The sequence below is a fragment of the Lygodium microphyllum genome, chromosome 13 (genome assembly GCF_053477565.2).
Source record: "Lygodium microphyllum isolate KBCC chromosome 13, Lygodium_microphyllum_v1.1.10, whole genome shotgun sequence".
NCBI lineage: Eukaryota > Viridiplantae > Streptophyta > Polypodiopsida > Schizaeales > Lygodiaceae > Lygodium > Lygodium microphyllum.
In genome coordinates, this window is record NC_141147.1 from 127,116,641 (window position 1) to 127,188,729 (window position 72,089).

At 42.8% G+C, this 72,089-nt stretch overlaps 2 protein-coding genes and 1 pseudogene across 4 annotated transcripts; all 3 read right to left on the reverse strand.

Moving 5' to 3' along the window:
* Window positions 1-489: 489 nt before the first annotated feature.
* Window positions 490-40,344, reverse strand: LOC148027189 (uncharacterized). Of its 3 annotated transcripts, none has more exons than XM_087691731.1 (6): window positions 39,927-40,344; window positions 5,294-5,377; window positions 4,275-4,693; window positions 1,402-1,547; window positions 1,187-1,305; window positions 490-1,055 (listed from the first exon to the last, which is right to left on the reverse strand). In XM_087691731.1, the coding sequence occupies exons 3-6, from the start codon at window positions 4,508-4,510 to the stop codon at window positions 954-956; spliced, it is 603 nt and encodes a 200-aa protein (XP_087547857.1). In that variant the 5' UTR covers window positions 4,511-4,693; window positions 5,294-5,377; window positions 39,927-40,344; the 3' UTR covers window positions 490-953. The 3 variants fall into 3 exon arrangements, with proteins under 3 accessions (XP_087547857.1, XP_087547858.1, XP_087547855.1); XM_087691732.1 differs by having other exon boundaries at window positions 5,294-5,408; XM_087691729.1 differs by lacking the exon at window positions 5,294-5,377.
* LOC148027190 (uncharacterized) lies at window positions 21,835-23,397 on the reverse strand (annotated as a pseudogene).
* Window positions 35,635-38,254, reverse strand: LOC148027191 (uncharacterized). The gene is made up of 2 exons (XM_087690403.1): window positions 37,992-38,254; window positions 35,635-37,881 (listed from the first exon to the last, which is right to left on the reverse strand). The coding sequence occupies exons 1-2, from the start codon at window positions 38,166-38,168 to the stop codon at window positions 35,938-35,940; spliced, it is 2,121 nt and encodes a 706-aa protein (XP_087546529.1). The 5' UTR covers window positions 38,169-38,254; the 3' UTR covers window positions 35,635-35,937.
* Window positions 40,345-72,089: the final 31,745 nt, after the last annotated feature.

A 72,089-nucleotide genomic window follows, 5' to 3' on the forward strand; every position in this document is an offset into this window, starting at 1 on the left:
AGAGAGAGCAGGTGTAGCTCAATTGGTTAAGTTGAATGTACGGTGACCAGATGGACTTGAGTTCAATTCTTACATCCACACGAACTTGAGTTCAATTCTTACATCCACACGGTCATTTAGTATAGGAATAAAAAAGGGAGATCTGAACCCAGGTCAGCAGGTTGATAAAAAGTGGCTTACCAGCACCACTCCATTACTATGGTTTTTTTTGGGGGAGGGTTTAACGTCTTCTAAGGCCAAAATCGGCCTATGAGACAAAATCAAGTACAATGCTGATTGTCACTTGACATCCAAGTGTGACGCTAAAAGATGATCTTGATTGACATCTTGCAATAATAACCAATATATATATTGGTGGATCAATTGAAATCACAAATTATGGTCAAAACAAATTTTATGAATACGATCCAGCTTGAAATTTGCATAAACTTTAAATCTGAGTCCCAATTTAGATAGCATAAAACTATACACAATGAGAAAAGACCACTGTCAATGGAAGAGCCACACATGATTAGTCATAACAAAGCAATCTCCATCATTGTTCAAGGCTCTACAAGCATTTGTTACCAATATGGGTTTGCCTTTACACATGGTGCATATAAAAGATGGCATCAACTCCCTTTACACAAATTGAGTGCCACTTCAAAAAGCGCTTCCATCAATTCCATGTGATAGCGTATAGAGAGAGAAAGTGTGCAAGCACAGTGGAGCAATTTCACTGCCTTCAATCAAGAACGCACTCCACATTTGCAAGCAGTATTGGCTTAAACAACCTTCTAGTGTTTGGTTGCACAAGTTAATAGTAGAGCAATTTCAATTACTAGTTTTCATCTGATTTGTGTGTTTCCCCTTTAGAGAAGCCCATTTCTTTCTGCACAAAATTTTTCTTGCAGAAAACTTGCCATCAACTTTCAATGATATGATACAACCTAATTCAAAGTACAATACTCCAATCAGTAAAAACAAATTGTATAAATAAGTTTTCTTTTGTTTTCCTTTTCAAATCTCTGTATGATGCTCTCAATCTCATCCTCCCATGACTCCGACATTTCAAGCTGCATGAAATAAACAGCAAAAAGAATTAAAGGCAGATGTAAGTAGGCTCTTAGATCAACGGCAGACTTGACTAGGCCCTCAACCAGATTTTGCATTTGGATAGGGATATAGTTACTATTCTGCAACTCACCATTTGGCATAGCTTGAGGGCCAGTTTGGCTCCTATTGCAGCTCCATCATGATTATCCTTCACATCAAGATTGACCACCAAAGCACTCTTCATCAAGCTTTGCTCCCGATTCTGGAGGTCTACAAGACAATCCCACCAGTCTCTTGAACATTCTGTACTGGCTTGGGAGAGCTATTTTCAAGAAGATTTCACTAAAGACTTACAGGTTTTCTTACCTTCAATCACTGAATCAAACACCCTCTCTTCAAATGTGAACACCACATCAAAAGCACCATCAGCAGCATTATCTTGCCACCGTTGTGGAGCTTCTTTAACACTGAGGTTCCGCTTGAGCATTTGCAGCAGCCCATTCTTTTTGTATCTAAATTAGTAGTCAAGGCTAAAATCTTGTCTAAACCACTTAAATAAATTATAGACTTATTTGATAGCTTCTTGTTGTGTCAATCCTTTACTGTCACATGCAATTAAATTGCAAACTAGAACACAGAACTTGCAGCAGGCACGCACACAACACATTTGCATCCACTTAAGCCCATCCCGTGCCCATCATAGTTTGGAGAACGGAAGTCGTATGTTGCAAAAAACATGCATTTAACCATGATATATGAGGTGTCCCGTCTAATAACAACAACAAAACAAATTGGCCCCACAGAATTAAGTCTCTTCACAAACTGAACAGGACTCTTAGATTGCACCCAGAGTGACATCCAGTCTGAACTCGTACACATAATGCGCCGGCATTGACGATATCGCTATTGAAATAGATAGACGAGGGGATCAGCACAAACGATGCTCTGCTGCTAATGCTAAAGGATTAACTGTACTTCTACATAGGCCAAAATACTTGAGACAGCGCACTTTTCTGAGGCAAGAAATTGAAGGATAAAGTAGAAACTGAAGAACTGCATACAACATCCATTTGTATAATTTAGAAGGCTTGATTGGTCACAAGGTTAAACATAGATGATGGCTAGGTTCCTGCATTAGTGGATAGGTGGCACAGAAAATGGTGCTTCAGCAGGATACTGCCCATCCCTGGCAGTGTTTGGGCTGCAAGAAATGGGCAGTATACAGACAAGCAATTCGTAAGTAATAGAGGCGCCTTTCCTCCTGCTCTAAACAAAAGGGGTCTCCCTCTCTAACCAAGGCCAGGAGGCTTTGAAACATCTTAAAACCAGACTCCATACAGGATGTCCCTTGCTGACACTGGTTATAGATGAGAGCAGGCGCAGCCAACAGGCTATTGATACTTTTCAGCAGTCCTGCAAGGTCAGGCAGCACATTACATGTGGATCAGACAGCACACAACTTCCAATCCAGCAATCACAGACATTTGTTTCTTTGCTCCATCTAGCTCTAGTCTCTAGATGCACAGGTCACAGACCTTAAGTAACTTTATGCAGAAAAATCTATCCCTCTACACAAAGATTTAGAGTTGTCTAGCTTGGGTAAGATCAGCAGGCAAACCCCTGGAACTGTTGGACAGAGAGGACATGGCACGTTTCCAGGAGAGGTCACTCTCAGGCCATTGCATCATCAAGCCATGTATCATAGAAACAAGTAGTACATACAGCATGTCCATTTCACCACAAACTGAATGCTCTCAAATCAATCAAAATCATTGCTTTTATCAAATATGAAAAAATTCCCTCATCACAGTATGAGAAAGAGTGATAAAAAAGGAAAAACCAGAATGTCCCCCCTGCAAATACATGCTCTTTTCATAAGTGGAAAACCATCAAAAATAACCAACCAGATACTATTAACTCACATACGTTTTCGATAAGTCTGGCCATGTGGTTGCATTTACAACTTGCGTCAAAATGTGTTTGACATGCCATTTCAGAACGACACATGTTTCTGTTCCCTTAGATAACATGAGATAGCAATAGAATTTCATGCCACTTAAAACTCATAGGATGTTGATTACTAGATCCAGAGATCTTTCATATGGCACCAAAGTATGCACCCATGTGTCACACATCTACAAAGTGCTAGACCCCCATTTTCAGAGATATGGAAATGCCTCAAATTGTACCATTTCCCCTTATGCATACCACCCATAGTTGAGTCAGTTTGTCTACCACCCATACTCAGGTTCAGAAAGTGCAACCTGCATGACATCAACCCACATCAGTGCCTCCCCACCCTCAATAGTCCAACTCATCAGAAATATACTCATAGCCACCTCATCCTCTTTCCCTTGTCATACATCCTCTTTCCCCTAACATCAAAGATCCAATACCACACACACTTCCAACAAGTTACCTGGATACAGATGATCATGCACATGCTTTTCTAGGTGAGAATCATGAAAATCAGGATGCCCAAAGCACAGCAGTTACCAAGGGCTTATCCATGCATGTGCCGAGGACTTCAAGCTCGGCAGCCCTTGTACCAGACAGAGCCAAGTACTTCACTCATGGCTACAGCATGTACAAGACAAAACCAGAGCACATGGCACATCGACAATACATTGCTACCCTGTATCACTCCAACCAAAAGACACAGTGCATCTATACTTCAACCGTTCCTTTATTTTCCAGAATTGAGTGCTACAATTTTTGCTGCGGCATAAGGTAGCATACTATTTCTAAAGTGGTCTCCCTCAAAGTTTGTCTTCAAGAGGGACACAGTCGCTTAAAGCTTTACTATATCATGCAACACAAGGGTGTCCATACTTCATCTATCCATTCTGAGTGAAAAATACAATCCACTTTTATAGGAGTTTATCCTTGCCTAGCTCAATAAACCATACTGTTTAGAGACCCACCATACACATTTCACTTGGACCACCAGTTAAAAATGTAAACTTCATCAAAAGAGATCAAACAGCACTCAAGAATAATCAACACAAATGGCACACAATGAGTGGAATACAGTATTACCACCACAAAATGTACAAACTACGTACAACATGCTGTACAGGCTGAAATATGCCAATAAGGAAGTGACAAAGTCCATTGTGTAGAAGCTTGGACAGAGGATGCTGTCAGGAAACATACAACCTTAATTCTTCTGCTCTATAGTGACATAGAAGTTCTTTGCCTGAAACCTAACTTAATGGGACTACTGTTTTGTAGGATACAAATAAGGATCTTTGCGCTTAAGATCCTCAAACATGACTCGATATGGTGTACCAAACTCGTATATATTTGGTTCTCTGATAGATGGTCCAGGTAGCTTAACGCGTGCACCAGTTCCATATGAGCTAACATCCAAGCCTTGCCTCAATAGCTGAAGATGTGCTTCCATGCTTCGGTTCTGATTGGAAGCGCAAACCATTGCAAAGCGAAGCTTCATATCTGTATGGTAAACTTGCATGAAGATCTGACACACTTTGCTGCTAAATCTGATTAACAGTACAACCCCATGTCTGTGACTCCAGACTGTGGATCTATAGCTTTAGTATCATGATGAGAGCGTTGTCTGCACAACTGCCCTATATGGCAATTCATCAGTCCCACACTCCACCTTGTCTCTTGACACTTGAAGTAATTAGGGTGTCTGCAGATTCCAAAACAATGATAAACATGTTTACAAATATGCCAAGAGAGAACAGAAAACGTTGCAAATTTGATAAGCAACCTTAAAAGTAAGTCAATTGCAAGCATTAGCACAATAGGACATACTGTTATCCTTCACACTAAAACACAATGATCTTGACAGCAAAAATGTTGCAAAATTGAGCAACCTTACAAGTAAGTCAATTGCAAGCATTAGCACAATAGGACATACTATTATCCTTCACACTAAAACACAATGATCTTGGCAGCAAAAAAGTTGCATTAAATCAATGATACAACCAAATTCATTTACGATACAGGAGGAAACAGAGAGAATATTTTCATATTTGATCTACTAGAACTCTACTTATGATCCTTGTAAAAATATATATTGCAGCTTTTGCCAAGCATCCTTTTGTCAAAAGTGGATGGAGGAATGGAAGCATGAAAGAATGCTGAAATAGACTGCTGTACACAAGACAAAAGAGAGAGAGGAGAAAACACAAGAATGTTGCAAAGGAGAACTCAGAGATGAGCTCGGGAGTTGGAATCCATATACCAAACACAAGACAATTGCATACAACAATGAGTAACTGGTTACCTGGGCACTCGCACCGGCACCCTCTCTCCACAGAGCATTCATTGGATCTACAAGTGATGAATAACTGAATGTGGAGGAAGGAGCCTGAATATATAGGCAAAGAATAATGCAATAACTGCATCAGGTCAGCCAGCAGTAAATGCATAAATCACCATCAAAATGACCAAACAAAAAATACCCAAACTAAATACCCCATGCCCAGCTCACTCTACAATGCATAGACACACACACATGAGCTAACAATACTACTAACACCCTGTCACCAAGTGATGATACTTTTTACAGTTGCTTTTCTAATTTACTTAAATAAATATTTTATTTTTCTTTTCTTTTGTTGCTGTTGCTTCTTACCCCCAGAGTTCTCTTGGAATAAGCCGAGATCTTTGCATGGCCAAAAGAGGCAACCATTGGGACAAATTAGACTAATGGTTTGTCAGAGCCTTAGGACTAGTTCCATATTGAATGGGCACTGAAGAATAGAATGCCAATGGTTTGGGACTGTGTGCCTAGCCACTAGAGATGGTGCAGGACAATGAGCCTGGCCAAGACAAAAGATGCACATGTGAGAATGCTCACGGAATAAAAGTCACCGTAACTAGGCCATATTACACTTTTTGATGTGGTCACAATGATAAAAGTTGCTCAGAACAACTTGAGAAATGCAAGGGTCACCATCCCTAAAATTTAGAGAGTTACTATTTTTGGACCCCAGAATCTGTTCGCTTCATTATCTTCGTTTTTGCACGAGGATTAATTCTCTGGTCTGTGCCAAGGTAAAATTTTGCACCAATCATGGAGAATTCTAAACCGAAAGGTTTAAACGGGAAAATTGTTACATGTATGCCATGTGGCACAAATTCCCAAAAGAGAGAGAGAGAGAGAGAGCATTAAAAAAAACGTAATACACATAAGAGGCAAATGGAAGAATGAAGTTTTGAGGAGCTGAGAGCAAATTGCTACAAGAAAATTAGCCATGGAGAGTACTTCTACATCTCTGACTCAAGTACGGAGGTAGAGCTTACTCCCTTTAATCAACTTTCTTGCTATTCTCAGAGAAAATGCTTCGCATGATGGGTTGATTCCATTGAAGGTACAATTCTATGTTTTCTCTGAAATTCTGCACATGAATCATTGAGTATTGGTCATAGAAAATACAAGACATGCTAGACAGTAAGAACAATGAATTCAGAGATCTGCAGACTGTAATTCTGCACACGAATCATTGAATTTTGGTCACATGTTGAACAGTACAAACAATGAATTCTGCACATGTTGGACAGTAAGAACAGTGTGCTGGACAGTAAGAACAGTGAACTCAGGACATGCTGGACAATAAGAACAATGAATTCAGAGATCTGCAAACTACAATTCAGCACAGAAATCATTGAGTTTTGGTCATAGAAAATGCTTTCCTAAAAGGGATGTTGATCTGGGCAAGCTGTATTGTTCCTATACAACTGGGATTTACTCAAAAGAGATGAAAACCAACTGTTCACAGGTTATGTATTTTGAAACATTATCATTTTTTGTAATTTTCCATCTTTTAATTATGGAGAGGGGCGCCGGTCTTCAGGGTCAATCTGGTGTTAAGTGAGGGAGTCAGATCTTTGCTTATGTGTGTGTGTGTGTGTGTGTGTGTGTGTGTGTGTGTGTGTGTGAAGACCAGGTGTTAATTGAAGGAACTACTGCTTTATGTGAGTCATAGACCGGTTTCATGGTTCCATCCCCGGGATTTGAATTCTTTTCTGTAAGAATTTAAGCTCGGACAGTTTTGGGTGAAAAGGCCATACACACAGGTTTTACAGTGATTACAAGACTAGGGAGATGGCAAACATGGATAAAGGCAAAGGAAAACTCCCTCATGAAGAAGAGAGTTCTTCTGCTCGTAGACACCGAAGAGAGAGTATTGGTGCACAGGTGTCAACACCTTCTAGAACCGACATTGAACCACAGGATGCAGAGCAAGAACACAAGGACTTGTTTATGACACAACTCCTCACTATGGTTGGCTCTTTTGAACAACTTGTAAAGAATCCTCGGATGCAAAAAATTTTGAAGCCACATAATGAGGATTCTCAGGTTGAGTCATCACATCATACCATGGAGCGCTCAAAAATGCAAACTTCTAATGTACGTGAACATGTGGAAAAGACACCAAACATGAAGACAAGTCCAGTGCAATAAGAAGCACAAGCACAGGACCAAGGAGTGAATGGTCAAGGCAGTAATGCACAAGTGGCACAGCAAACTATTCCTCCTCAGTTTGCTACTTATCCTGGTTACTTTGGTGGTGCGTCAGTTTTTCAAGCAATGGTTGGATTACCCACGGGTTATCAGGGATACTTGCCTAGAGGGCCACCAAGAATGATGCCTATTGAGGCAATGAGCCCACTTTATGCTAATAGTGGTCTACAGCCCGGTTATCAAACTCTGCAGAGTCCTTATTTGATGCCTAGAGTACAAAATGCAGCCGCTGGTTTTTTTCAGCCTAGTGGACATATGGCAGCTAAGACATGTGAAATAAATGCTGATAATGCGCATAAGGGACTCCCCATTTTACATCCACCTGTCTATGACAACCTGACACCAAAAAGTGCAAAGTCTAAAGACTATAAAGAGGGTAGTCAGGTAATAAAGTTTGAAACCTTCAATGGTATGCAAGATAAGCTGAAAGCTTTGACATTCATACAACAGTTTGATGCAACTTACACACGAGGGAATTTTACTGAGACTTCTAAAGTGCGGAAGGCTGCAACTTTTTTGAAAGGTAATGCTTTGCAGTGGTGGAACATATTGTTGATGCAAGGATATGCACCTGCCACTTGGGTCAATTTTAAACAGTTGTTTGCAGCCTCATGGTTAATTAACACGTTTGAAGCAGATGTCATGACTGCATGGCATAAATTGGACGCGGCAAATTGTACGGATTTGGAAGAGTATAATAAAAATTTTTGGGAAGCACTTTTGCTAGTGGTTCTTACAGGACAGTGCCCCTGTCAGAACAAATTGAAAAGTACTGTTGCGACTTTGCCCGAAGCCATCAAGTATTATTGTACCAAGACTAAGGTTACAAATATGGTACAGTTAATTGAAAACGTTGGTGTGGCAAATGCATTGTTGAAAGGAAAAGCTGACAACTTTAAAGGCATTGAAAAGAAGGATTCTCAATCTAAGCAGGATCCTGGCAAGAAGAAGAAGCAATTTCCAAAAAAGGCCAGCTTTACAAAGAAGTTTTTTTTGGAAGAAAAGATTTCCGCAGCAACCTCAGACTTCTTTTAAACAAGGTAAAGGATAGAAGAGGCTACTTTTTGGCAAATCATTTGAAGAAAGAAAGGCTTTAATGATGGCTGGTAAATGCTTTATATGTAAATAGAAAGGCCATATTGCTTCTACGTGCACACAGCAATCTTCTAAAGATGCGGAGGATAAAGATGCGCCAAGTAAAAAGAAGCCCAGCATTGGCTTAGTGACTGATATGGTGGGAGATCAATCAGATCAATCAACTGATGATGCTACAAAATTGTGCAGAGCTTGGGGAAAAGATCAGAGATTCCACAGTGCTTATTTTCTTTGATCCTGGAGCTCGTGCAAACTTTATCTCACCGGCATTGGCAGCTAAGATGGGTATACGTCCCGAGGAAATGAGACCAGTTGGACAGGCTGATTTAGCATGCCTAGGACATACTGAACCTGTCACCCCCATTCTTGACAAACTTCGTATGCATATTCAGAGCTATGTGGAAACAGAGGAGTTCCATATTATGCCTTTAGAGGGTTGTGATGTTCTATTGGGTATCCCATGGTGCCACAAGAACCACGCTATCTTGGATACTTACAATAGAACAATTACTCTTGTACATAGGGGCAAGACTCATGTGTTAGATGTGAAGCTTAAAGGAGAGTCTATCCCAATTGTTTCTGCTTCTACAAATACTTCTGTAATGAAAAATCATATTTCTGCATACTTGGTTTTTGCAAAGCAAGTTAATGGAGTTGACAGTAATGTGTCTGTACTAGATGAAAGTAGAAGGGCTTTCTTGGATAAATTCAGTGACTGTTTCTCAGATTCGTTACCAGGAGAGTTACCCCTTAAGAGGCCTAAAGATTATACCATAGATCTTATTCGAGGGACTAGTCCGCCCAATACGCCACTGTACAGGGTCAATGTGGTGCAGCAAAAAGAGATTATGACACAGGTTAATGAGCTTTTAGAGAAGGGACTAATCCAGCCCAATAGTTCTCCGTTTTGTTCACTTGTGTTGTTAGTTCAAAAAAAGAACGACTCTTGGCGAATGTGTATTGACTACAGAGCCTTGAATAAGAACACGATCAATAATAGGTTTCCGATTCCGAGGATAGATGACATTTTTGATCAATTACAAGGAGCAGGAATGTTTAGCAAGATAGATTTGAAAAGTGGGTACCATCAAATCAAAATCAAGCTAGAGGATATCCATAAGATTGCTTTTAGAACAACATTTGGTCTCTATGAATTTTTAGTCATGCCGTTTGGATTGACCAATGCTCTTGCTAAGTTTAACAGGATGATGGATAGAATTTTCCACCCTTATCGAAGTTTTGTTGGCACATTCTTAGATGATATGATTATCTTTTCAAAGAATAAAGAGGAGCATAGAAAACACCTAGTTGCAATATTTAATGAGCTCAAGCGTAACAGATTGCTCATTAATGGTAAGAAGAGTGAATTCTTTTTGGAAGAGATTCACTTCCTTGGGCACGTAGTTTCTAAAGATGGTGTGAAGATGGATCCTGCAAAGATAGAAGCAATTGTCTCTTGGCCACACTTGAAAACCGTTCATAATGTCCGCAATTTTCTTGGCCTATGCTCTTACTATAGAAGATTTGTAAGACACTTTGCAAAGATTGCTTCTCCTTTACATGCGCTTGAAAACAAGGATATCAAATGGCAATGGACTGACAAAGAGAAATCGGCATTTAAATGTTTGAAGGGAAAAATGACTACAGATCCAATATTTATTTTGCCAGATCTATCTAAGCCATTCGTAGTGCAATGTGATGCATGTGAAAACAGCATTGGTGTTGTATTAATGCAGAATGGCCCAGTTGTGGCATACGAGAGTAGAGTACTTTCTGTCATTGAAAGAACTTACCAAATTTATGAGAAAGAATTATTGGCTGTGATCCATGCACTCTCTAGTTGGAAGCCCTATTTGCTTGGTGCTGATATTGTGGTGCAAACGGATCATCTAACACTTAGATACTTTCTCACACATGCTAAATTGTCAAAGAAACACATGCGTTGGGAAAATTTCCTATCTATGTTTCATTTTCATATAGTGCATGTGGAAGGAAAGAAAAATATAGTTACAGATGCTTTATCTCGCAAACCACAAGTGTCACCTATTTCAATTCCTTATCACCATGAATTGAATAATATGAAAGAGCAGTATGCTGATGACAAAGATTTCTTTGAAATCTATGAACAATTGATCAATGGCCAACATCATGATCATTATGTATTCAAAGAAGGCTTTATCATGATGCATGGAAGACTATGTGCTACAAAACAGTTAAGGACAAAAGTTTTATTGGAAAGTCATGCTCCACCGTATGCAAGACATCGTGGTATTGATGCTACAATCAAAGCAATAGAGACTTTCTTCTATTGGCTAGCCTTGAGATCTAATGTTGATGCATATGTCAGATCTTGCCTTGTATGCCAAAAGGTCAAATTTGATAGACAGAAGGCACCAGGGTTATTGCAACCACATGGATTTCATTTTTTATCTTCCAAGAACTTCAGGGAATGACGGAATCTGAACTATCATTTGCAGATTCAGCAAACAGACACATTTCGTTCCTATAAGGAAAAAGATTAAGTCAAAATACATGGAAAAGATATTTATGCAAAATATCTTCAAGTACCATGGAATGCCACAGTCAATTGTGAGTGATAGAGACCCAAGAATGACTAGCTTGTTTTGGAAAGCATTGTTTGAAAACATGGACACCACACTGAAATTTTCATCTTCTCTCCATCCACAAACTGATGGACAGTCTGAAGAAGCAAATTCAATTGTTTTAGATCCACTGAAGTGTTATGTTTCAAATCATAAGACTTCTTGGGAACACTACTTGCCATTGGTTGAGTATGCATACAATAATACTGTGCACTCATCTACTGGCAAAGCACCTTTTGAGATTGTGGAAGATGGAAAGACATTGCCTTCCATTTTGCAAGCAAAAGATAACATGTTTGAAGCAGATCGTTATGTAAAAGATTGGGAAGAAGCATATAAAAAGGTCAAGTATGCCCTAGAAAAGTCACAAGCTAAACAGAGAAGAGTTGCTGATAGTCATCATTGGGATCTTTTGTTCAAAAAGGATGATTGGATCTTATTGTGTTTTCAAAAGGCACGTTTGAGAAAACAGCAGGGCAAGGAACGTTTGTTTCCAAAGCTAAGTATACATTACTATGGTCCTTTTCAAGTCTCAGAGAAAATCAATGACGTAGCATATTGGTTGAAATTGCCAGAGAATTGGAAAATTCATAATGCATTCCATGTGAGCCTATTGGGGCCTTTTATTGGTGAAGTGCCAAAAGATATGATTCAAGAGGAACAGCCTAAAGTAGAGGAATTAGATGAGATTCTAGTTCCTAAGCATATCCTTGCACATAAGGATAGGAAAGTGAAAGGTAGAGTTATAAGAAGATTTTTGGTGAAGTTCAAGAACTATAACACCAATGGATGCCAAATGAATGAAAAAGGCTAAATTGGCAGATTCCCCTCAGTTATTGCAACTTTACCGAGAAGCTTTCTTACTGGAATCTACAGTGACTTAGAATGCTTTTTGAAGCAATGTACATTCTCTATTGTACAATTGAATATTGCATCTCATTGAATAATGCACAATGTATGGTTTACATTTAGCATTAACATGTGTATCATTGAATGAAAGCTCAGTGCTTTGAAGTTGTATTTCTTACACTTCAGTTGAATGATATGCATGTTGTGACACTAATAGTTCGCGCATACGTGCTATTGCCCTGTGTTGCATCCGGAAACATATATATTAGAAAGGCTCCTAGTAATCATAGTTGGATACAGGATGTAATCCTCCACCTATGTGAGACTTGAACTTGCAATGATACAAATGGTAGTGGGGAAACTCCTACCATCGCCCCGCGTCATCTGTTAGCAAGTGATACATGCGATGGCACTAATAACATGGAGAATCTTGTTATCGCCCTGTGTCATCTATTAGCATGTGTGGCATGCAATCGAGGTCGCTTGCTTCTTTTAAGAGGGGGGTATGTCACCAGGTGGTGATACTTTTTACAATTGCTTTTCTTATTTACTTATATAAATATTTTATTTTTCTTTTCTTTTGTTGTTGTTGCTTCTTACCCCCAGAGTTTTCTTGAAATAAGCCGGGATCTTTGCATGGCCAGAAGAGACAGCCATTGGAACAAATTGGACTAATGGTTTGTCTGAGCCTTAAGACCCGTTCCATATTGAATGGGCATTGACGAATAGAATGCCAGTGGTTTGGGATTGTGTACTTAGCCACTGGAGATGATGCAAGACAATGAGCCTAGCCAAGACAGAAGATGCACGTGTGAGAATGCTCACGGAATAAAAGTCATCGTAACTGAGCCACATCACACTTTTTGATGTGGTCACGATGATAAAAGTTGCTCCGAACAACTTGAGGAATGCAGGAGTCACCATCCCTAAAATTTAGGAAGTTACTATTTTTGGACCCAGAATCTGTTCGTGTCATTATCTTCGTTTTTGCACGACGATTAATTCTCTCGTCTATGCTGCATAGTTACGTCAAAACGGCCCGAAACAGCCCCTAATCAAGTCCGAAACCCTAAAACGTTTGATGATCCTAGCGAAACGCGTTTCGACAGATGAAGCGTTTCAGCCTTCCCGTTTCAATGCCACATGGCATTTCAAGCAGGGTCCGAAACGTTTTGCGAGACATTTCGAGAACAGACAGTCAACTTTTGGCAATACATTATTTCTTCGTTAAATTTGACGGTTGATCGTTTTACATAGCCTTCTATGTCGCTAACGAAACGTTTCGTTCTAACCTTTAATGTTAATGTTTCAACTTTTTTTTAAAAAAAAGCTTTTTTTCGTTTCGTATTATTCTTCCCGTATGAAGACGATTGCACCACACATACTCCACACCTGCCATGAAGTCAACCAATGTAATGGACTCTAGAGAAACAGATTCGAATCTCCCTCTTTCAAGTCGCTAATGCCAAACAAGGAAAAACGACCCTCTCTCTCTTCTTGTTTCTCTCTCTGACTTCGCACCTACCTCATCAACAGTGAATCGAATGATGTCTCTGCACTGTGCTGTAACCAAATCCAATAAATAACCCCAGCTCAGTGGCCCACACAATGCAAAGGCTGCAACAGAGAATACTCTCTTTTTTTTTTCGTAAATTCTCTCTCTCTCTCTCTCTCTCTCTCTCTCTCTCTCTCTCTCTCTCTCTCTCTCTCTCTCTCACAGTAATACTTAACAGTGGACACTCACTCTGTTATAATGATTTTAATAACAGGTTACAGATAACAAATTTTAATAACAGATAAGATCTCTCTCTCTCATATGAACCACCAAACACTCTCTCTCTCTAGCCTTATTCTTATGTGAGGTCTGATTACTCATGAATGTTGAGTCATTATGTATATGACAGGTCACAGAACTCTCTCTCTCTCTCTCTCTCTCTCTCTCTCTCTCTCTCTCCCCCCCCCAACCCCAAGCCTCTCAGGGACCTATGCGTTGAACCTTATCTTGATTCCTATACCTATAAATATGTGCACTAAGCATCAAGTGAACTCATCTCACTGAAGGACCAAACCACAAGTCACTTCAATTCAGCCTAAGCCTCAAACATTCACATCTCACACACACATTCAACTCAAGCTTCAGCACACTTCAACAAAGCCTCCAAGTTCAACACACTCTCTCCTTTTCTCCCTCCCTTCCTCTCTCTTTTCCAAAAGTGAAATCTCAACACAATCTCTTATCCTATAATCTCTCTCTCTCTCTCTCTCTCTCTCTCTCTCTCTCTCTCTCTCTCTCCTTGCTACCTCATAATGTTGTCATGGAAGCCCAACTAAATGAAACCCCGAGAGAGAAAGAGTGGACCCAAAGTGACTATTGGTGGCAGCAAGTTAGTCCTACAATAGAAAGGCGGATGGAGCAAGACGTTTGAGTATCGCTTTTGTGGCATCAAAAGATGTGGAGGTGCTGATCAAGTGACGGCGCATCTCCTTAATGTCCCCGGCCATGGTATCAAAGGTTGCGACAAGATACCACCAAAGGATCGTGCTCGCATGGCAAGGGATGTCAAGATGTATCCCGAAACTAGGCCCCCAAAGGACACTCACGTCGTCCGAGCGTAAAATGCCTTCAACTACAACTGCCACTAGTGGAAGTCGAGCTTGTGAGAGCGGAGCAAATCAGTCTGCCACTTTTCTTACAACTGCGACAAGCAGCAGAACACAAGGTACATCATCCATTCCTCGTGGAAAACAAGGCAATTTGTTCACTGCATGGCATCCACAAAGGAAGGCTCAAGTAGATGCAATTGTCGCACCTTTTTTTTACTCGTGGAATTTCATTTAATATGGCACGATCTCCTTTTTTTAAGGAGCATGGTTTTTGAAATAGCCCAGTTTGGCCCTTCCTACCAACCTCCCTCTTATGATGCACTACGTGAGAAGAGGAAGTGACCAGCATAAAGGCTATCACCACACCAATTAAACAACAGTGGGATACCTATGGGGTGAGTCTCATAGGTGATGGTTAGTCTGACATACGCAGCCATTCCTTGGAACGTGTCCTTGTTTTAAAACAAATGGTCGCTAGTCCATCTTGGGTATCATGGTCTACTTCAAAGTCAGCTTTGGGTCAATTGTGCTACACAACGATAACCCAAGATGAGTATTGGGAGGAAGCAAAGCAATTGCTTCTTCTATGCTTACCCATGGTAAATCTCTTGCGGCAAGTGGATGGTGATGTACCATATATCGGTAAAGTGTACGAAGCAATGGATCATCTCATTGAAAACATCTGTGCTCTTAATCTTGCTCCACCCAAGAAACAAGAAATTGAGGAGCTTGCAGTCAGCAGATGGAACCAATACTACTCAGCACTTCATTGTGCTGCTTACAATTTGGATCCAGAGTTTCAACACAAGGGAAAGCAGCTCCAGTCGGATGCTGAAGTAACTGGAGGCTGGAATACCACACTTCAAAAATTGGTGGCAAGTCCAGAGAAATGTCGAGAAATCAAATTTCAACTCACTAACTACCGCAACAAAGAAGGCATATTTGGCTGGCCTAATGCGCAACGTGATAGGTAATCACAGAATTGCTTAGTTTTTCAATTTATATAAAGTTTTAATACACCTTTTCTAACTATACATTATTTTGGACTGTTGTAGATTCCATGTAGGTGAAGTTGCATGGTGGGAGTACTATGGAGCTGATTCTCCAGAGCTGCAAAACTTGGCTATCAAAATCTTAAGCAAGTTTGTGCATCTTCTGCACTTGAAATACTTTGGAGCACATTTAGTCATATACACACCAAGAAGAGAAACAGGCTAGGCACTCAGAAGGCTGATGATTTAGTCTTTGTTAATGTAAACTTGCATTTGCTAACAAAGATGAAATCCGAGTATACTCGTGATCTTTGTATTGGATTTCATAAAGATGAAAACAATCCAGGTTCCATGAAAGAAGCTGAAGATGAAGAGGAGGAGGATGCTGATGAAGAGAATCAAGATAATGAAATTAATGAGGATGACAAAGAGGAAGAGATTCTAGATGAGATAGATGTTTGATGTATTTGTATTTTCTTTTTGCTTCTTCTTGACATGTCATTTGTATTTCGCTTTTAGTTCTTGATGTTTAAACTCAGCCCTTATATCTTTGATCTTTTGCAAGTTTGGCCTTCCCTTCGTTATAAATTTAGAAAGATATTTCCATTCTATATATTCCAAGTTTCAACCTTCAGCTTTAAGTTTTTCAATACTTCATTATTGATAAATTAAGTTTTCTTGCAAGTCTTAGAATCTTTTTAAGTAGAATACTACGCAGTATGGACCCCTCGTATCTCCTTGATGACGTGGTGTTCCCGTTCCCGTTTCCGTTTCGCCCCTTCTAAAAATTAACGTTCCCGTTCCCACGTTTCCTGCAACTATGTCTCACGCCCAAAAAGGGAAACAAGAGAAGAGTGAGGTGGAGATGCAATACTACATGCTGAAGAATGCTCATGCAGTAGGTGCCACTTGGACAATGTCCCTCGTGGGAAAATTGTTCACTTGCCCAAGCACCCTAGTACAAAGATGATGAAAACATGCAATGCATTGGAGGAATGTTGGACTTTGTGTGGTGCCGAGAACCATAAGGATATGCCCATACTCAATCTCGGGAGGTGGCTCCATGCTAACCAAGTGACGAAGGCAAGAAGAGAAGAGGAGGAAGAAGATGTAGAGTAAAACCAGCCTTCCTTCTTGGAATGGGTGGTGATAACCTGATTTAAGAGTTAATTACAGCAATAAATAAATGCACATAAAATGAAATACACACTTTACCATAACATTCTTGGACAGTAGACACCCTGTTGGCCCCAAAATTGGCGCCCCTTGCGGTATTTCTTTAGCTTTCATTCAATTGGAAGGAGTACAACTTGAGATTCTTCATTTCCTCCTGCTAACCAATTGCTCTTGCTGTCATAAATGTCCAGCAAGCCTTTTGGGTCATTTGCCCCTTGTTCACCCAGGACTTCTTCTCCAATTTGACCCTCGGCTGGCCAAATGCTGCCCCAAATCAATTCGGGATGGGCTGGCTCCTGAAATCCCTCGATAATCTTCAATTATCAATTGCTGATTTCAGTCCCTTGAGCCTTCAATCTTTGGCACGGATCCCAAGGTGGATGCTAAACCCTAATTTCTGCTATGAATTAGGGTTTACTGCAGAAATTACAGATCAGCCCACCAAAAATGGCTGAGATCTCCACCGAATGGCTGAGAATTGCTGAGAATGGCCAAGCATAGGCTGAAGGAGATGAGAGAATGCTATAGAGAGAGAAAATTTTGAGATTTGTCGCAAAGAACTGATCAAAATCAATTGCTGCCCTACTGTACTAGCCCCAAACAAATGCACCAACAACAATAGGAGCATCAGAGACTGTGATCTTCAGGAGAAAGTGCATTAGCAGATTGTCAGCTTCCCAAGGTCAAGAATATGCAATCTCCATCACCAAAATGGTCTCCAATGGCTGGGAATTGGCCCCAAAAGCTGGCAACAACAATCCAACACCTCTTTCCAACAACTCCAAAATGAAAAAACAAGATTTTCCTCTCCCTTCAGCCCTATTTAGCCTTTCCCCCACTTGCATGGGAAAGTTTTGCCAAGTGGCAGCTTTCTTAATCCATTTTTAGCAATTTCCAGCCATTTAATTAATTTTCAGAATTAATTAATTCTGAAAATTAATTCAACCCTTAATCCATGCCCAGAAAATTGACCTTGCCCATCCAAAAATTAATTGGCTAGGCCATTTGCAACCCAAAGTGGTCCCATGCATTAACTGACCCTTGGACAAGCATTAATCCATTAATTAATACCTAGTCCCTAGTGTCACCACTGACACTTAACGACCAATTAATGGTCCGAGGAGCAAACTGACACCAAAATTCACCTAGAATCTAACAAGCGTAACTTGTTACAACTTTTGCCTTTGACACCCATCTTTTTCACAAGGTCCTTCGGTCTTCAACTGTGAGAAAGTAGCTTGCACCTCACATGTGCAACACATGTGCATCTTTTAATTGCACATTTGATTAATCCTTTAATCAAATCTCAATTAAACATAAGCAAAGCATCAAATTTTCACGTCCTCATGACAGACCACCCCCTTGAAATCCTTGCAATCGTCCTTGATTGCATTGTAATGTGTCAAAGCAAACAATACTGCACTGGAATTTTCACAAGGCATCATAGTCAACACAACATTGGCCACTGTTGACTAACTATCTCATATGCCCACCATTTGCTGAAATTTTCCAGCCAGCATAAACATAGCATAAAGCTCAACAATAGTCTAGAACTATTGCCAGAAACTCATCAGATGCATCCCAAACTCTTGTTTCTCAACAGTGCTGACTACACAACCATAGTAAAGCATAAACCAAGCCGAAAATTTGGCTGAATTGTCAATGACATTCGTTTACATGCGACTGTCCATGGAATCAGCTGTAAACTATTAAAAACTGAGCATGACCTGATCATAAACTAATCATGGACTGATATGAGAACTGATCACAAATGGCTGCAAATGTGACTCCAAACTTATCACAAGCTGATGGTAAAAAAAAACTCATCAGAAACTGATGCAAAAGCTAATGCAAAATTGATCCCAAAGTGATCATGAACGGTTCTCAAACTGATCAAAAACTGAGCTGGCACTAATCAAAAATCGATCTCAAAACTGAGGCAAAAACTCAAGCCAAACTCATCCAAAAACTCATGCCAAACTAGTCCAAAAACTCATGCATAAGTATAGTCTCAGAGCCGTGGTGACAACCATACTCATATACATGTATCTCACAGTGACTAGTACACCGAGTAGTGACCTCATGGCAGACATACTATCAGCACAATACCTTGGATGTATACTGAATACATCCGAGATCCACTACATACGAGAGCTGTCCAAACCCGGTGGAGTGGGAGTGCTACCTCCCCCTTGAGCATCAGGCAATGCTCCGAACGCCCGCTCTGCTGAACCTGAGTAAGCCTGATCCAAAGTCGGCTCTAACTGAAAGGCATCGAGATAAAGTTACAACAACTAAGGATGGTCTGCCAAGTCATCCTCTTCCATCCATTTTGCATCCATTGGTGAATAATTTTGAAACTTCACTAAATATCTTCTGGAAACTTTACCTCTGACCTTCTTCCTTTCCTTATGTGCCAAGCAAAATCTCATCTAGTTCCTCAACCTCTAGCTAAATTTCAGCAGATACATCTTCTGGCACATCACCACGAAAAGGTCTCAACAAACTGACATGAAAGGCATTGTGTATCCGCCAAAGTTGAGGTAATTTCACCAATATGCAATATCGCTGACCTTTTCCAACACTTGAAAGGGCCCATAGTATCTCATGCTTAACTTCGGATACAACCTCTCTCTTCCCTTCATCTTTTTCAGCCTTGCCTTTTCGAAACGCAACAATTCATAATTGCCCTCTACAAACTGCAAAGCACGTCTATGGCAATCAGCCGCCCGCTTTTGCTTGTCGTATGATCTCTGAAGTGCATACTTTATCTTTGCATAGGCTGCATCCAAGCTTTCCACAAAGCGATCAGCCTCAAAGATCTTACCCTTAGTGTGCAAAATAGGTGGAACCTTCTTGCCACCCTCAACCACCTCAAATGGAGCCTTGCCAGTGGAACTATGCACCGTATTATTGTATGCAAACTCAACCAATGGCAAATACTGCTCCCACTGTGTCTTGTGGTCTGAAACATATCACCTTAAAAGATCCAACACTGTGGAATTTGTTTTCTCAGACTGACCATCTGTCTACGGATGGAAGGATGATGAGAATTTTAGCGTGGTACCCATATTCTCAAACAACCCCTTCCAAAATAGACTGGTCATCCGAGGGTCTCGATCACTGATGATCGACTCAGGCATACCATGATACTTGAAAATGTGCTGCATAAATAATCGTGCCATGTGATCAGCCTTTATCTTCTTCCTCACCGGAATGAAATGGGCTTGTTTGCTAAACCTGCAAATAATAGTCAATATCCCATCATTCCCTGTAGGTGTCCTAGGAAGCTCAAAGATAAAGTCCATAGCAATGCTCTGCCAAGGCCTATCTGAAATAGGCAAGGGCTGCAACAAGCCCGGCATCTTTTGCCTATCATGCTTTACCTCCTAACATATGATGCATGCCCTAACATACTGCTCTATATCATGCCTCAAAGCTGGCCAATAAAAGAAATGTTGCACTGCCTTGACTGTGGCATCAATACCTCTGTGTCCTACATACAGAGAAGCATGACTTTCAATGATCACTCTAGGCCTCAACTGCTTTGTGATACACAGTCGTCCATGCATCAACAAAAATCCATCTCTTAGCATAAAATGCTCATGCCTTTGGCCATTGCAAAGCTGATCATAAACATTAGTAAAGCCCGAATCAACAGCATATTGCTCTTTCATGGCATCCAACTCAGTGTAATAAACCATAGTGACGGCTGAAATTTGTGGCTTACATGACAGTGCATCAGCCACAACATTCTTTTTACCATCAATGTGTATAACCTGAAAATGAAACATAGAGAGAAAATTTGCCCATCTCATATGCTTCTCTGACAACTTTGTTTGCGTCAAAAAGTACCTCAAAGTCTGATGGTCTCTCTACACTGTAAAATCAGCCCCCAACAAATAATGTTTCCACGTAGACAGTGCATGAATTACAGCCAAGAGCTCTTTCTCACGAACCTGTAAATTCCTCTCTGCACCGTGGAAAATTCGGCTCTCTTAAGCCACAACTCGGCCATCTTGCATAAGGACAGCCCCAATGTTGTTACCACATGCATCGCACTGAACCACAAATGACTTCCTTAGATCAAGCAACACAAGCACAGGATCTGAAATCATATTTTCCTTCAACTTTTCAAATGCTGAAATTTCCACTGCTGTCCATCTAAATGGCACATCTTTCTTTTGCAAAGCATGCAATGGAGATGCAATTTCAACAAGCCCGCATACATACTTCCTATAGTAGAAACATAAACCCAAGAAGCTGCGGATCTCATGAACATTCTTCAAAGCTAGCCATGAACGTATTGCTTTAACCTTAGTAGGGTCCATACGAATACCATCAGCCAATCCAATATGTCCCAAGAAGTGGATTTCATATTAAAAAATTTCACTCTTCTTGTCATTGATAACCAGCCTATGCTTATGTAGCTCATTGAAAACAATGTCCAAGTGCTTTCTATGCTCCGTCTCATTCTTTGAATAGACAATCATGTCATCAAAGAAAGTACCCACAAATGCTCTATGTGGCCGAAAGATGCGATCCATCATCCGATTAAAAGTGACAGGAGCATTCGTAAGTCCAAAAGGCATGACAAGAAATTCATATAACCCAAAAGATGTCCTAAAAGCTGTCTTAGGCACATCCTCCGATCTAATGCGTATCTGATGATACCCACTTTTCAAATCTATACAGCTGAATATTGCTGCCCCCTGTAATCTATCCATAACATCATCGATCCGAGGAATCGGAAAGCGGTTCTTTATCGTGATCTTGTTCAGAGCACGATAGTCAATGCACATACGCCATGAACCATCCTTTTTCTACACTAAAAGCACTGGAGAACAGAAAGGAGATGAGTTGGGCTGAATCAGCCCTTTTTCTAACAGTTCATTTACCTGACTCATAATCTCCTCCTGTTGGGCTGCACTGACTCTACAAGGTGGCTTATTAGGAGGGCTACTTCCAGAGATAAGGTCTATGCCATGATCTTCGGGTCTTTCAGTGGTAGCTGCCCTAGAAGTAATTGAGAGAAGCAATCAGCATACATTTTCAAAAATGACATGCGATCCTTCTCTAATTTAGACATATTCCCAACATTCTCACTATCATCCTTATCCTTAGCAAAAACTAAATACGCTGAAAGATGATTTTTCATTACTTTAGAAATAGCAGCTGCAGATACAACAGGGACAGATTTCCCTTTCAACTTTACATCAAGTGTGAGTGTCTTTCTCTTATGTTGAATAGTGATCTCTTCTGCATATGAATCAATCACTGCATGCATACGGTGACACCATGGCATTCCAAGCAACACATCACAACCCTCGAGTGGAGCAATGTAAAACTCTTCGCTGTCCACATATCCCTGTATGTGCAACTGAAGCTTTCCAATGAGTGGTGTCACAGGTTATGCATGACCCTTACATGCCATTCCAACTTCCCCCATGGCTCCCATCTCATCCTCTTTGATGTCTAGACGGACTACCATGTCAGTAGAGATAAAGTTGGCTCGTGCACCATTATCAAAGAAGATCAATGCATGCCGATCCCTAATTTTGCCCCATGCTCTGCACAACTCTGAAGCATCATCATTGGGCTGATCACTAACAACATCGGACACCAATCCCACTGATGTTTTGGGCCTTTTACCCTTAGGATCTCCCTGATTTTTTTATTTTGCAGCTTGCTGCCTATTGGGACAGTTCTTTGCAATATGACCCTCCTGTTCACAAATAAAGCATTTATTTGCAGCCATCAATTCCCTACGTTGTGCCAATGTTTTCGAGCCCTTTCTTTACTATTTTGGCCTCTTTTCAGGCTGGTTTTCAGATATGCCCCCTTTCTCAGCCTTTAACAACTTTTTATTCGGCTTCTCCCCACTCTCTTGGAAGCCCGAATCCTTTCCACGCAGCAAAGCATCAGCTGTAGCAGCAATCTCTATGAGCTGAGACATGCTAGACATGGTGGATTTTATGCAAAAATCCCTAATTCCTTTGGGCAGCCCACATACATATTTTTCCACTTGCTCATGAAGGGGTACGGCACGATAAGAAGTGACAGGCAACAATGCATCCCAAAACTTCTTATTGTATTGCTCTAAATTCTTACATTCCTTTGCATCAAGCTTGTTCCAAGCTGTCATGATGTCCACCTCAAAGGTACTAGTCAACCAATTTGATGCAAACATTTGCTTGAATTGTACCCATGTTGACGGTGCTCTACCTTGCATCAAGAGCGTGGACCACCATTACAATGCATTCCTCTTCAAGAAAGTGGCTGCCTTTCGAATCTTAGAGGATTCGGTGAAGTTTCCCCATGAATAAGCTGCATCAAACTGCTGAATGAAGGTCAAAGCTTTCAGCCTATCTTGTGCACCATTGAAGGACTCAAACTTCACTGCTTTTCCACCCTCACCATAGTCTTTTGCTTCCCCTTTGGGAGTTAAGTTGTCATACACTGGCTGCTGCAAAAAGGGTGCATTTGCTGTATTTACATCATGAACAAGCCCAAATGAAGCATTTGGATGACCAGCAGTCATTCCTCGAGCCCCATAAGCATTCGGGGGTGCAAATGCATTGCCAAACATTCCACTTTGTGCCCCAGGCATCAAGCCAATGCTACCATACATAGGGATTTGCACATTTCCAGTCATATCAGAATACAATGGACCTTGCACACCATGCATTGGCTGCTGCATACCATAGGGATTTGTGCCATGCATTCCCATATGCAACCCTTGGCCAACCATTGCGTGAAAAATCGTGCTACCACCAAAGTATCCTGGCTGCCCCATCATAGCATGCATGCCCGGCTATCCAAAATCCATTGGATTGGCACTTTCATAATGGCCTTGCATTTGCATTCCTTGCCCCATAGATACCAACTGTTTAGCTTCATTGGCCTCTTTAGGAGCTTCAAGTGAAGGATTTGGCACTACCTTCGGTGCATCTTGGTGTCCCAAAGGTGTAGAAGTTGACTTCTTCTTCTTGCCCTTGCTGTCGTTCTTCAGAGCATTCAAAAATCGGGTAAACTAAGGATCCTTTGCCAATTCAGCAAAGAGATTTGCTGCTGTCCTCATCCGATTCTTGCACTGGTCATCAAATTCCTCTTCACTTTGCTCGTCATCTACCTCATGACGGCTTGAAGGCCTTGCATCTTGCCCAACAGCAACATTTTCAGCTTGTTGTCCATCATGAGAGCCTTGTCCAAGATTAGGCATTGCATTTCCTTCATTCCCATGAAATGTCCATACTGAGAGACATCATCACTGCTTGATTCCATCTCACTGTATGAAGACATGTTGCTGGAATTTCTCAGCTGAGCACAAAAATCAGCACTAGCACAAAGCTTTGGCTTGCAATCACGTGCCTCGGGCTCACCAAATCAAGAGATTGAGTGATTATCTCGGCAATAGAACCATGAAACCAGCCTTCCTTCTTGGAATGGGTGGTGATAACCTGATTTAAGAGTTAATTACAGCAATAAATAAATGCACATAAAATGAAATACATACTTTACCATAACATTCTTGGACAGTAGACACCCTGTTGGCCCCAAAATTGGCGCCCCTTAGGGTATTTCTTTAGCTTTCATTCAATTGGAAGGAGTACAACTTGAGATTCTTCAATCTCCTCCTGCTAACCAATTGCTCTTGCTGTCATAAATGTCCATCAAGCCTTTTAGGTCATTTGCCCCTTGTTTCACCCAGAACTTCCTCTTCAATTTGACTCTTGGCTGGCCAAATGCTGCCCCAAATCAATTCGGGATGGCCTGGCTCCTGAAATCCCTTGATAATCTTCAATTATGAGCTGCTGATTTCAGTACCTTGAGCCTTTAATCTTTGGCACGGATCCCAAGGTGGCTGCTAAACCCTAATTTCTGCTGTGAATTAGGATTTACTGCAGAAATTATAGATCAGCCCACCAAAAATGGCTGAGATCTCCTCCGAATGGCTGAGAATTGCTGAGAATGTCCAAGCATAGGCTGAAGGAGATGAGAGAATGCTGTAGAGAGAGAAAATTTTGAGATTTGTCGCGAAGAACTGATCAAAATCAGTCGCTGCCCTGCTGTACCAGCCCCAAACGGATGCATCAACAACAATAGGAGCATCAGAGACTGTGATCTTCAGGAGAAAGTGCATCAGCAGCAATTGTCAGCTTCCCAAGGTCAAGAATATGCAATCTCCATCACCAAAATGGTCTCCAATGGCTGGAAATTGGCCCCAAAAGCTGGCAACAATAGTCCAACAACTCCAAAATGAAAAAACGAAATTTCCCTCTCCCTTCAGCCCTATTTAGCCTTTCCCCCACTTGCACGGGAAAGTTTTGCCGAGTGGCAGCTTTCTTAAACCATTTTCAGCAATTTCCAGCCATTTAATTAATTTTCAGAATTAATTAATTCTGAAAACTAATCCAACCCTTAATCCATGCCCAAAAAATTGACCTTGCCCATCCAAAAATTAATTGGCTAGGTCATTTGCAACCCAAAGTGGTCCCATGCATTAATTGACCCTTGGACAAGCATTAATCAATTAATTAATGCCTAGTCCCTAGTGTCACCACTGACACTTAATGGCCAATTAATGGTCCTAGGGGCAAACTAACACCAAAATTCACCTAGAATCTAACAAGTGTAACTTGTTACAAATTTTGCCTCTGACACCCATCTTTTTCATAGGGTCCTTCGGTCTTCAACTGTGAGAAAGTAGCTTGCACCTCACATGTGCAACACGTGCATCTTTTAATTGCACATTTGATTAATCCTTTAATCAAATGTCAATTAAACATAAGCAAAGTATCAAATTTTCACGTCCTCATGATATAGAGGATCCCTAAGATCCAAGATTTCCACCGGAGAGGAAACCTGCAGTAAAGACCAGTAGACAGAGTAAACTAGAGGACCCGAACCACCACCTCGGGAGAGAAGCCACTAGCTCTGTGCATCCATGCTGGAAGGAATACAAAGGCCGAACTGAAGAACCCGAAACACCACCTCGGGAGAGAAGCCACTAGCTCTGTGCATCCATGTTGGAAGGAATACAAAGGCCTCGTCACTAAGTCGCGACTAAACCTCTCCGAGGTCCCAATCTAGGTGGTACTTGAAGATCCTGGGTATCAGTAGAAGAGATGACTGGTCGAAGACAGCCACCCCAAGAAAGTAGAGGATGGGTGAAGAACTTCATGTGGAGTAGGTTTCCCCTCTGAGGGGGGAGGTGGAGGAGCCCCCGCTGAAGTCGAAGAAGAAGTAGATGCTTCCTCTGACGGCAAAGAAATAACATTCCCCTCTGAGTCCCCCTCTGAAGAAGACAGGAAATCCAAAAACTCATGGATCACGGACTCCGAAATGTTTGATGATGAAGGAAGTGCCGTTGGTCGTGCCGAAGAAGGTATCTGGGATGCTGAAGAGCTCCCAGTGGTAGCCTCTCGAAACTGAGTAGTCAAGGGTGGGAAAGAGTGGGGCTCAGAATGAGCAAAAGGTAGGCAATAGTCGTTGTCTCTTAGTGGAGCGGACTTGGTAGCCGAAGAAGAGAAAGGAGTCGAGCAACCACTATCTCTCGAAGGATCGGACTGACGAGGAGACAGTATCAAACAATCACTATCTCTCGATGGAGAGGACTGCAAATCCGTAGGTCGTGGAAGCCACTGTACTTGAAAATAAGTGGGAGAAGACTACCGTTGGCATTGCGACGATCTCCAGGAGGTCGTAGTGCCAATTGATCCTCCATGTGCTCGAAAGGACTTAGCGCGCATAATATGCGTCTTATTGCCTTGAGCATTGTACTCTGATAGCCGATGCAGAACGATCTATGTGGCTCAGAAAGGAGAGATGGCACAAGGAGTGCCTGGTGGAAGACGCATATACTCCGAGGGGTAGGGAGCAAAGGTCGAAGTCGGCAAGCATCGGTGGTGTGTCCAGTAATGCCACAGTAGGAGCACCCAATAGTCTGGACATCTGTTGGTAAAGAAGCCATGGATACCAATGTGCCTTGCTGAAGAAGGAAGAGGTCAACCACCATGAACCACGAACCGCAATGTTCGCTTCAAGGGGTGTGAGGGCAATGTGAAGCACAAACTGCAATGTCCGCCTCAAGGGGTGGGAGGGTAGTGGAAGGACTGGAAGTGAGCTGCCAGTGGGAGGAGGATGTGACCAACAGTAAGAGGTTGCAACCAATAGAAAAACACAAGTGAGGAGAGAGAAATACTAAAAACATAGACAAGACAGCCTGCAGGAGAGAGAAAGACTAAAAACGCAGGCAATAGGTGAGAGAAAGACTAAAAACACACGCAAGATAGCCTGCATGAGAGAGAAAGACTAAAAACGTAGGTAGCAGGACTGTGATGACGTGACAGGCTGTACGACAACAGGTCTGGACAGGAACACCAATCGCTTGGTTGAAATCAGCTCCAAACTGCGTGAAGAGGGCTGAAAATCAGGCACCAACTAATGGAGACAGCAATGGACAGCTTCGGCTAAGATGTCCTCCACAAACAAGGTGTGGGCAACAAACTGAAACACCTGAAATCTACAAAAACGAGATTGTTGATGCAGCAGAAAAAGAACAGAAATGGATGCCAAACCCATCACCGGTCTTTGCCTTCACTGGAGTGGAGGATCTTTGCTGCTAGGTGAGCAAATCCAGCTTTGATACCATGTCAAAAGATGACATACCAGCGAGACACTAGGGTTTGCACAAAGGAACACGGAGTGAACTCGGCAAACATGGAGAAGAGAAGAGAAGAGAGAAGAAACTCTAATGAATGGAATGATAAAGTTATGAATCATGGAGTGAATGTGATACAAGGGAACAAGGGTGCCGTAGCACAAGGAAGATGATGAAGACAGCCACGAACCGCTATGTCCTCGCGAAGGGGTGTGAGGGCAATGGAGAGGCTGGAGAGAAGAGGTAACGGACTGAATGAATCAGTCGTAAGGAATGAATGAGAGAGTGGCCTATAAATAGGCATAGTCGGTCTAAGATGGAGCCTCTTTTTGGGGTAGCAAACCCTAAACACAAAACGCAAAAACACAAAAAACGTAAACTACGTGTGAAGGGTAAAGGGTTTCTCAACATAGCGCCCATCCGGATGTCCAAGGATATAACACTATGCTGTACTAAGGCTGTTTGGCCCATAGTTGACTTCAAACAATGTACAATACTATTCGTACCATACGATCCGTACGGTACCGTACTGCATGTATCCATATATTTTACGTTAAAACTCGCCCTTTTGGCCACCTCGTCTACACATTCTACATCCCACATTCTCTGCGGCCCCACCTTTAGTCCTGCACGTTCCGCCTACCTATGTGGCACTTTTTTTTTGGGAGAGAGGGGGAGCCTTGGATACCTCATCCCACCCCCTTTTCCAGCCATGCACCCCCCCCCCCCCCCAGCCCTCTTTGGATTCCTTCCAACTGGCAGCCCTCTCTTTGACCTTTGACCATGGTCCTCTCTTTGACTATTTCAAGTTTGAACTTTGACCCTTCTCTCATCTACAAAAGGTGCTCCTCTCCTCTATGCTTCCACACCAATTTAGCCAAGCACTTACCATTCTCATCTTCCTCTCTTGGATCTTGAATGGACTTGTGATTTGTCATTCTCAAATCTCATCTCCCATCCCTTCTTTCCCACACCCTATCAAAGCATTTGCCATTCTCAAATCTCATCTCCCATTCCCTCTATCCCGCACCCTATCAAAGCATTTGCCATTCTTATCTCCCATCCCCTCTCTCTCACTCTTGCCCTTTCAACTTTACCCCAACCCTCGGGCCTCTCGAGTCTCCCTCCCTTTCAACTTTCAAGACTCAAGTTTCAAGAGTCGAGACACAAGCATCTCTCTCTCTCTCTCTCTCTCTCTCTCTCTCTCTCTCTCTCTCTCTCCTCTTTATCCGTCATCGGCACCATGACTCGTGAGAAGCACAAGGCCTTCAATTTGTACGCGATCCATGTGGAGAGGGACACAAAGAAGTCCAACTCCCACCATTGGATATGCAAGTATTGCAGGAAGTGCTATACAAGTGGTGCAACTCGACTTCTCCAACATCTTTCCAAGACAGGGGGGGCAAATTGCTCCATGCAAGATCCCTCAAAACATCGCAGAGGAGGTTCTCCGCAAGATGGGAGGGGAATCCACAAGAGGAGGAGAAAGTGGCTTATCAGCACCAACTCCTATGCCTACTAACGAGGAAGTATCAAATGTGAGCGTATCTTCAACTGATGCGAGAGAGGCCTCTACCATTGGTGGTTGGGGCTCCACATTCGCATCTGATTCCGGTAAAAGACAAAGTGGAGGCTCATGCGGTGTCGGAGAGACAATCCTCTCTCTCTCTCGAGCTCTCGGTTATATGCGTGGATCGGTTGCCTTTCTTAGAAAAAGGCAACGACTTGCAAACATTGAAATTGCACGCACGGTGATTGAGTATAATCTTGCATTCAATGTCCTAAAGCAAGAGCAATGGAAGAAGATGATAAAAGCCATTACCAATATGGGTCTATGTGAAGGATGGACTGGTGTTACATAAAACGACATGAGGACGAAAAAGATTGATGAAGAGAAGGAGAGGATTGATAGAGCCCTTGATCCTACTCAAGCCCATGGATAAAATATGGTTGCTCCATTCTCACCGACGGATGAAGTGATCATAAGAAACAGGGCATCATCAAATACTCGTCTCATGTCCACTTGGCACTTATTTTTTGCATGCCATAGATACCGGTAAGAGGGGGAGCAAAACAACGGGCCCATTCATCTATCACCACATTTGACAAGCTATCGTTGAGATATACATTGCCTTTTAGTTTTGTTTCACTTTCTTTCATTATGATAATTGATTTATGCATGGCTATCTATCTTCCTATTCTAGTATCTATCTCGATTCTCTCTTTCCCCCTAGGCCCCAAGGCCCCTAACCCTCATCCCTCTTCATTCTTGAATCTTCAAAGTTGAAAGTTCAAACTTAAAAGGCTCCTCGACTCTCTTTCTCTCTCTAACCTCCAAGTACTGTCAGTATACTTGTAATTTGCAAATTATGGTTGTAGATGGGCCCCTCAAATGTGGTGCAAATTGTTACCGACAATGCATTGAATTGTCGACGCATGGGCCTTTGTAGGATGTTACGCACGAGTGATTGCGAGGGGTCTATCATGGGCCTTCTCGTTCACTTCTTTAGAGCGGCATTGGTGGAGGCACATGCTTGTATAGTGATCACAGAGACAACGTGCACATGTTTTAGAGATAGCAAAGAGGAGATGGGCATGGATGGATAAGCCCATCCATGGTTTTGCCGCATTGGTACATCCGGCCTACAAGTTGTCAATGGTCATGGATGATAGAGTGTTCCGTTCTGACCAGCTTGCTTATTTGACTCATGTGGTCCTTGTGGATGACCACAATGCAGTGCTAGAGGAGCTAGGATCCTATGCAGATCAAAGAGGGCATGTGGCTTTTACTTCTCCCACTTGTTGGAGAAGAGTGTCACTTGTGAAGCCTTTATTTTCGTGGCAAAACTTTGGATACGCATTGGAGACCCTTCAGCCCTTAGCCATGAGGGTCCTTGCCCGAGATTGCTCTTCCGGTGCAAGTGAAAGAAACTAAAGTGCCTATTCTCTCATTCACACAAAGATTCGCAATCGGCTTAGCACATGACAATTAGAGCGACTAGTCTATTGCCGCACTAACTTACACATGATGAGGACTATGATGAGCATGGGTAGTCCAAAGCAGGTAAACTTTAAACACTTAACCATAACATTTAAAATTTGTTGTTTTAAACTTTGAACTTTGAAATTTATACTTTACAATTTTGACTTTAGCATTTACAACATAGAAACAGGGAACGGCCGTTCCAGCCTGTAGGAACGGCCTAACGCGTTCCAAACCCTCCAAGGAGGTGAAACGGCTAGGGAACGTTCCCTACCGTTCCCTGCCGTTCCCTGTTTGGAACGGCCATTCCAAGCCTGTTGACTGAAAATTGACATTTTTCCCCCCTTTTTTTTTTTGCTTAGGTCACAGTCCTTCTACCACATATTCACCCATCTCCATTACCTAATGTGCACACACTAATCTCTCTCGCTCTCTCTCTCTCTCTCGGGTTGAAGATTCAAAGTGTCAAGACAACCCACAAGCTAATTAGAAGTCCATGCAAAGTTCAAATTTGATGCATTATGAACTCTTGCAAATCACAATCAAATTTCAGCCAATCCTCAATTCCCAAGGTATTCATCCATTTATATTGTCTAATTTCAAGGGAAATTGTGATAATTGGGGCAATTCAAGGCAATTTGGAGCTATGGGGATAATCGAGTCAATTTTGGGACATTTGGGTCAATTTCATGCATTGACGGGTTTTGGGGCAATTAGAGGGACATTCTTTGGGGCAATTTGGGTCATGCAAGGCATATTTGGGGCACTTAAGACATGTGCCGTTCCCCCCATTCCCGTTGCCCGACCTTGGACGTTCCCCCCGTTCCAAGGGGTCCCGTTCCCGTTCCCCGTTCCAGGTAACTATGATTTACAATCTTATGTGCATCACTACATTGTGAAGGTGAATGTTAATACATTCAAGTTGACGGGCGATACTCTTCCGAGTATACATCACGAGGTGGACAAGGAAGAGGTGATGATTTTTGCAAAGCTCTATAGAGAGCTTATAGCAGCAAACACTCGTGACACTCGCAGTCAACGTGCTCATGGGCAAGGAGTTCGAGTAGATGGTAGCAGGGCATGGTCATTCAACGCTCTCCATCATCGAGGAGGGGTGGTTTGAGTGACTTGCAAACATATATAAGGCGGGGCTCTAGTAGCCACATCATGTGCCTCATGGTGACATCCCCCCCTTGCCTACATAGCTGCCACCTAGGGATGGTAACCTCATCAATGAGGATGAGTATCCAATGCTAAGGAGTCATCTTCAGACTCTCTTGATGAGCACTCAAATTATTCTGATGATGATGATGATGACGATGATGACGATGATGATAGTGATGCCTCATCATAGATTCATAGGTCTCTCTCTTTTTTGTATCAGATATACTAGTCTCTAGTTGTATCGCATGTTTTGCGCAGCCCATGCAACCGTGATGGTCACCCTCATGTATTCATCTTATTCTGTAATGAAATGGCTATTTCCACTTTAAACATGTATTCTATGATCTATCATTTAATTATTTATAGTTTTTTTATTTAAAAAATCATCTTAATTTTTTTTTCGTACTAATATCGTACCATACCTTATGAAATCACAAGGTACCATTTAGTACTGTATTTTATCGTACCATACCGTTTCGTACATTTCATTACCTGGCAACTATGGTTTAATCAAAACAATTGAGATATGTGAAAAATATATACATCCTATGGATTTATGGCAAATATTTTAGATTCTCTTTTTGCGTCCTTTGTTTTGATTATGCTAGTTGTGAATTTTCAACAATTATTTGGCAATAACATAGTTAAGCAATAGTGGTCAATGTTGTTTTATTACATTGCCTTATGGAAATTCCAATACACTATACTTTTCTTTTGGTACATGACAATGCAATCAAGGACAATTGCAAGGATCTCAAAGGAGAGACTTGTCATGAGGATATGAAAACTTAATAATTTGCTAAGCATTTGATAAAGTTGTTAATCAAATGTGCAAGCCAAGGACCCCAAGCTATCAGTTGGTCCCAAAGGCAAAAGTAATACGTTGTACTCGATAGGTAAGATCTAGTGACAAATTTCGGCCTAGATCATTTTATTAGCCACTAATGTCAATGGTGACATTAAGAACTAAACGTTAATTAATTAATTAATGTCAATTAAAGCCTAATAAATACACAAGAATACCTGGGTGACAAATTTGTTGGCTAGTGTAATTATCTTTCTAAGTAAGATTTAATAATTAAATTATTTTATAAAATTAATATTTTAACATTTATTTCAATTTGGTTAAAAATTGCCAAAAAATGCAATTAAAATACTACTACTTGAAAGAACTTGCATATGCAAGTGAGAAGAGATTGGTTGGAGGCTCAAAGAGAGAGGAGAGAGTCGTTTGGTGTAGTGCAACTAAAGGAGGAGCTAAATAAACAAGTTACTAGCTGATTTGCAGCATTTCCAATCATCAAGAGGAGCAACCATTGGAGCAAGTGACAGCTACCAAAGGCCCCAAAGCAACAAGCAACAAAACTGGGAAATCACCCGATTCTCAACAATGAAAGACTAAATTTTCTCTCCTCGACATTCTCTCTCATTCTCTAGCCATCACTCAAGTTATCTCAATAAATCTCAACCATTTCAGTCATTGGGGTAAAAAAATTCAAAGGTTCATTGTTATAAACCCTAATTCATAATAGAAATTAGAATTTGACAACAGCCTTGAGAAGTAGGCTCAAAATTCAAGGCCTAGTACTTCAAATTCAATAACTGAAATATGGGGATTTCAAAGAGTTTCCAAGGGCTAGCCAATCAACATTAAGTTTTGGACACGCTTTGTATTCCAAGGAGTAAAATAAAGGCCAATTTCCAAGCAAACCAAGGGTCAAATTGGTTTCAAGGCTTGCAAGCTTGCTGGTCATTTATAATAGCAAGAGACATTGGAAAGTGAAGGAGATTGCAATAATCTCAATGTACTTCATCCACATTTCAATTGCAATATAAGATAAAGAAATATCGCAAGGGGTGTCAATTAGGGCCAACAAGGTGTCCAATGTCCAAGATTAAGTGGTAACTTTTGCATTTCAATTTATTTGAATCATTATTGTTCCATTGGGCGGATACCATCAGCTCCCTTGAATTGGTGGGTCCATGGCACTTCATTGGAAGTCAAAAGTATTACTCTAGTGCTGAGTTTGTAATCAACTGAGCATTACAGCAAGAATGTCTTCACATAGTGAGATCTGATGATATCTCTCAAACATTCACAAGGTGCAATCACCCTCTATTATGTGCTCCATCTCAAGTTGTTTACACAAGTGAACTACACGAGCCTCCTTGCATACTTGATACAAAGAAGCAAATTTATCCCAAGCACCATTGGCCGTTGTGTATGATCGAGAGTGGCAGATAACATGTCTCATTCACAAGAGTGCAATCTGAACATGTGCTTTGGCATCTCATTCATCCCATCTCAATTGATTAGTAGCAATGGAAGCTGCAGCAGGAGCTAGAGTGGAAGATCCACTAGACAGAGGATGAATTGGATGAACTAGCAACATTCTATGCAATAGGGCCTACAAGCCTAACCTCAGTATAGCCCCAAAGTTGTTTGGCAACCAAAACATGTGTCATCATCTATGCCCACATTGGATAATTTATGCCATCTAGTTTGTCAAAGTTCCCAAACGTATTTAGCAAGTCATTTTGGCCTGCCATTGCTTACTGTCTATGATTGATTTATTACAAGAGCAACTGCTAAATGTATATCTAAAGATGCAATAATGTGAAAAAACAAGTAAAAGCCAAAAAACTTATAATTTTGTGCGCAAAAGACAATCTCAAAGAAAAAATTTCAATTGAAAAAGCTCCAATGTCCCGAAATGTCAATAAAGATGATGAAATTTGCTTTGACTTTGATTAGCTAGGACAAATTTCACTGAATTCCCAAATTGTTTTGACAAAATTTGGTAAATTTAGATTCCTAAAACGCCCTAGAATTATAACGCGAAATCGGGTAATTTTAAGCTCCAAATAGAAAATCCTCAAAATTTTGGTGCAATTTGATGATTCGTGTGAAAGCCCCAAATTTTGGGTCAATTCAAAAGAGAAATTGAAAATATTTATGCAAATTTTTTAATATGTGTACATATTGTGTGAGATTAAGACTAAGAGATAACAAAGATATGATTGAGTTTTAATATTTTAATGTCAAGGCTACAACAAATGAAATAGCCATCGATATGCTTTCCCTATCTACTTGCTAGTTAAAGAGCTCGTGGATTGCTACATGTTACTGCTTATAGCTCTCCCAAAACACCCACCCCCATGACATCATTCTGCATCAACATTGATGGTAATTGCACTCACAATCTATTTTCACAAGACAACACACAAGTCATTGTTGGACAAACAATACTCCTTGAGCCTACGATTCTCTCTCTCTCTCTCTCTCTCTCTCTCTCTCTCTCTCTCTCTCTCATTATTCATTCAGCACGCAACATCCATTCACCTTTTTCTTCTTTATTTGCACTTTCATTTAAGTTCATTGTGCTAGTCACATTCATATACTCTTTGTATTTTCTTTGCAAATCCTAGTGTATCCTCATAGTACACTTTAACCACATAGTACAATCAAAAACATAGACCCAGCAAGAGGATGCAAGAGGAAAAATGCTACAACTACATGGGGGCTAAAGGAGCACCCATAGAAACATGAAACGGGGAACGGGAACGGGGAACGGGAACGGGGACGGAGATGGGAACGCCAAACCTAGGGAACGGGGACGTGGGAACGGGAACGGCATTTAAAAAATCAAAATTCATGAAAAAAAATTAATATTTCACTGATAATCCATGTGGACTCTGGGAGTCTGGAGTGTTAAAACTTAAAACCAAGGTATATAATCCACAAGGACAAATCATTTTAAGTTTTAAGTTTTAACTTTAAGATATCATGCATTATTCTAAAACTACTCATTAGAAATTGAATTGCAACTTACAAGGCTCAAGAGGTAAGCTATTCAATTATAAATAATAAAATCCATAATACATATGCCAAAAATCATAAATGATAAAACAATGAACAATGAACTAAACTTAAAAGTCTTAGCTAAAAGAACATGCCTATGGTACCATTGCCAAAAAACTTAAAAGATTACAAATATGAAATTGAAGTCTAATCTTTGAAAGAACATGCTCATTGCCCCAAAAAAGACTGCAAATATAAAGTCTAATCTCTAGACTAAAGCAAAATGCGGCATGCCGTATGCCAAAATAGCCCAAAGGGCAACTGCAAGACTACAAGACTCAAGTACAAGTATAATATCGACATGGCACAACTGTCAACAACCCAAGTGTCACAGTGTCATCAATGATCATAATATCATATATAATGTAAATGTGTCATGTATCATGAGACTCGTGATAAGTAAGCTAAATCAAAGATCATGATGAGGCTCTGAGGCTGCTCTAGCCACTCCTGAAGTGCCAGCCTCATCATCATGTGTACCATGAATTGCTGCATCTCCCTCAACATCAGCATGTGTCTCCTCTTCTTGCTGCATCTCCCACTCTGTGAATGGATCAGGCTTTGTTGTCATACTGTTACATAACATCCTCAAATTAGCACTAACGAATACTAGATCGTTTGCCCTTTCCACACCAAGACGGTTCCTCTTCTTTGAAGCAATGTGAGCGTAGGTACTCCACAATTGCTCCAAACAAGAGGAGCTAACTGACTGACTCAAAATACGGATGGCTAGTTGCTGCAACTCAGGACCATCCGAACCATAGTCCTCCCACCACAAAGCTGCCCCAATCTTACAGCGATCCTCCTGTGTATCCCCACAACCAAAAGAACCCCGAAAGGTCCTATAACATGAAAGCTGATCTCTGATCTTTCGTCTAGTGCCATGATCAGGTACTAGACGAGACAATATAAGTCTCCATGCATCCATAACCTCACTGTCATTCTCTTGACCCTTGCCCTGGAACTCAGGATCCACAACAAATGCAGCTGCATGCATGGGTGAGCTATAGGAGTTCCACCTCGTCACAACTAAATGGTGTATTTCCTCATACGCCTCATCATTTGGTGCCAACTCCTGCAACTTTTCATTCAACCTGTCCATAGCCTCATATACCTTGCCAATGCAAGGTTGCATAGCATCCATAACCCTCAATAAATGTACAATGGGTGATACCATAGCATCTATCAGCTTTACATCATCCCAAAAAGTGGAGTTATTTGCTTTCTCCAAGCATAAGATACCTGTAGGAGTATCTGCCAATGTTGATGAGGTAAACTCATCACTAAGAAATAACTGCCTCAAGGCACCACTGCATTCTCTTAACCTGCCTAGCATCAAGAAGTTAAAGGCAAATCTGGTATCAGAGTATTTTAAAAGTGTCTTCTTCGACCGCAAAGAAAAGTGATGGCGAAGAAATTGGTGGTTCAAAACAAAGCTAACCATTTGAGCTCCTTGCTCTATGACAGGTGCAATCCATGACAGGTTACCAATATCCTTTAGTAGGTTGTTCAAGCAATGAGCCATACAATATGAAACTGTGATATGTGGATAATATCCCTGAATAATAGCACCTGCTGCCCTATTTGCAGGCTCTCCATCTGCAACAAATCCCACAACATGCTCTGGGCCAATAAGCTCAACACCTGTAACCCACTCTGCTGCAAGTACATCTGCTGACTTTCCTGTCTCCGATGCATCATGTGAAGATATAAAATACATTTCCCCACGAGAATAAGCAACCATACCATGAATAGATCGCTTGCGTGTATCACTCCAACCATCAGCAATCAAGGAAACTCCATTTTTAGCCCACATGCTCTTTCTAGTCACTGCTGCTTGCTCAACAAGGCGCTTTTCCTTGTCGAGCAAAGTGGTGCGTAAGGTCTCTGATGATGGAGGTACATACGAAGGGCCATACTCACCAATCTTCTTGCACATCAATTTAAAATACTCTGACCTGGCTGCACGAAACTGAATGTGGTCATGATAAAAAAAGCGTGCCACTGATGTATCCACCTCTTCCTTCTTCTTGGGATCCCAACTAGCATCAAGTGTGCTTTGTCTACGTGCAACATGTGGCGTTGTTGATGCCATGGCCGATGCAATGCCTGTAGTAGGTGTGGAGGTAGCACTTCCTGATACTGACCCTGCTCTAGATGCATCTGATGGGGATGGTGTCACAAAAGTTGCAGGGTCAACTGCAACACGTCGTGGTCTAGATGCAAGATAAGCTTGTTGACCTGCTACACGGTCACGAAGCTCCCTTTGCTTCTCCAAGGTCACATTTGGACAAAACTGCACCTCTGAATTTGGCTCATGTAGGAGATGAGCTCGGACCTGATTATGCATAAATATTAAAATTTAAAATGGAACAAGTGGCAATTGGTAGTCCATATTCTAATATTTAAGTAACTTTGAAAAATTAAAATCAATAAAAATTTGAAATACAAATGCTCGGCTCAATGGATTACCTTGTTTGCTCCACTAGTTCGCTTGTATGGGCAAAGCTTGCAAGTCCATGGTCGAGATCCTCCACCACTCAAAGGGCGGTCAGCATTTACTTCTTCCCACCATGACCAATCATCAGACCTTCTTCCTCGACCACCAACCCGACGAGCGGGGCGGGAAGATGAAGCCATTTATGATTTCAGGCTGAAAATTGAAGGCCTTAGGTTAAAGAGTCGAGAGAAGGAAAATTTGAAGGCTGAAAATGGATTATTGAAGGCTCGAGATAAGGGAGAAGGCTCAAGAGTCAAGACTCACTCAAGAGTCGAGAGAGAAGGGAAAGGGAGAGAAGGGAGAAGAAGAAGAAGGTTCATGGAAGAAGGAAGAAGAGAAGGAAGAAGTGAAGAGAAGTTAGAAGGAAGAAGAGAAGGAAGAGAAGAAAGAATAAGAAGAGAAAGAAAAAGAAGGAAAAGAAGGAAGAGGTTGGAGGTGGGAGGAGAAAGAAGAGAAAGAAGAAGAAGGAAGAGAGGGAAGAGAAGGAAGAAGGTGGCTGGGCCTAGGGCAGGAGAACTGGGCCAGGCTGAGGCGGGAGCAGGCTGCAGGAGAAATGGGCCAGGCGGGTGCAGGCAGGAGCAGGCGGGACGCAGGCGGGAGCAGACGGAATGCAGGCGGGAGCAGACGGAACAGCGCGAAGAATAATACAGGGCGCGGGCAAAAACTAGGCGCAGGCACTTGCCACGTGGCGTTCCCTGTCACGTTTCAGACAGGGAACGCAGCAGGGTGCGGGCAAAAACTAGGCGCAGGCACTTGCCACGTGGCGTTCCCTGTCACGTTTCAGACAGGGAACGCAGCAGCGTTCCCTGACTGAAACGTGTTCCCTGTCACGTTTCAGACAGGGAACGCAGCAGCGTTCCCTGACTGAAACGTGACAGGGAACGTTCCGTTTTTGGGAAACGCGGTCCGAGCCGGAAACATGCCAGGGACGGCGATTCTGCGTGCCGGGGGGCCGTTCTGGCCGTTTCCTGTCACTATGGGAGCACCTCAATAATAGTTCTCGCATTATGAGCTTCCCATTGATGCACAAAATCGAGGTGAATAATACATGGATCATCTTGTGGCTCTAGCCATTGTATTCCAAAGATCTTGAGAAGAAAGGACTTGTTGTATTGAATTGAAACTAGTCACAAGTTACAGCTACAAGGGGCCCCTAGGATGCCGAGACATCATTCTCATGGCAATTTCATAGTAGCCATCACACTTGGGAAGAATGAAGTCGACGCATGCAGATCCATGTTATTATCTGCATTTCCTTAATCATGCCAACAGAATGCATTGATACTTGATAGGCCTATTGCATTTAGATATTGTGCAGAGCAACAAAATTTATTGCAATAATAGCCTCTGGACCAGATATTGATCTGCTGGAATTTTAGGAACCACATAATGCTAAAGTGTTTGTGAAGGGCAGTTGTTTAATGCATAGATATTGAGTGGACGTTGAACACTGTTGCAGAAATCTTACACATTGCATTGCAATTCAGCCAATTCTGACTGCACTTGAAATTGTATTTACTGAATGAAGTAGATGCATGCAGAACCACGTTTTTATCTACATTTGTAATCATGCCAAGATAATGCATTCGTACTTGATTGCCTATTGCATTCACAAATTGGGCAGAGGTACATAATTTTTGGCAGGAATAACATCTGGACCAGATATTGAACTGCAGAATTTCTGGAAGCATAGGTCGGTTGCTTGATGCATAGGTAAGGAGTGGACATTTAACTATGTTGCAGAAATTTAAGATCTGCATAAATAGATTTTGAATTCAGTGCAACCTACGGTGGGCAACCACATGTTGCCCGCCTATTATCACACACACGTACGCGCGCGCACACAAAGTAAATTCACGATGAAAAACCGCAGTGAGGGAGAGCCATCGTGAATGTACCTAGGTGGATCTGTGCAGACGGATATCGGAACCGTTCGTCCACGGCAGAGCGCATCCTCACGCCTTCTATGATAATGCAGGCTCCAAACGATGATGACGAAGTAGCTTCTACGGTGATCTCTGTCTCTGTCGCTCTCTCTCACGATGCTTTGGGTCTCTCTCTCTCTCTCTCTCTCTCTCAAATCAGACTGTTCTTTACCTCACAGGTTAGTCTTTCCCCCGCAATTATCTTTTTGAGCAGAGAGCCCTGGCAACTGCGCATTAGTGACCTTGCTTCTCTGCTCTCTCGTCTCTCGCCAGCGGAAGGAGGACCCGAAACCAATGTTCTAGAAAAACCTAGGTTTATTCACTTCATCGACCTATTTCACTCGCATCAACCTATGAGTGGCCCGGCTCTTAGGTTGGAGGTGAGGAGACACCTTAGCCTTTGGCTATGATGTTATTTATAATTCTAATTTTAAAGGCGAAGAACCAAAATTCTTATTGACAAGTTTTTTCTTCCTCCCGACACTTCACACTAGCGCTGGCTTAAGTTTGCGCCAAACTTTTTGAGGCACCATTGTTACTATTGGTTAACACATTTCACGTTTTGATGCATGTCTTCCGTGGGAATATGATTCATAGCCAGTTGAGTCTTTAAAAGGGGGAGGATTTTTATTCTTTAATATTTTGCAAAGTTGGGGTGTAGGGGGGAATGATTTTTTTCTTTAATATTTTAAAAAGGCAACAAGGCAAAAGTTGGAGGGGAGGTGTGCACAAAAGTTGAGGGGGAGGGGTGTGCACATGTGCAATGGAAGTCCAGGGGGTGAGTATTAACATTAATGTATTACAAATAAATATTTTGTTTATTTGTAATACATTAATATATCATTAGTATTAATACGTCGATATGTATATTTTTATAATATGTGGTCAAAGGCACGTGGACATGAAGTCTGAGTCGCAAATGGGTTGAGTCATCAAAGTCACCTGAACGGACGCCAATGGGCGATGGGTGACAGGCATTGGCACATGGGTGACATCCCCCCACCCCCTTGCCTTAACTCAACATTAGGTTTGAAAAAGTGGCCAAGTTGGCGATGGATTTGGTGGGTAGGGTGTCAATTTTGGTGGGGTTGGACGGGCTCTCTCTCTCTCTCTCTCTCTCTCTCTCTCTCTCTCTCTCTCTCTCTCTCTCTCTCTCTCTCTCTCTCTCTCTCTCTCTCTCTCTCTCTCTCTCTCTCTCTCTCTCTCTCTCTCTCTCTCTCTCTCGGAGATGGGCAATGGCTTCATAGAAGTCTTTATTTCTTAGTGGCTGTCTTTTTTTTAATGAAACATCTTTTTTTTAAAAATGGAAAATAGGCTGCCATTGGTAAGAATGCCCTCCGGGAGAGAGAGAGAGATTGCCATGATGATGACTCATTGTTCAAATAAAGACCCATTCCTTGGATACCAAACCTCTCCTCCTTGTGCCACATAAGCTCTCGTTGGTTTGCGATCACTAATTATTACAAATGTCAATAAATGTACACACAAACAAAGTAACTATATATTGACCACTCACTTAGTCTAGGCAGGCATGCCACCACACACACACACACATCTAGCTCATGGGGTAAATCTCTAATGGTTAGGCAAACAAAATACTACCAAGCATAATTTTATGGAGAAAATTGTGAAGGGTCTTTAACATGCATTTTACTATTTAATGTATGCTCAAAATGGGTTTGGCATTTTATATAATTGGCATCGTAGTAGGTACCAAGAATACATGGGATTGACATTTTATCCTAGCCATTTTTAGCTTTTCATGCTTAAAATATGAATTTTCTCTCTAGCTATTATGTTTGCTTTTAATGTTTAACTATGTGAATTTGGCCTCTAACTATTATAGTTGCTATTGATTTTTGTCTCTAGTTAGGCTCTCATTTAATGCTTTACTGTGTAATTTGGTCTCTAGTTACTATATTTGCAATTGATTTTTGTCTTTGGTCATTGATGTGCTCTTATCTTGGTCATTTATATCTTACCATTTTTAATCAATTATTTGAACCTGACTTATGTACTTACATTGGCAAGCCCTTTTTTATTACATCACCTCGATCAACTTTCAATAAGGCCCAATCGATTGGGTGAAATGTGGCATGTGTGCATACAAGTGAGTGGTTCAATACTTGGCTTTTGTAGCTATTTTGTTGATGTGTGAAAGATCTACCCTTCACAAGTGAATACCAAACAATTTGATACTTAAAATCTTTTATTATTATTATTGAAAGCTTTTGGGGGAGGGGCCACGTGTCACATTTTTGCCCCTCCCCCAAGTGCTTCTAGAGGATGCCACGTGGCACCCCTTCCCCTCCTACCTTCTCTCTCTCTCTCTCTCTCTCTCTCTCTCTCTCTCTCTCTCTCTCTCTCTCTCTCTCTCTCTCTCTCTCTCTCTCTCTCTCTCTCTCTCTCTCTCTCTCTCTCTCTCTCTCTCCACACAGACTGTCGTATGGTAGAGTAGGAGGATGGCATCCATAAAGCAAGGTGTGCAATGTTGTCATGCATAGGCAGTGGCAACACACACACACACACACACACATAGCATGTGCTCCTTATATTATAGCCTTCAGATGCAAGGGAAGCGTAGACTATGCGTTTTCATTAGAAGGCAATGAGGGAGCCATGGGGATGGAAGTTGGTGTTATGTTTGGCAAAGCCAAGACAACAAAGGGGATATTTATTATGAGAATATCCATAGAGGGGACGACGCAAGAGAGAGCATTTGAATTTCAACCTGCGCTGCTAACTTTACAATATACATATTTAAGAAACTAAAGAGAGAAAAAGAGATACTCTCTACAGAGGAGACGATGGGGCAAAGAGAGCATTAGAACTCCATATTGACCTTGCCTGCAATTACTCACATTGAGAGAAACATGAGGCCTGGAGGAGGGTCTATGTGTAGAGAGAGAGAGAGAGAGAGAGAGAGAGAGAGAGAGAGAAGATAGGAGGGGGAGGGGTGCCACGTGGCACCCTCTAGAAGCGCTTGGGGGAGGGGCAAAAATGTGACATGTGCCCCCCCCCCCCCCCCCAAAGGCTTTCAATAATAATAATAGAAGATTTTAAGTATCAAATTGTTTGGTATTCACTTGTGAAGGGTAGATCTTTTACACATTAACAAAACAGCTACAAAGCCAAGTATTGAACCACTCACTTGTATGCACGCATGCCACATTTTACCCAATCGATTGGGCCTAATTGATAAGTTGATCGAGGTGATGTAATAAAAAAGGGCTCACCAATATAAGCGCTTAAGTCAAGTTTAGATAATTGATTAAAAATGGTGAGATATTAATGACCAAGATAAGAGCATATCAATGACCAAATACAAAAATCAATTGCAAATATAGTAACTAGAGACCAAATTACACAATAAAGCACTAAATGAGAGTTATGCCAAGTGTAGGATGAAGTAGTTGATGATAGAAGGGGAAAGTGTGATGTCAAGTAATTGAAGCTTATGTATCCCAACATCCTCTCTTGTCATTGATCATGGTTCTGCGATTGGTCTTCTCCATAGAGTATCATGTTTCAATCACCCACGAGTAGGATTTGAGATTGCTTCTGCCCAAAAACCACTTTTGGCCCCAATCTTTTGAAGTGTTGGGCTCGTACATTGGGATGACTATGAGGGCTTCCTCACTAGTCATGATTCTTATATCTATCATAGACCTTGACTTATATGTTTATTAGATATGCTTAATGGTCCACCCTTGTAATGTGCCACCAATGATTTGTAACACTCAAAGTTGTAAAGTTCCTATTACGAGGAGAAGCCATGGGTGAGCCGAAAGACATTGGTTGGGTCCTAACTTGTATGCCATATGAAGTCTATGTGATAGATGGGAAAAATATGATCTATGTGGGTCTAAACCTATGAGTTAGGTGGAGTAGTTAAAATGGTAGCAACTCGAGTCACATTGTACCAAGTTGTAGGGCCTATGATCCCTATTTTAGATCCCAAGGGCTATGGAGGTGGTCCCTAATTGAGGGGTCTCGGGGGGACATTGGACCCCCTAGCAAGGTTCTAAGGGAAATTGTCCCTCCACCCCATGGTAAATGCAATATTTCATAGAACATTCGTTGGATTTTCATTAAACTTTGACATCATCTAGGAAAGTGTTCTTAATAGCTTCCATATCAAGTTATGGGACAAGATGTGGAGGGTGGCTCAACTAGATTGATTCTACTGTAATGATGGTGGATGGTCACTAGCTCTTGTAGTGAAGTTGCAAGCAAGGCGTGAGGTACTAATTTTTCACATGTCCCCCTAATATTGTCATTCGATTGATTTTTATGTCCATGATCTATGGAGTCTTCTCCTATCCCCCCCCTCCCCCGACTGCCCTTTTTAAGGTGAATGTTTCCTTCCTACATAGCAATCCCTACTTGGGAAAGATCCATTGAACTTGGTCGAATGTTGATGGTGCTAGCCTAAAAGAGCACTACATTACAATAATTGATGCAATGGTCAATGCTCGCAAAGATTATGGTAGGACTGTACAGGTTCACTTAAACCTAGCCTTGGTGGAGAGGGCATTGGGACTAGAGCCGAAGATAGAGAAGAAGCAGAAGAGGGATGTATATGCCATGCAATGCAACCTCACCAAGTACCTCGAGAAATTTGCACAAGAGCCTGACCACACAAAGTGTGTGGAGTTTCTCAAGACATAAGACCCTGACAATGAGTGCGGCACCGTCATGGTAGGAAGGGGATAAATCTATTACATAGAAGATAGAATAACTAATGGGGAAACCCACCTTCATCTTTTGTTTTTGTCATAATCCCAAGTTTCCATTAGTGCTTCCAAATTAATAATTCATTGGAAAGTCATAATTAAAAAAAAAAGAATCTATATGTTTATTGAATGAAAGCATTAAAATCCCATCCAATGTATAATCTTCCCTTCAGACTTTAACTTTTTTCCCTTTATTTCAAAGTTCTCTTGCCATTTTTCCTACCTCGCTCGTTGTTTATGTGTTTATGCTTTTTGCTTAATTTTCCTTGGTTTTAATTTGATTCACCTCACCCCCCTCCCCTCCTAGCTTGAGAAGAATCCTTCCTAGGATTGAAGGTTTTGGAGGTCGAGGACATTCTGCAATGGGTCTAGGAGTTATCGACGTAGGAACCAAGTGTAGAAATCGGGGTTGTACTCTAACTGAGCTTCGTGGTCTAGATCAAAAGGTCGAGTGCCTACGTGTGTGATGTAAGTGAGAACATCTGTTAGAAAGTCACTGGAAGCGAGTGGCTAGTAATATGTAGCTCTTACTCAGTCAATAGGCGATCGAGGTAAGGGTGTCCTTTGATGTGCTCTTCGAGGGGTTGGCCACGAAGAGTGGTTAACACTCTATACGAGGTTGGCACGACGTAAGTGGGGTCGTACTCCGCTATTTTGATTGCGCGGTGCTACTCAGCGTTTGTCATGACTTGGCATCCTTCTACTTTCCATTGCAACCTAAGAGTGTACTAGTGCCTCAAGAACAGGGATTCAGTATCAGCAAGTTTTGATAATTCTGCAATTTCTTGGTCGGTGATGGTAGAAGTGGTTCGCTGATCATATGACATGATGAGGCGTTGTTTGAGGGCTTGCTCTTTAGAGATCTTGCTGTTGAGAAATTCAGCCAGATTTAGGTGCTTTTGTGAAGGCAAGTTCAAACGTCTCCCAAGAACAAGGCATCGTACGAACTTCAGTTGCAAAAGGTTCGGGCAATAAGCCTAAGTCCAAGCGGTCGTAGCTCAGAGCTAGCTCTCTGAAAGTGGCATCTAGTCATCTAATGCAATCAACCACGTCATCCCCTATATCTTTGGCTAGATCTAAGGCTAGTGTCAAAAATCATTTTCGCTCATAGGAGGGTTTAAGATGTGCTGGTGGTTGGGTTTTGATAGCACTAGAGCCTTTGACAATGAGTAGTTGCGGTTGCAGTTGTTCTTGAGATTGCGGTTGGACCTCTTGGATTAGGGTTAGGGCAGTACCAGCTACATCCGATAGACTACTGCCTTCAAGATGGATCATTGTAGTCGGGTTGGATGTAGCGGGTGATGGCTCATGTGACGATGTCTGTTGTTTGGGCAGATAGGCTTCTTTGACTCTCTTGGGCATGTGCATGGATGAGCTTGATGGATGTGGGTCTGGGACACACTGCGGCTTATGGTTTTGAGGTTCTATGGGGCTTGGAGCGATCAAGCTTGAGGACGGCATATGAGTGGTGTCCTTGGCCGTGTGGGCTTTAGGGATCCATATGCAAGCATTCCCCTCATAGTAGCCTTGCGCATGCAAGAGGGCTTTAGGGACCTACCTTTGCTTGATCATGCACCGATTTCCGTGACTACGCCTTGGTTTCCTAGGTTTAGAGCTTTGAATCTTATGAGAATGTGTGCATCGACTCCTAGGTGGCAGTTGTGGCTGTTTAGGCTTCCATTGAAACCTAGGCTGTTGGGCCTTAGCTTTTGTTGCCATGAGCAGTGGTTTTTGAGAGTTGGTGTGGGTGGTGGCTGAGCACTACCCCCTCCTTAGATTTGGCTGCTAATATTTCTACCGGTGGCCTTGCGGACTGTGGTGAGATCGTGCAGCCCTTGTTGAAAGCTGTAAACAATGCAAACTTTGCCTATGGCGGGGTGGATGCACTGCAACTCATAATCAACGTTGCAACAAGTTTGCTTTTTGAAGGTTTGCCCTGGTAGTGACTCTGTGCCTGCGTCTTTGGCGTTTGGCAACACGTAAAAGATCATTGGTACAGTCTCAGACTCGATAGAAATGGCGGCCCTGCACTTGCCAAGAAGTGCATATGAGCGGCCCCCATATGGGCTTAATTTGGCATTAGTGGGTTGTAGTGGTGGTTTGCCAAGTTGGGTCCAATGATCATGAGTCAAGACATTGAAGTCTGCTCCCTCATTAATCAATGCATTGAAGGCGTATGTTTGCTTGGCAGTGACCGTGATGTGCAGGTATGCGGGCTCTATGGCTTCCTCATCCTCATCATCGATTTCGGTAATGGTGGCTACTCGTACTTTGATAGGCGGTTCCAACATTGGTGGCTCATGCAAAGGATGCATGGGAGGATAGTATTTCTTGACACGACTGCCATTGAAGAAGCCTATTCCCTCACCGGCTAGAGTCTTGAGCTCGACGTTGCTCGTTTGGTTGATTGCACAGACTTTGAAAGGTCCAAGACCCCTAAACTTCATTTTTTGCTTATGCCCCTTAACTGAGTATAGGAGCACTAAGCCGCCCTGTTGGAAGTCGCGTTGCTTGACATGCTTGTCAAACCAGCTCTTGCGTCGTGCCTTCTCACATATGAGAGCATGAGTGGCTAGAAGACGAGTCTCCGAGAGGTGTTCGAGTTCAACTAGGCGTTGTGTCCATGCCTCCTTTCCTTCCCATTCCTCTTGAAGTGCAATTCATAGGCTAGGCATGAAGAATTCTATAAGGAGAATTGCTTCAGTTCCGTAGGTCAACCTAAAGGGGGTCGACAGCCATTTTATAAGCTGTGCAGTAAGCCCACAAGGCTGCCATCAGCTTGTTATCCCAGTCACTGCGTGAGGCAGAGACTGCCTTGGTTAGGACGTTGACATGAATCTTATTCGTGGATTTTGCCTGGCCGTTTGCTTGAGGGTAGTATGGAGAGGATTTTTAATGGATAATTAGGAATGTGAATAGGATATACGCTATCACTTCATTGATGAAGTGTGTACCTTGGTCACTGACTAGTTCGATGGGGCAGCTGAATTGCGAGATTACCTGCTCCCAGAAGAACTTGGCAGTCATTCGTGCATTGTTCTTTCGTGTTGCTCTCACCTCTGCCCATTTTGTTAGGTAGTCTGTGGCCACAATGATGTATTTTGCTTGCGAATACTGTGCAGCGGGGCTGATGGATCCTATGAAGTCGATTCTCCATTTTTTGAAGGGTTGTCGTGCAATGATTGGGATCAACTCCATTTGATCCTTGCAAATTGGGACCTTTGTCCGCTGACACTCGTCACAATGCTTAACAAATCGTGCTGCATCACGAAACATTGTTGGCCATCATAGTTGAGATTGTAGCACCTTGCGGGCCATCATGTCTCCGCTAAAGTGTCCACTAGCAATTTCGCTATGTGCCTCTGAGAGCATGTCGTGCATCTCATGCTCGCACATGCATCTGTGTAGCAATCCATCTTGCCTAGGCAATACAGCTGGCCTGCTATCAACTGGTAGGGTTGGATCTTGAGAATGAGTCGCCTCAGTCTTGGCTTCTCTATCGGGCGTTCAGGTAGTCCGTGCTCAAGCAGTTGGACTATGTCATTTGTCCAATATGGCGTTAGATCAGCCTTGAATAAATCTCTCTCGCTGGAAAGGTTAAAGAGATGGGCGTCTGGCTAGCTATTCATCAGCAATGCCTTCTTGAGTGGCTTCTCCTGTGGGGATGCGTGACATATGCTCAGCCATGTAGTGCTGTTTTCCCTTCCGTACAACCATGGAGAAGGCAAATTCCAAAAGCAAAAGGAGCCACTGAGCTATGCGTCTTGTAGCGCAAGGTTTATTCACTAGATATAGCAAGGCTTGATGGTCCACAAAAAAGATAAAGGGTGTAGCCAATAGATAATGCCGAAACTTCTTCACAGCAAACACCATGGCCAAGCCCTCTCTTTCTGTTGTTGAGTAGTTCATTTCTGTCTCAGTGAGTTGTTTGCTAGCAAAGCTCATCGAATATTCTAGGTTGTGCTCGCCAGATTGGCACAACACTGCCCCCAGAGAAAATTTAGAAGCATTGATATGCACGTGGAAGGTAATGGTCCAATTTGGGGCTTGTAGAATTGGTGTTGTGGTTAGAGCCTCCTTCAACTCTTTATATGCTTGTTGTCATGCTTCAGTCCATTCAAAGACAATCAGTAGCTTGTATAAAGGTCTGACTATCAATGCATAATTCAGAACAAATCACCGATAGTATCCTGTATGGCCTAAGAAGCATTGGGCTCCCTTATAGTTGATTGGGGGTGGAAGGTCAACAATAACCCTGACTTTCGAGAAGTCAGTGGCAATGCCATTCTTCGATACCACGTGGCCTAGGATGCATCCATGCTTCACCCAAAACTGGCATTTTAAGGGGTTCAAGGAGAGACGATATAGGCGACATCGATCGAAGACTGCTTGGAGTTTGTCTAAGTGTTCCATCTAGGTCGAGTGAACGCAGAGGTCATCGACAAAGACTTCCAACTCTTTGCGAAGCATGTCTTTAAATATGTTGCACATGAGGCGTTGGAAAGTGACAGGGGGATTAGTCAACCCGAAAGGCATGACTATGTAAGCAAAAACGCCCCACTCAGTGGTAAAGGTAGTCTTATGCTTGTCGGCAGGATGCACTTGCACCTGATTGTATCCTGAGAAGCCATCCAGAAAACTGTAGGCCTCCTTGCCCGCCACTCTTTCAAGCATGTGCTCGGTGTATGGCAATGGGTAATTGTCCCTTTTAGTAGTAGTGTTCACCTTCTTGTAATTGATGCACACTCTAATTTTTCTGTTTTTCTTCATCACAATGACTATGGGTGATACCCAGTCCGTGTGCTCAATTTCGTAAATGAATTCCGCTCTCATCAGCTTATCAATCTCTTCCTTGATAGCATGAGCGTGTTTTGTATTTATAGGGTATGGTCATCGTTGCTTTACCGATGTTACGTCTGGTGCCATGGGTATATTATGAGTCACTACACTCGGATCTACTCGTTTAAGCTCTTCCAAGGACCAAGCGAATACGTCTACGTACTCTCACAAGAGAGTAACAAGACTCATTTCTTCTTCCTTGGTCAAGTCATCGGCAATGAAGGCTGGTAGGGGTGTCTCCCCTTCTTGGGATAGGTTCATCTCCTTGACCTTGGCTGATCCCTCGATCGGTTTGCTCATCTGCCCGTGCCGTTTGGCACCCAATAGGATCACTACCCTATCTCTTTTCTTGAATTTTGTAAATCTTTTAGGGAGGTCTTGCGGTTTTCGCTGTTCGTCTGTTCATGTGTCCCTGGGTTGTTTCACCCTTTCTTGCTTCAATCGCCTGCGGCTCAGGTGGACGGATAGGTCCCCCTTAGTGCGTCGGGTCTTGGGTGGCCTAGGTATTTCTGGGTCGCTATCCAAACTTACCTCTAACTTAGAGTCGAACTCACTGTCTTCACTAGAAGAGATGGTCTCCCCTGGTGGTCGCAGTTTAGATGGTGATTCTGTCCTAAGCACTGGTGTTGCTCCCGGTTGGGCTAGGCCTGCTTGCTCAAGGTCTATGGCTCCTACGTGTTCTAACCAAGTGCGATTACAATCCATGCGCATGACCCCTCGCTCTATCCTGAAGACACTATTTTTTTGTGGCTTGGAGTTTGCCTGTATTTATTCTATTTCATGTCCCTTAGTGTCATATTATATGCTGTCTTGGTATATCTCTTGTCGTTGATTAGGGACTAGGGCCCAGTTGTACATAAGGTTTAAGTCATGCACCCTGGTCCATTGCCACTTCGATTCACCTAAGAGATCCTGGAGTGGTTTGAAGTTTGCTCCTAGATTGTCAGCTAGCTTGTTCGTTAAGTATTCCAAAACCTCGTGGAGTTCTCTTTTGTTGCTTGGCACTTGGAAGGTGACGAGCTTAGGTCTCCCACGAAGGGTTCCTGCCATCATGCAAACTGGTACGGAGGGTGTGCAATCAGACTTGCCCATCATCTTGATGGCTTGCTCATATGCCTCATGATTCGAGAACGATAGGTCGACTGTAGCAAGGACATGCATCCAATCTCGCTCATCCTCAGGGCATGGGATATACTTGGTCTAGAGTCCACAAGGCTTCTTGACTTGAGCGTTACCCTTGAGCACCACGGAGATGGCATCCAAGTCGATTGGTGAGGTCTTCCAAGTATCCATCTCTACCCTCACGGCTTCCATTCTGTTGCCTAGGAAGATCAAGCCGTTACCCCAATCTTTGATAACTCTGGCATTGCGCATCCAAGGTCGGCCTAACAGGATATCATAGTCCACCCCCTTCATGACTATAAAGTCGACAGAGAATTGGATACCTGCGATTTTCACTGGCCAGTTTTTAAGTACCCCGAATGGCTTCACTCTCATGCCGTTTGCTAATGTGATATTAAACCGAGCGGTCTCGACATGTGGGTTTCCCCAAGTCTGAAGTACTGCATGACTCAGCACACTAGCCCCGGCTCCCGTGCCTACAATCTCCTTTCTCGTTGTGTCACCTAAGGCTAGGACCGGTAACACTGCATGCATCTCAGTGCCTTCCTAGAAAGCATTAATGTGCAAGGATTTTGGCACAGAGTACAGCGTTACACTCGGTATTTGTATTTTTGCATCATGGTCGTGTAGATCAGTAGCTTGTTCTCGTGACCCCTCAACCCACTTCTTTAGGTCTTGCCATAGGGTGGGATGTTGCTTAAGCAGATATCCCAAGCTTAACGTCACTAGGGTGGACATAGTGAGGAGGACATTGGCTACTCATCTCTCTCCTAAACTGGATTGTCTTGGCCAATGGCCGTGACTGATTTGCGGGCCTGCAGCATCAAGGCTTGGCCTAAGCGGTGCTACTTGTGGTGCGGTCGCATCTCTTGACTTTGGTTGAGGGGGTGAGACCGGCATGCTTATGTTGGAGAGATCATCGATCTCATTCTCTAGGATGGGCTCAATGTCCCTTAAGTGCTCTTGGATCTCTTTCACCTAGTTCTTCACTTTCTCTATGGCCTCGAATTGGCGCTTTGGATGCGGGTATTCCCCTACCTTGGCACTCCCATTTTTGGCCGTCTTGGGGGCTAAAGTTTCTGCTTCTGTGTCCGTGACCTTCTTTCCAACAGGTAGAGTTGTAGCACTCTCAGTTTTTAGTGTAATCTTAGCTTCCGACCTCTTCTTTCTCTGCCTGCGGCTCTTCTTCCCTATCGAGGCTGCATTGAGGTTGCTAGGTCCTAGTAGTGATATGCCAGCCTGCCTTGTTTGGGCCCAGGCCATGACCCGCAATGGGATAGGTGTGGTCTCCCCATCGAGGTTCTTGACACCAAACAGTCCCAATGGGATAGATGGTACATTGGCTAAACTTGAAGAAGGTTTTTGCTTTGGGCAATCGACAAAGAGGTGGGTGATTCCGCACTCAACGCACCTTAGGTTAGCTTTATCTCTGTTCTGCTGCTCCCTCTCAGGGAAACATGATGAGACATGACCTGGGTGACCATAAGTCCAACAGATGATTAGATCCTACGTCTCCTCTCCTAGGCCTCTACCTCGTCCTCTCCCTCTCCCTAACGCCATCATCGGTACTAGTCAATAGTCCATAAGGACTGCGTTGCCCTTGTCGTCGTGAGAGACATAAGGGGATAAGTAAGTCTCTTCCTCATTTGGCTCTTCCATGTAGTGGACTGGGGCGTCACTCAGTGGATGGGTTACGTAGGGACCTGGCGATCTAGGTATGCCTGTAGGGTTTATGTCCATCCTAGGAACAACCGGCTTAATGTCATTAGGCGCAAGAAGGGCCAATGGGTTCCCCTTTCGAAGGGTGACTGCAGCCTATTCGCTAGGTAAGGCTGGCCGTATGGTTGTGAGTACGGAAGTCTTCTCAGCAATCTGCAATGCACGATATAGTGACCAAACCTGCCGCAGTTAGTGCAAGGTCTCAACCTAGGGGCTTGACACTCGGCTGGCAAGTGGTTTCCGCCACAATACATGCATTGGATGTGTGGGCGCATTGTTCGTCTCAACATGTCTTGCAGCTTGGCTATCTCCATCTTGACATCAACCAAGTCTTGGTTTGTCTCGATGACTTTCCCCTTATCTTGGGATGATGGGGCTGGTCGTTCACTAGAGGCTGACACTCTCTCTGAACTTCGCGAGTTGTTTTCTTCTGAATTGGAGCTCCGCTCTTTCAACTGATTATCAACTCTGATGGCTTCCTAAAAAACCCTAGCTAGTATGTCTTGTTGCAAGCTCGAGTTGCCTGCCAAAGCCTTATATAATTCCTCGTTTTGAATTCTGCTGATGAATACAGTCGAAACTGCTCTTTTAGTCAGTTGTTTACCCGTAGGGATTCTCTTGAAGAGACTCCTCACATGGGTTACGTAATCGCGAATGTCCTCCTCTTTTGGCTTGACATTCATCAGTCGTACTAGCAGATTGTCAGAGTATCCAGGCTCGGCAAATCTCTTGATGAAGAGATTCTTGAGGCCATTGAAATTGGCTCGCTCTGTGGCATCTAATCTTATATACCAAGTCCTACCCTTGTCACTTAAGCAGAGCCTAAATGCTTGAGAGCGCTGAGTCAAGTCACTGAGGCCGTTGGCTTCGCAGGCTTGCTCAAACTTCTCTACAAAGATGTGTGGATCGTCGTGGGGTTTGGTACTTGTCGAGCTGCTTTGCGACTATTGGGATTTTAGACTGGCTCTTAGAGCCTTGGGTTGCTCCTAATCCTGCCAACAGTGATGTCGCCAATGCTGCGGCACTTTGCTCTGATGTGGTGTTGTCTAGCAATCGCTTCATGAGAAGCTCGCTTAGCGTTAAGTCTCCTGCTAGGGCTCTCTCGTGATTTGTTTGATTTCTACCGGCTAAGTTCAGTACTCGCTACACCTCACGCAACTCTGTGCTTTGCCTTTGGCTCCTGGCCTGCTGGTCTCTATTGTATTTGACTATGCTTTGCAATGCTTTATGGGCTAGCTTTCTCTCTTCTTCTAAGTATGCGATGATAGCATCCGTTGTCTGGCCATGGTGCTCATACCGGGTGTGCGCATCATAGTTGTTGACCAGCTCGTGAATAGCCTATGGGAAGACGCCTAAGTTGAGTTTCTCGTTAGACCTGTGGTCTGAGCTTTCTTTTGCCATAGTCGACTTCTCGTGCTCCACTAAGCTATCGATCAGGTTGAGTACGTTTGTCAAATACACTTTGTTGGCGTCGCTTGCTTGGTCCTACTTCGCGTGTTAATGGTTTGTCTCCATTTGTGGGTTCTCTCCTATTGGTGGGTTCCTTGAATGGTTTATTTGAGTGAGTTCCTTGACTTATTAAATATAGTCCTCAATTTATCTCCACTCAGTGAGTGTGTTCTCTCCAGTGCACTTGTGCTCAATCAGGCTTTCAGTTTTCCTTAAGTGCACTTCAAGTGCGAAAATTCAAGGTGAGTGCGACAAACAGTCTTTAAGCGTCTTACGCACCCTCGTTTCTTTTTGGGCCTATTAGGCTTTGTCGATCAATTCTTTGGCCGTCTTGATGGGGTTTAGGGCTTTTTTGTTACGTTGCCTTGCTCGTTTTTGGGTCCAATCAGGGTTTTATGGCTCAACGGGTCACCTCTAGGTCTCACGACAGCGCACTCAAGCTGCTAAGCGATCGCGCCTTACGATTTTGTCTATTCCGTGCGCCAGAATCAAGTTTTGAGCATCAGGAGGGCTTGTGACAGTTTGTGCTGCTGAGCTCTAACTGGGTCAGGTCAAATTTTTGAAAAGTTGAGACAAATTCACACTCGGCCCAACTGGTTTGAATTGCAGGGACTGAGGGCCATTACTCGGACGGATCGAGTCAGGTCTTGGGCCGAGGGCTAAGTTGGGACTTGGGCCGAGGGCTGAACTGGTGAATGGGGCTGAGTGGACTTTGGGTCGAGTGCCGAGTTGGTCAAGGGGCCGAGTGCCGTCACTTGGACAAGATGAGTAGACTGTGGACCGAGGACCGAGGACCGATTAGGGTTTTTGGGTCGAGTCGACTGAATGGCAGGGGCCAAGGCCGCTCGGACGGGCCGAATGCATCGCAATGAATGCTGCGCGATGATGATTTTGATCAAAGCTCACGATTTAGGCAATCAATCCAAGCACAAACTTCTAGATCCTAACTAAGGTACCAAGGGAAGTGATTGGTATACCTGAGGTGAGCGGTAGGCTCTTTGATGAGACGAGATCGAATCAAATCTTTGCAGGGGCTCTCTCTCTCTCTCTCTCTCTCTCTCACTGCAATGGTTGCAAATGAGCTCTCCCTTGGCCTCTTGGCTTTTAAACCCCCTCTCGGGTAAGGTTTTGATGCTCTCAATCACTCACTTGTCGACATTAAGCATTCCAAGCAAGCTTTTTACCATTTTTTGCATGATTTATGCCCTGTTTTGCCCTGTTTTGCAACGGTAAACCCTACCCTTTCTCGATTCGTTTTCCTAATCCTATACTACGCTAAATGCAACAAGAATCAAAAGCAACAAACTCAAATGATTTCTCCATGTTTTCCAATCATCAAACAAATAAATTAATCCAAAATAATTACTTGTTTCGAAGATCAAAACACCCAAACTTCCTACCTATCTCAAGCTCCATTTTGGGGATGAATCCCTTACTTCGATGCTCGATATGAAGCGTGCATGTGCTCAAGCTTGAATCCGTTGGTCCCAAAAGCAGAACCAAAATGTGGGAGCTTTTGCTCAACCACCAAGACCCATGGATCACTTATTTTTTCAAGCATTCCAAGCAAGCTCTAATGGCTATCTCTCACCTAGTCGACATGCTGTCGATCCTACGAGTGTAGTGAGCTTACCTTGATGCTGACATGAGTTGCCTTCTCTCTTGCACACTCCGGTAGCTCCACAATCCTAGATGCTAGCTCAAGCATCCTCAAGGCTCCTCCATTTCCAAGCTCCATCCACCATAGCTGCGCGTGCAAGAGAAGAGAAGAGAAGAGAAGAGGAGATGGTAAAGAGCTTCATCCTCTTGATCCCTCACTCTCACACACTCACTCTCTCACACTCTCACACACACTCTCTCAAGTTCACACACAAGCAAGGAGAAGAGAAGAAGAGAAGAGGTCTTGTTAGCTACACACCAAAGAATGAGCTTCCATTCACTTTTTGAACTTTATATACAAAACCCTAAATTCCCATGGGCACCCATCCCTTTCTTTTACATGACTAGCCATTATGGCAAGGTCCTTTCTCTATTTCCCTCTTCTAGCCTTATGCCTCTAGCCTACACCCGTCTAATACTTTACAATTAGCACAGGAGGGAGCCTGGCGCTGAGCTTTTGGAGTTTTTTGAGGCGCCTTTCATTTAAAATTACGCTTTTGGCCCCAGCTTAGCTTTAGAGGCCGCTTGCGTGTCTTTGCTCTTTTTCCATCCTCTTTCCGCTTTTTCATTCATTCTTCCACCTTCTTGACTTGGGGTTAACAAGCCTCCTCCATCTCCAAGCTCCATTCTCCATAGCCATGTGCAAGGTAAGAGAAGGGAAGGGAAGAGAGAGGAAAAGAGAAGAGGAGATGGTGAAGAGCTTCATCCTTTTGATCCCTCACTTCTACACACTCACTCACTCCCTCAAGAGCACATACACCAACAAGAAGAAGAGAAGAAGAGAGGACTCTTGTTAGCCACACACCAAAGAATGAGCTTTCATTCACTTTTTGAACTTTATATATACAAACCCTAAAACCCCCATGGGCGCCCATCCCTTGTTACATGACCGACCATTGTGGCAATGGCCCTTTTCCTAATTCCCTCTTCTTGCTTCATGCATATACTCGTCTATTCCTTTACAAGTGGCACAGGAGGGAGCCTGGTGCTCTTTTACAAGAGTTTTTAGAGTCTTTGAGGCGCCTTTACTTTACAATTTCTCTTTTTGCCTCAGCTTAGTTTTCGAGGCTGCCTTTATTCCTTTGCTCTCTTTCTATTCTTTTTGCGCTTTTTCCTTTATTTTTTTGCTATTTCGATTTGAGGTTAACAATAAGCATATATCTTGTAGTGCATCATTTTCATCATTGAATTTTATTTTTTTCCTTATCTTCCTTAATTAAGTTTTTGTAAAAAATAGATGAATTTTCTTTAGTTTGAACACTCAAACCACTTTTCCTACAATGCTTTATTCATATGGTTGATTTTCTTCTTCCTTGTGTTTTTTTCTCACCACCAAAGAGTTCGCATGCACCAGTGCATCATTTTCATCATTGGATTATATTTCTTTCCTTATCTTCCTTGATTAAGTTTTTGTAAAAAATAGATGAATTTTCTTTAGTCTGAATACTCAAACCTCTTTTTCTACAATGCTTTATTCCTATGGTTGCTTTTCTTCTTCCTTGTGTTTTTTTCTCACCACCAAAGAGTTCCCATGCACATCAATCCACACAAGCCATTACTTTAGTTTTTAGATTTATCCTCAATAAAACTTTCCCTCACTTTTCCTTTTATATATATGGGTGGGAGAACTCAAATTCAATATCCTTTGTAAGGGTGTACTTCATTTATACATCTTCTTTGGGTTTTTATCACGAGCTTTATGGTGTGGTTGTCTTTCAGCTTATATTGAGTGTGATGCTCATCCTTGTGTCAAAATTGTAAAAAAGCCCTATCTTTTGAGTGGTGTATGCTTTTATTTAGAGTGTTTTCAAACCTAGGCTTTATGACCTAGTTGTGTCTTTCTTTTTGTGTGCTATTTCCTTTCCCTATCCAATGGTGAAGAAAAGAATATCAAAGATAAAGATGAAGATTTTTCAAGTGCTGGTCATGGTTCTTCTTCAAATTTGTTTGCGAGGACGCTTCACACTTAAATGCAGGAGGAATGATAACCAGGAATTAGTGCAAGTATAATTACCAAAATGTGCTCAACATAGAAACATCCTTTGCAAATTGACACTTTGCTCTTGTACCATCTTGTAAAAAATAATTTATGAAGCAATGTAAAATGTGTAGTCCAAAAGGCTCACACTATGAAATGCTGAAGGAAAAAGAAAGGTCAACACCTTTTGTCTCATGCTAAAATGAAGGGTCTTTAGACCTTAGCCAAGATGTATGCAAATTCAATTTTATAACATCAAGAAAGGAAAAGGAAGAGGCTTTTCGGGTGACTTGAGGAGGTGGGAGGTTGAGGTGGTTGCATCCTCTTTCTTCCTTTATCTTCTCATTTCACGCTTCATTTTCCTCTTTCTCATTTTGGCACAACTCTCATCTTTCTCATTCTTGTTTCTTTCTCTCTTGTGCTCCTTTGCAAGATCTCATGGAGTGGAGTCCCAAGAGAGAAACCAAGGAAAAAAGGTTGCTACTGCAAGAAAATTTATCTTGTAACATCAACAAGCTTCCGTTTCATTCTTTAGAGAACCATAACAAGGAAAAGAACACCACTAGCAAGAAATCTTCACGTAGCATCATATAAAAATTTCTCCCACAGCTTTATCTTCAATTAAATTCATCATTCTCTTCATATTATTTATAGAATTAATCAACAAAAAAAGAGAACACAAAAGAAACATGACTCTAAATGGAAAAATATCACATAGTATTCATCTTCATTGTCTTCTTAGTTCTCTCTCACAGTCTCTTGTAGAAAGATACATTGTTTTGCATAGAATTGGCTATCTTTGACTCTCTCTTTCTCTCTCAATCAATAGTACATCATATCCTCACTACAATGCTCAATAATCACTCATAATAATCCTTATTTGGTCGTGGATGTCCCTTCTAGAAGGTGTGTCTGATATGAAAGGTCACCAGAGCCACCACAGTGACTCTTCACAGCTCACTACTATCACTTCACTCCAGTCTTCTCTTGAGTCTTCAATAGCTGCTTCTTTGACTTCCTTGAACTCCTTTGAACTTATATTTACCTCTTTCCAAGGCTAGAAAACTTTCCCAAAGTTACACATACATTCCACAGAACACTTACAGAAGCATACATAATAGAATAGAACAGAAACATAGGCTCTATAGAAGCGCAACAGAGGGTTACAGAAGGTTAGCAGAAAGTAGCAAAACCACATAACTCATACTAAAACAAATCCAAAATATCAAAAACTATTCAATGAGCTTGCAAACATTCTCAACCTTCATCAATCATCGATCCATGCTTCATACAAAAGAAAAATAGAACAAAACAGAAGCAAAACAAAACCAATCAGAACCTCAACAAAACCTCTTATTTCTATTGAAAATCATCATGAGCTTCCAAAACATAATCAATCTCATCCAAAACACTCTGAAACACTTCCAAAACAACTAGTCATCACTCAAAATCCAAAAAAAATCAGCCATTCAGGCCTCAAAAATAACAAAAATCAACCAAATAATCTAGTCATTTCAGCATTCAACATATCCCCATACTTAATAAGGGAAGCATCCTCGTGACCTAAGAAAAAGGGAATACAAGATCATTAAAGAGTTCAACTCGTTGATCTTCAATATCAATCTTCACAAAAACTCCATCCAACCACGATCCCAACTTATAACCTATATCTTAGAAAGCATATAATGAAAGGAAAACACTTTTATCCATGAACATATCTTATAATCAACAAAAAATTATAACAAATTCATAGAGGATATAAAAGGTTGCTTCCATCCTTGAATTAGATAAAATCGCGAACCACCATCCATCAGTATCTCAATCAGGTCCATCTTCATCTTCAACTCCACATAAGAGAAAAATAATACATACACATACACATACATTGATAATTGACACAAAATCAGGTAGTCTGAATGGCATATGCTCCCAAGAACGAAGAGCAAATGAAAAGATTTTCATTAAGAAAAAAAAAAGATACAATCATGAAAACCCTGTTCTGCTAAGCAGAATGAAAATGTTTCTTCTTGAATTGCATACTCAATTTAAGACGTTCCAAGGCTTTGTTCTCATCTACAAAGTACTGAGATACATTTTGGAGGAAGTGGAGACAACACAACCTTTCTAGTAAGATGATAAACCTGGTGGGGAAGGCCTGTGCAAAATAATATAAGACGTCCATTTGAGCAACGACTATGTAACGTGTCCACTAGTCTCATCCAGGACACGTCTTAGCAGTCCATCGGAAAGGATGTCTAGAAAGCTCCGCCCGGCACTCCCATGGAATGTTACGAATTTGCGATCTAGGGCTTTCCGTGTCTGCCACGTAGTGGAAATATTCTGGCCGTTCCCACTTAGGATCGACTGGAATTAGGGTTTTCCTGATTGGTCATTTCCTAATAGCAACTAGCGTCGGCTTAAAGAAACTGAAACGGATTGTTACGTGACTCCATTATCGCATAGTACGATGTAGGACTTGCGCAGCAAGTATGAAGACATATGGTCTTGTGATTGATTCCCAAGAAGAAAGGTTAAATATCCTCAACAAGGATGGTGCATCCTTACGCAAGTTATCTTGCAAAAAGGATGTATCCTTTGATATCCTTCTAAGTAAGGAAGGTTAAAAACCGGAAACTAAAGTATCCAATGAACTTTAGGGTTGACCAAGTTGGGTTAATAGGGTACGACCTAACCCAGAATATAAAGGATCTTGCCAAGTTGCAAGGCACCTTGGATCGAGTGCTAGATGCACTAAAAAGGAAAGCTCGTCGTCATAAATCCAAGCAAAGATGTTGAAAAATTCTTGAATCAAGGACACATAGTCCTTCCTTTCTTCCAAACTGAGCATGGACCCTAATTTAATTGGCCTTGAATCATTTAATGTACCAAGGTCCAACTCAATTATGTCTCCATCTCTTATTCTATCATGAGCCTCTATTGATTCATTTAAAGTTATCTAATAGATATCCTCTATAGTGGACCCCTCCTTGGATTTGTCACTTGATGACATCTCACTACTAGATATCCACTAATATTCCATCAACATATATTGCTACCCTTGGACAATGCTTTTCAACATGCTCAAACCAATCGTATCATACATACACTATGCCCAAGGGCTCCATGATATACCCAGTGCACAGAATCTTCTTAAACTCTTTATGCACTCCTAGAGATAGCTTAATCAATCGCAAGAGATTTATATCTAGCTTAGCCTCAAAAAGAGAGCTTGTTAAATCCAATTCATGATAGTTAGCAATAGCTCTCTTCTCCCACCAAACCATTCTCTCCTTTGGTCTTTGAACATGCTTTGGTGCCTCTTTCTTGGCTTTTCCCTTTTTCTTTGGCAATTCCTTATCCTTCTTGGGGTCAGTTTTACTATCGGCTTTTAGAGGATTGCCTTCCATGTCGAGATTAAGGACTTGCATCACCTATCATCTTGTTTAGGATTTCCCTCAATAAGTTTTACTTATCTTCATCACTTTCTTTACCCTTTTGACCTCTCATAATTACCCGTAGATTAGAAGCTTTAGTGCCATTGACATGTACAACTTCAATAAGGCTTATTCCACTGCCATTGGGCAACTCCTCTACAATAGCCTTCCCTCTTTGTAGTTATTGTTTCGGTCCCTCATCTTGCTAGAGATTATTACCTTGTGCTTGATGGTTGATTGGACTTGGTTATTTACTTCCTTGCTAGAGAGAGCTAATCTTGTTGTCAACATGTACTGGCTAAGTGGCCAAACTTTTTGCATATGTCACATTTAACATTTGAATAATTCCTAGGGAAATGTTGGGTGCCACACCATTTATAGTTGAAAATTGAGTGGGCATCCGCTTCAAGGTGTCAACTCCCTATCCAATTCTACTACTTCATAAGGAAATAAATATCAATAGCTATTTACATGTATTGTTCAGTGATCATGTCAATATAGTGCTTCATCATATCCTTAACTTCTCCAAGGACATTCGAGACACTTGACTCATATCCACAATTGTCTACCTATCGTTCCATTGGCCTAACCACTTGATTGGAAATTGGCTCTACTGATTCCCTAGAATAACATTAGAACTTACCATTTTGGCCTCCAACACGTAGTGGAGCCATTGTGACGTGTCCGCTTGTCCACTTGTGGGACACGTCTTAGTAGCCCATTGGGAAGAGAGTCTAGAAAGCACCACCTGGCACTCGCAAGGAATGTCACAGGGTTTGCGATCTAGGTCTTTTCGAGTCTGCCCCGAAGCAGAAGTATCCGGCCGTTCCCACTTAGGACCGACCTGAAGTCAGGGTTTTTTTCTATCATCCAAGTCTCTAGGAAGTAGCTCTCGTCGAGCTCCAGATGAACCACTTTGCGTAGGAACAATAGAGTTGAAGCGGATTTATGTTGCACTTGGATCATAGAGAATGGGAAACGAGAGGGATGCGAAGCTCAACCTTTCTCCCCATAAGGCACAGTCCCATTCCGATCCCCTAAAACAACATAAATCGAGATTCTAACTCTACTGACTCTAGGTCATCACAGTTTCGTTATCACATATTTTGAGAAAAGTTCCCAGCTAATCGGGACCACCCTTTTGTAGGACAGACCCAAGTCACATCCACCGCACTTTCCTCGGGTTGCTTAGTTATCTAATTACCTACCACCTTATGTTTGACATGCAAAGGCAGCTTCCTTAATTAATCAATTTAAACACAGGATCCTTCACGTAACTGAAGCATTGACATAAAAAAAACAATGTCAAGCAAGTTCCTTTCCAAATATTTGATCTTTATTTATCATAGTCTTGGAATACATCAAGTATCTTGCCTGAAGGCTATCCCATCAATCATCAGGATTGCTGCTCCAAGTTTTGCCCATAGACTAATACACGGGCCTCGAGATCCCATCTCAAGTCACGTCGGCCTCTTGTGCAGGATCTGAAGGCAAGGAATTTACGGCCAAAGCCTCCCCTGGCACCCAAGCGTCCTCCTGCTCCAAGCAACACCCACGGAGAGACCTCTCACGGTGGGTTCGGTCCATGTACCCGATGCAGCTAACAACCCCCTTGGATAGGGCCATGCAGGCAGTCGGAGGTAACTGAACCTGCCTCTCCCTCCAGGCTATTAACCTGAAGAATTAAGTATTTGGCCTTGAATTAGTTCCTTGAGCAAAGAAGTTCAAACAATGTACCTAAATGTACAACCACGATTATTTCTATGGTCGTTCGTACGACCAATTGCTAAGGTGTGATTCCTTCTTCCCGAATAATCCTAGCATTCGATCCTTGATCGTTTGTGACTTGGCGAGATTCCAAGGGCTTGGCAAGCTAGGTTGCTGGTTTATTCTTCTTCTTTAGGTTAGGGTTTATACCCTACTGACCCCAATTATCATTACCCTAGGTCTGCTTGTACTATAGTCAAATAGATCTTGGACAACCCCGTCGTCCTTGGTTGGTCAATTTGCTTCTTGGCAGTTCACAATTTTCCTAAGTTTGACAAATCAGTTGTTGGGGGTAAAGGCGCCTCCGCCGTGCCTCCCCGTGTATTACTACACTGACAGTACCCGCCACTGCACACTGCAGGTGGCGGGTGCCCGTCACGTCACTTTATTCTTTATTCTTTTAGTGACAGTTTGAATAAAGGAAGGCCCGGTCACACATTGTGACTGTTGGAGTTCCCATTTCTTGTCTCTCTCTTTCTTGCTCTTGCTCTCCCGCCATAGCTCGCGTGCAAGCTTCGATCCTTCTCACCTTTCAACTGGTATCAGAGCTTGGCATTCTCTTGCTCGAGCTCGACTCGGTGCTTCCCGACCTTCGCATCGACTCGCTTCACGCATTGGGTCTCCATCCCGGCAGCCATAGCCGACCTCTTGAGGTCCCGACTCTCCCCGGCTTCCCGAGCTCCATCCTGGCCTTCTTGAGCTTCATCAGGGCCTTGCCCTTGAGGTATTGCTTCAGCATTTGCAGGCATTTGAGTGTATTCTCAGATTGAAACAGGGCAGGAACAAAGGGCAGCCACTCTTCTTGAGCTCCATAACTCATATCTTCCCTCCCCTTTGCATTGGGCCTTCATGGCTTGGTATGTGCCTACCATGTGGAGCAGCAGCAAGTTCAGCACCAACAGGGCAGATTGCATCATTTTTTCCAGGCTGTGAGCACTCATCTACTTCAGCTCCACACTTGGCCATTGCTTCTTGCTCTCTACCTTGATCAAGAGGGCTATAGACTTCATGTTTGATGTCATTCAAGCTTTGGGCATTGGTCTTGATCTTTCGGGGCTGATTTCTTCAGATTTGGGACTGTCATAAACTGTCATAACAGGCTGAAAACAGGGCAGCACCATTGGCATTAGCATTTGTTGCTTATACTCCATTCCGGTTGTGCTATTTGATGCCCGTATGCGGTCTACATGATGCCTAGTGCCTTGGGAATGTATGCACATGATTATGCCATGATTTTGGCTTGAAATATTGGCTGATTTGGGACTGTTATTTACTATTATACAGTGCTGGAAACAGGGCAGCCACACTTGGCATTGGCATTTAATGCTTATACTCTACTCCGGTTACCTTGTTTGATGCACGTATGCGGTCTACTTCCTACCCGGATGTATTGGGGATGTATGCATTTGGTTTGACCATGATTTTGGCTTGAATTTGGGGCTGAAATCTACTGTTTAGAACAGTAAATACATGCTGGAATAACAGTGGGCTGAAGGTACTTTACATGCTTTGGCACTTACCTACCGATACCGGATGTATGCTTTGAGCTTTGGCATGATATCTCTGACATTTGGGGACGACTTGGAGCATATGTATGAGATTATGGGATGCTTTTGAGCTTCGCATTAGCTCCGTCTTCACTGGCATTTGGACCGACTCGGCATGCTCGTGGACCGCCTATGCCTCATGTCTCTGCTTGACAATTAGGCTTTTGCATTACATGCTTTGGTTCGTGACATATGCTATTTGGTTCGTGTATGCCATACCGACATTTGGAGCTTGGATTTGGATGTATTTGAGCATTCCCGGCTTACTTGATCACTGATCTTGGTTGCTATTTGGATGTCATTGAGTTGACCGAGAGCTTATTTGGGCTTATGTATTGCTTCATGGTTAATACGACCGGTGCTTCATGTATGTCATGCTCTCTCGGATGCGCTTGATGCATTGACAGGGTCACTTATCACTGGTGCTTTCTCTTGGGTTGTTTGAGCTTCTGAGCTCGCTTTGTACGCCTTTTGTGCCAGTGGGAGCATTTTACATGCTTTCTTGACCTTTGACAGTTGCATGCTATTGGAGCACTTACATGTATTTGAAGCAGTTTATGTCTTGAGCAGCTACATACACATTGAGACTTTGGGATCATACTCCGATCTTTATGGATATGCATTGATGTACTCTTGGTTCACAGGATGCTTATGAGCTGAGTCTCATATTTGGATCTTTCTCTTTGAGCAGATACCTATTTGTGTCAGGTTTTGGCAGTTACAGGAACACTTTGCCTAGAGTGTCTGGGGGTGTGCCTTTCACTGGCAGATGTTATTTTGACATGCTTGGTGTTAAGCTCATGTTCTTTTCACTGTCATTGGCCTTGCTTATGTCCATTTCATGCCGGCTTTGGACCTAGCATTGTTTGCTTGACATTGGATCCTATTTTGGGACAGTTTGCTCTCTAGACTGCATACCTGCAATTTATTACAGCAAGCAGTTATTGGTGGACTGAGGTGTACTTTTCATGCTGAAATATCCTGATTTGGTGTACCGCACGTAGTACTAAGTGGGCAGCCACTTTTGGCACACTTTGCTCGCCCTTTGGACCCCGTTTTGGTCATTTTTGGGCAGTTTCTGCAGTAAAACAGCAAGCCGTTTTGGACTGTTTGGGCATTTCCAGCCTGCATAATGGCGTCATCTTCGCATGATAGTGCCATCTTTAACATTACAAAGTTGGATGGTACCAACTACTCTTACTGGAAGAGTCAAATATGGCAGGTTTTGGTGCAGAAATCTCAGATTAAGCCACTTCGGTTGAGTGGGGAGCAGCCTGAAACTATGGACATTGACGACTGGCTTGAACTTGATGAGCTATGCAAGTCCACGATTGTATTGTCTCTCACTGAACAGGTACATTATAATGTATTTGAGGAAGCACAGAGTGCATGGGATCTATGGAATAAGATCAAGAATCTTTATGATAAGAAAAGTCCGGCGAGTCAGATGTACTGGTTGAAGCAGCTTATGGATCTGCGCATGAAGGATAATGCGACTATGTCTGCTCACTTGAGCCAGTTCCATGCTATACTGAAGAACCTGACTTCGCAGGATATCACCTTTGGAGAGGAAGTAACTCCTCTTTTCTTGCTTGGAACTCTGAATGAGTCATGGGATGTATTCCGCACTGCTCTTTGTGCCTCTAGTGCTACTCTAAAATTGGCAGATGTTGAGAGTGCTCTTCTTCAGGAAGAGGTGAATCGCAAAAACTTGGATGCCTCTCGTGGTAGTCATGCTTTGACAGTTAGAGGCAGGAATGACAGGTATGACCGTGGTAATGGCCGAGGCCGTGACTCGCAGAAGGGTCGGTCTAAATCTCGTGGTGGCAAGTCGCGTAGTAAGTCGCGTGGACGCAATGCAAATGTCACTTGTCATCATTGTGGGAAAAAGGGCCATATTAGACCACAGTGTCATGAGTTGCGCAATGAGAAGCGCAAGGATAAGGGGAAAGATAAAGTGCAGGAGAAGTCCTCTGATCGCAGCATAGTACCTGCGAAGTCCAACGTCAAGATTGAGGAAATTAATGTCACGCAGACTGAAGAGTCCGATGGTGGTGATGAGTTTATACTTGCAGCTAGTTCTTCTGATGCTTCACACTTGACTGAGACACCTAGTATGTATGCACAGTGCTGGTTATTGGATTCAGGTGCATCCTTCCATGTGACACCTTACCGTGAGTGGTTTCACTCTTACCATACTGTATCTGGATCAGTCAGACTTGGAGATGACAGGTCTCTTGATATTGTGGGCTGTGGAGATATTCAGTTGCAGTTTTCCACTGGCAGTTCCTTTTTGCTCAGGGATGTACGTCATGTACCTGCGCTTACGCGTAGTCTTATGTCTGCAGGACAGTTGGATGATGCAGGATTTCATGTCTGTTTTGGGGATTCTACCTGGAAGATTACCAAAGGCAGACTTGTGCTTGCTAGAGGCGCCAAGGCTGGCAGCCTCTATCCTCTTGTTGTATCTGGGTCTTCTGTAGACCATGTTTTGGCAGTGGGCTCTATCCCACATGTATCACTTTGGCATGCCCGTTTGGGGCATATGTCTTTGAAAGGAATGAAAATGTTATCTGGTTTGCAGTATCTTCCACCTTTGGATTATGCATGTTTTGACTCGTGTGATCATTGTCTTTATGGTAAGCAGAATAGGTCTACGCATAAGAAATCGAGTAGGCCACGCATGAGTGAGCCCTTGGCATTGGTGCATTCCGATGTTTGTGGGCCTATGCCTTGCATGTCTATGGGTGGCGCGAAGTACTTCGTTACCTTCATTGATGATTTTTCTAGGAAAGTGTGGGCTTATCCCATAAAGCAGAAGTCCGATGTCTTGGCAGTTTTTCAGAGATGGCTTGCTCTTGTTGAGAACCAGACTGGGTATAGGCTGAAATGCCTTAGGACAGATAATGGGGGAGAATATGTCTCGCATGCTTTTGAGCAGTTTTGTGATGACAGGGGTATTAAGCGTTAGTTGACCGCCCCTTACACCCCACCCCAGAATGGTTTGGCTGAGCGCATGAACAGGACTATTCAGGAGCGTGTGCGCTCTATGCTTAGCCATGCAGGCCTACCCCCGAGTTTTTGGGCTGAGGCAGTTAGTACGTCAGTGCATGTCATAAACCGATCGCCTTCCAGTGGATTGGATTTCCAGGTTGCAGAGGAAGTTTGGGCTGGTAAGCCACCCTCTTATGCGCATCTCCGTGTCTTTGGATGTGAGGCATTCTGCCATGTGCCCAAGGACAAGAGGAGTAAATTGGATCCAAAGAGCATTAAATGCATATTCCTTGGCTATGGTGAGTCAAAAGAGATGGGCTATCGCCTATGGGATCCGCAGGCGCGGAAAATAGTACGCAGCCATGATGTCGTCTTCCATGAAGACAAGATGCACAGGCAGCCTGAGAAGGTGGTTGAGATCCGCAGAGTGATCTTTCAGGAGGAGCCTAAAGCTCCAGCACAGCCAGTAGTACAGCCTGCAGCAGTTCCTCCACAGGGCCAGGATGTTGGACAGGTAGTTAGACAGGCAGCAGAGCCTGCGGTGAGACGGTCTGCTAGAGATAGACGTCCACCTGACAGATTTCAGCCCTCTATGCATTATGTTTTGGTTACAGATGCAGGAGAGCCTTTCACTTATGATGAGGCTATGCGCAGGGGTGACAGTCACTCCTGGGAGAGGGCTATGCAGTCTGAGATAGACTCCCTGCATAAGAATGAGACTTGGGATTTGGTTGCCTTGCCTAAGGGCAAGAAGGCTTTGCCATGCAAGTGGGTGTACAAGTTGAAAAGTACCCCTGGACACCCCAAGCCGGCATACAAGGCTAGATTGGTAGCAAAGGGTTTTAAGCAGGAACATGGTGTGGACTTTGATGAGGTCTTCTCTCCTGTGGTTAAGATGACCACCCTGCGCTTAGTCTTGGCTTTGGTTGCACAGCTTGACTTAGATCTATATCAGATGGATGTCAAGACGGCTTTTCTACATGGGGACTTGCATGATGAGATCTATATGGATCAGCCTAAGGGCTTTGCAGAACCTGGCAGGGAGCACCTAGTGTGCAAGTTGAAGAAGAGCTTGTATGGCTTGAAGCAGGCACCTAGGGAATGGTATCATAAGTTTGATGCCTTTATGCAGTCACAGGGCTACAGCAGGAGTGCTATGGATCCGTGTCTTTACACGAAGAAAGCCCGTGATGGCAGTTTGCTTATCTTGGTACTCTATGTTGATGATATGCTGATAGTAGGGAAAGCTCATGATGAGCTAGATGCTCTTAAATCTCAGCTAAAGAAGAGCTTTGAGATGAAGGATTTGGGACAGGCCTCACATATACTTGGGATGCGCATTAAGCGCGATAGGCATCAGGGACTTTTGTATCTCTCACAGCGGGAGTACATTCATAAAGTCCTTGAGCGCTTCCGCATGCAGGACGTAAAGCCTATTGGCTGTCCATTACCTTCTTATGTGAAGGTATCACAGGCCGATTGTCCGCAGACAGATGAGCAGAGGGCTGAGATGGCCAAGATCCCTTATGCATCAGCCGTGGGCAGTTTGATGTATGCCATGATAGCCACTCGTCCAGATATTGCACATGCAGTTGGTGTTGTGGCACGCTATATGGCTACACCTGGCAGCAGACATTGGGATGCCGTGAAGGGTATCATGAGGTACCTGAAGGGCACAGCAGATATGTGTATTTGCTATGGCAGCCAGGATACAGGGGTCGTGGGGTACACTGACTCCGATTATGCAGGACATGCAGATAGTAGGAAGTCCACTTCTGGCTATGTATTCACCTATGCTGGAGGGGCTATCTCTTGGATGTCCAGGGTTCAGAAGTGTACGGCTTTGTCTACCACTGAGGCCGAGTATGTTGCAGCCACTGAGGCTTGCAAGGAGGCCATATGGTTAGGCCGTCTAGTTGCTGACCTTGGGATTGATGCTACACCTACACTGCATTCGGATTCTATGAGTGCCATTCAGTTGGCTAAGAATCCGGTCTTCCATGCGAAGACGAAACACATTGAGGTGAGGTATCACTTCATACGTGGTGTCGTGGAGGACAGGTCTGTTGACCTTGTCAAGATCTCCACTGACGAGAATCCTGCAGATTTGCTCACGAAGAGCCTCACTACTGAGCGCTTTGCCTTCCTCAGGAGGTTGATGGGCGTTGGATGAGATGTCACCTTTCCTCATCCCTTGTACCTATGTACATTTGTACTGTCTTTTCTTTTTCTTTTCTCTCTCAGTAGGGCAGATTCGCCTTTAAGTGGGAGGTTGTTGGGGGTAAAGGCGCCTCCGCCGTGCCTCCCCGTGTATTACTACACTGACAGTACCCGCCACTGCACACTGCAGGTGGCGGGTGCCCGTCACGTCACTTTATTCTTTATTCTTTTAGTGACAGTTTGAATAAAGGAAGGCCCGGTCACACATTGTGACTGTTGGAGTTCCCATTTCTTGTCTCTCTCTTTCTTGCTCTTGCTCTCCCGCCATAGCTCGCGTGCAAGCTTCGATCCTTCTCACCTTTCATCAGTCCCCAAGAGAGAGAGTTATAGTAGGGCGACTACTCAACTCTTAACGAATCTAACTTGTAATTAGAACTCGCCTTCCTTGGCCTAGGATCATCTTATGATTTAATTGCAATAACATATGACCTTGCAGACTTGATGCACAAGATAGGTAGCAGTACCTATCTTGAGGAATTACATCTCATATCATATGGAAATCTTTGATTAAGAATACCTTTGTTCAAGGTACAGGATTTGGGAATCCCATTGACCCCAATCCAAAACCCTAGTCCCACTAGGTTGAGGATTGATTTGGCTCTAGGATTTCTTGTGAGATTTTATTGTTTGGTCATTTGATCTTTAAGATGAGAACCCTAAGATCACGTCCTTTTCCCTTATGGACCACTTGTCCCTAGTAAGATTGTCCAATCAGAAAATTTGATGATTGTCTGAAATTATCCTCTCCAAATGACCAAGGCGTTGGCCTTGAATCCAATCTAGAGTTTAACCTATCAATTTATCTTGGACTAGGAAAACATCCTAGTTCCGTAGTCTAAGGTCGTAATGATAGTTTGCAAGTAACACGCTTGGTCGGTTAACATCCTTTATTTGTTGATATTAGTAGTATTCGTGTCCTAAGGCCTAGTACCCTCTCTTACTTGCAACATAGAACGATCTAAGTATGAGAACGTTCACTACAACAGAAACGAGGCGTAGACGCGCAAAGTCGGGCGCGTCTATCACAGCGTCTATAAGCGCGTGTAAACGTGCGTGTAAATAGACGCGCACTTTGCGATTTCCTTCAAGCACCAAAAAAATGGTTTGTGGCAAGAGGTGCTGCAGGCAGTACATAAAAGGTACCCTAATCCCGAGAATTCATGATTCTCAGATGATTGGGGACGGTCAAAGGTAAGAGACGTGCTTCATAACAAGAGGTCTCACCTTATGACGCGCGTCAAGGAGTCATTGCGAAGACAAGAGCAGGGGTGCCTTGGATATGGCCAACCACCCAATTGCCACCGCAAGGAGTGGAAAGAGGCCAAGAAGAGAGCAACGAAGAAAATGACAAGTCGCCAGCATGCAGAGGCGCGACGTATCCAGATGGCAACCATGGGATCGTCGCATTATGGATCGGGTGGCAGGGAGTCATGGGAGGCTGAGTTTGTAAGTATTATTTGATTTTTTAAAAAAATTAAATTTTGTAATTTGTTTCACTTCATTATGTAGTGTGTTTTAATACGTTGTATGTTCAAATTATTTTGTAGTTCCATATCGTTGGTAGGATGCCTACTCCTAGAGAGGTAGGCTATCATCGAGGTCATAACCGGGCGTCCACTTGGCAGTATTTCTACGAGGAGGGACTCATCACGGAGGAGTAATATAATCGCGCCATGAGGATTCCACCACCAGAAGAGGTATGTTTTATTTTTTACATGAAAAGTATAGATAACTCTAATTTATTGTTTGTAATGGTATTTATATACCTTAATCCTTTGTGTAGGCGAACCCTGATGCAGTTGAGGATAGCGAAGGGGGGACTAGCAGTAGCGGTGGCGGCAACGGCAGCGACATAGGCAGCGATGGTGGTAGCGATGATGATGCCTCTTCTGAGGAGATATAGAGGAGCCCCATGCATGCATGCCTCCCCTTGGCTTGTAATTTTCATTTTTGATATGTATTACTTTCAGCTAGTGCTTGCGACCATGACGTCACAAGCACTAGAACTCATAATGTAAAAACGTTTCATCTATATATATGAAATTTCGTGTGCTACATACATTGTTTTGTTTTCAGTATCCAATCTTCGAAATAATCTTTCTCTGTTTTCCCTAAGCATACAATTTGATGTTGATGGGGGGAAAAAAAACCAGAGAGCATGTGGCTTGCAAAGCCACATGCTCTCTGGTTTTTTTTTCATACCTCTGTTTTGCGCGTCTATCAGCGCATCTAAATTGCAGGATAAATGCATGTCTATTCTCGTAAAAAACTTTCAGAGTAAACGCGGTTTTAGACGTGTAGATACACGCATGTATAGACGCACAATATGAATATGTCCACTTTTTTATAAATATGATTATATATTTACGTAGCGCGTTTATACGCGCGTCTATAGGCGCGTCTAAGTGTGCGTGTAACACTGATCATAAGCGCGCTTTTAGACGCGATTTTGTAGATGTGGAAATAGACGCGTTAATAAACGCGCCCGACATTTTTTTTCACAATTCAAATATTGCGTCTACAAGCGCGTCTATGAACCCTTTTTGTTGTAGTGGTTGGATTAACTTTGCAAGCGCAATACTAAACAAAATTTTAACTTAATTTAACCTACAATTTCGTATTGAATGTAACTATCATTTCATGCATATTGCATCCTATATGTTTTTCATCAA

Coding starts and splice junctions, on each gene's coding strand:
- LOC148027191 (XM_087690403.1), bottom strand. CDS start 38,168: ATGGCTTCATCTTCCCGCCCCGCTCGTCGGGTTGGTGGTCGAGGAAGA. Junction 37,882..37,991: donor GAGCAAACAAGGTAATCCAT/TGAGCCGAGCAT, acceptor TAAATTTTAATA/TTTATGCATAATCAGGTCCG.
- LOC148027189 (XM_087691729.1), bottom strand. CDS start 4,510: ATGCAAGTTTACCATACAGATATGAAGCTTCGCTTTGCAATGGTTTGC. Junction 1,548..4,274: donor AAGCGCAAAGATCCTTATTT/GTATCCTACAAA, acceptor CTACTAATTTAG/ATACAAAAAGAATGGGCTGC. Junction 1,056..1,186: donor CCCTCAAGCTATGCCAAATG/GTGAGTTGCAGA, acceptor TATTTCATGCAG/CTTGAAATGTCGGAGTCATG.